At 34.6% G+C, this 72,089-nt stretch overlaps 1 protein-coding gene across 3 annotated transcripts; it reads right to left on the bottom strand.

The window, feature by feature from the left end:
- Positions 1-44,207: 44,207 nt before the first annotated feature.
- Positions 44,208-69,183, bottom strand: LOC145690897 (uncharacterized). Of its 3 annotated transcripts, none has more exons than XM_081766310.1 (2): positions 68,586-69,121; positions 44,208-46,473 (listed from the first exon to the last, which is right to left on the bottom strand). In XM_081766310.1, the coding sequence occupies exons 1-2, from the start codon at positions 68,945-68,947 to the stop codon at positions 45,036-45,038; spliced, it is 1,800 nt and encodes a 599-aa protein (XP_081622436.1). In that variant the 5' UTR covers positions 68,948-69,121; the 3' UTR covers positions 44,208-45,035. The 3 variants fall into 3 exon arrangements, with proteins under 3 accessions (XP_081622436.1, XP_081622438.1, XP_081622437.1); XM_081766312.1 differs by lacking the exon at positions 44,208-46,473 and adding an exon at positions 46,484-57,814 and having other exon boundaries at positions 68,586-69,181; XM_081766311.1 differs by lacking the exon at positions 44,208-46,473 and adding an exon at positions 62,611-66,327 and having other exon boundaries at positions 68,586-69,183.
- Positions 69,184-72,089: the final 2,906 nt, after the last annotated feature.

The following is a 72,089-nucleotide window of genomic DNA, read 5'->3' as shown; positions in this document are numbered from 1 at the left end:
TGTTGTTAAACTTCAAGAATTAGAGCATCTTCAAAATTGCTTCAGTGTGAAGTTGGCCCGCCATTTCTCGAAAAAATCCACCAGAATTTGACGAGCGTCAGTGCTACGTTAGTGCTGTTTTCTGCCGTAAAATGTTTCGTTAGTGCTGCTAAACTTCACGAATTAGAGCAGCTTCAAAATGTGCCCGGCCAACTTCACGCAGCCCGCCACTAGTCTCCAAACTTCACCAAATTTTCACCATCGTTAGTGCTACGTTAGTGCTGTTTTCTGCCATAAAAATTTTCGTTAGTGCTGTAAAATTTCAAGAATTAGAGCATCTTCAAAATTGCTTCAGCGTGAAGTTGGCCCGCTATTTCTCGAGAAAATTAACCAAAATTTGACGAGCGTTAGTGCTACGTTAGTGCTTTTTTCTGCCGTAAAATTTTCGTTAGTGCTGTTAAACTTCACGAATTAGAGCAACTTCAAAAAGGGCCCGGCCAACTTCACGCAGCCCGCCACTAGTCGCCAAACTTCACCAAATTTTCACAATCGTTAGTGCTACGTTGTTGCTATTTTCTGCCGTAAAAATTTTCGTTAGTGCTGCTAAACTTCACGATTTAGAATAACTTCGAAATGGGTTCATCCAGCTTCACGCAACCCACCACTTGTTACCAATTTTCAGCAAATTTCGTCCATCGTTAATGCTACATTAGTCCTTTTTTGTGCCATACAAATTTTGTTAGTGCTGTTAAACTTCAGGAATTAGAGCAATTTTAAAATGTGCCCGGAGAACTGCAAGCAGCCTGCCACTAGTCGCCAAACTTCAACAAATTTTTACCATCGTTAGTGCTGTTTTCTGCCATATAAATGCCATTAGTACTGCTAAACTTCAAGAATTAGAGCATCATGAAAATGGCTTCAACGTGAAGTTAATCCGCCATTTCTAAAAAAAATCACCAAATTTTGACGAGCGTTAGTGCCATGTTAGTGCTGTTTTCTGCCGTAAAACTTTCGTTAGTGCTGTTAAACTTCACGAATTAGAGCAAAATCAAAATGGGTCCAGCTATCTTTACACAGTCAGTCAGTCACTTGTTACCAAACTTCACAAAATTTCGTCCATTGTTAGTGCTACGTCAGTGGTGTTTTCTGCCGTATAAATTTTCGTTAATACTGCTAAACTTCACGAATTAGAACAACTTCGAAATGGGTTCAGCCAACTTCACGCAGCCCACCACTTGTTACCAATCTTCAGCAAATTTCGTCCATCGTTAGTGCCACGTTAATGCTGTTTTCTGCCATAAAAATTTTGTTAGTGCTGTTAAACTTCACGAATTAGAGCAATTTTTAAATATGCCCGGACAACTTCAAGCAGCCCGATAGTCGTCGCCAAACTTCAACAAACTTTGACCATCGTTAGTGCTGTTTTCTTCCTTATAAATGTCATTAGTGCTGCTAAATTTCAAGTATCAAATCAAAATGGCTTCAGCATGAAGTTGGCCCGCTACCTATTGAAAAATTCACCAAATTTTAACCAACGTTAGTGCTACGTTGTTGCTATTTTCTGCCGTAAAAATTTTCGTTAGTGTTGCTAAACTTCACGAATTAGAGCAAAATTACAATGGGTCCGATCAACTTCACTCAGTTAGCCACTTGTTACCAAACTTCACCAAATTTCGTCCATCGTTAATGCTACGTTAGTTCTGTTTTCTGGCATAAAAATTTTCGTTAGTGCTGTTAAACTTCACGAATTAAAGCAACTTCAAATTGGGTCCGGCCAACTTAAAATCTGGTTTAACGTCCCACGATTATGCACAAGGGCTAAGGGAGAACGGTAGTGCGGCTAAAGATTTGGGCCTATACAATTCGGGAAGAGCAAATTACTGTGTGAGTTCAAGTCTGTACTTCTGTCAACACTAATTGAATATGTATATTCTGCATTTATAAGTAGCAAGATCTAGAATGATGAAAAAAATAAAACTTTCTGTGCATGCCTTGAAACGGCAATCCTACCCTGTAGGCTTCCCTTCTGTCACAGTTGATAAAAGTGATTTATTTGACGATTTCAAATGAAAACAGGCATAGTATTACATCCAGAGGAAGAATCGAATCCTTCTTGAGAGAAATCAGATGAGATTGTAATAGCTTACCAGAACCAGAGTACTAGATCTGTTTTCATTATTAGATTACATGTGAGACAAACGAGTTCAGTTACAACCAAATTGTGGCTACATAAGGGGCGGATCCAGATGGGTGCGATCGGGGCGATCTCCCCCCATAATAGGAAGCTTTCTTATTTTATATATACTGTAATATCCTATGTGATGTTGTAGACAAACAATTCCACGCATCGGTGTTTACAGACACCACCACGTGGTTTGCAAGAGGATCTTCCACCAGATGGATCTACAGTCACATGCAGACGACGGATTCTGACCCCTCCCACGGAGCAGAAGACGACATCGGAGCAGAAGCGCCACCACCACCCTAAGGACCCTATAAATTGGATGGACAAAGGTAATTCAGTGAACTGGCCACCTGGAATCTCTAACCAGGTAAAAAAAATAGAGTATCCGTAGCTGGCGGAGAAAAATAAGCAAGTCATTTAGTGTGTCCATCCCCACTGATTAAATCGCGAACTTCATTAATACGGCTGGATTACTTACCTCTCTGAGGATTAAGGAAACTACCGTCGAATTGGTTTTAAGCCTCTACGGAGGCTAATACTCCTAATTGATTATTACTGTTGAGGAACTTGCTATTCTCTTGGTTAACGATTTGTTTTTGATATTCTCCTCTTCGGAGGCTGATAACACTAAAACTAGTTGACGACTTTGGCATATCTACCGGATAACGATTTATATTAGTGCTTCCTCTTCGGAGGAGTAGGCACCTTAAATAAATTCACCCTTAGAGCATTGCTCTAAGACACCACAGTATACAAGGGCGATCAGTACCCTCTTTTGTGGTAAGCTGGCGCCATCTCCCAGTTTAGTTAAGATGGCTTCTCAGAAGCCAGCAGCAAAGTCAGATAAAAAAGTACAATCACCCCGGATTCCAGGTCTCAGAGCAAAAAAGCAAAACCAACTTACAAACCAGAAGATTCTCTAGTGCCTTTAGGCAAAAAGAAGCAAGTAGCCGCCCCATCGAAATTGAAATCCACTACACTTAAGCAGTCCAGTGCTTCACAACCATCCACTTCGAGTAAGCCTGAAGACATGGACTTCACGGTAGTAGGAACGCTGAAGCGACGTAGGTCTTCTTTAGCAAACATCAAGACAGAACACCTCACTAATAGTGTCTCCGACTATCCACCTCTTCCACTCAGTAATAAGTTCGAGGTCTTGTCCCCAGCACAATCAGATAATGCTAGTACCAGCACTAAAGCTGCCACGACCAAACAGCCACCCAGTTTCAAGCCTCCTCCGATTTTCATTTAGGGAATTACTAACACCTATACATTTATTAAGACTTTGTCACGAGCATTGAAGGAGCCCCCTCTAACTCAGTCAACTAAGGAGCGCATTCGGATTCAAGCGGCAAACAAAGATGGCTACAATTCTATCAATGCTTACTGCGATCAAACGAAAACTGAGTATGCCACAGGGGTAGCAAAAAATGAAAGGCCTATTAAGGTGGTTGTCCAAAAACTGCTTATTGACACTGACTTAGACGATCTGAAGGATGAATTTATCCGACTGGGCTACAAACCAACAAGCGTTCATCAAATGTCTCGCAAAAGCAAGACAGATAACAAGAAAATTATGATGCCACTGCTTTAGATTGCTCTGGAACGAAGTGCAGCTATTAAAGAGATCTATGCTATCAACAACCTACTTCATTACAAGGTCCAAATCGAACCATATAAGCCTCCCTCGGTGCTACAGTATTACAGATGCCAACGCTTGGGGCATTCACAGGACACCTGCCAAACGCATCCGCGCTGTCTCAAATGTGGTCAATTTCATTTTATCCAGTCCTGCAGTAAATCCGACTCCTCCACACCCGCCAATTGCACAAATTGTCAGGGAGATCACCCGGCAAATTACCGTGGATGTCCAGTATTCAAATCCTATTCTGAGGCTCTTAAATTGCCGGCACAGCAGCCAAGAAAACTTCAAGATAAAGCGGAGAAAACTGTCAACAAACCAGCAGCAGAGACAATTCCCGATCCCACTATTATTAATGTCACACCTATGGCTACGGACAATGAAGACGCTGCAGCCCCTCCTGCTTTCCACATCCAATCAGCTTCTGCCGAAAAACAGGAGAGCCCCAAAGAAGACCTGGACCTAAAGTCTATTCTTTCATTCCTCAAGGGGTTACATTTCCACAAAGTCATAACGCATATTAAACGTGGTATTACCCGTTTTCGTCACGCAGCAGACTCAGCTTCCAAGGCTTTAGCAGTAATAGAAACAATAGCAGAAATGGTTGACGATGGTTTCTAACTTCAGCGTCCTACATCATATACTTATCCTTGCTACATGGAATGCAGATGTTCTCGAGGGGCAGAAACAAACGCTAATTAGATTTCTCACACACCATAGAGTTGATGTCATGTTTATGCAAGAAACACACTTTACTGCTCGGATCACTACTTGGCGACTACCCAATTACATTGTTTATCGGAAGGATAGAGTGGGCAGACAGAAAGGAGGATTACTACTTATAATCAAAAAGGCTTTCCCAGTCAGGTTGGTTACAAAACCACAGTAGTTCTTGGTGGAGAATGTAACCAAAACAAGGGGAGGTAAACACAATAGAAACCCTTTGTATTCGTATTAGTGAAACACCAGGGGTCGCCCTCCAGACAATGGGTAGAAAGTATAGTTGTATAGAAATACACTATTGTTTAAATGACATATGATGACAGGTATTGGGTAGTGTAGTATTGTATGTATAGTAGTGACACAAAAGAGAATAATAAAAGATGTCAAAGTTGTAAAGATAATTGATTTTAAAAAAACCTTGGAAACTTGTTGAACAATGGTAGCTTGTTATAAAGAAATAATAGAACTATACAAAACATTGTAGCTGTATGTAAAGAATAATAAAAGAGAAACCTTGGGAAAATCATTGAACAATGACAGTTTGTTATAAAGAAATAATAGAACTATAGAATACTTTGCAGGTGTATGTTTTAAAATAATAAAAGAGAAACCTTGGGAAAATCATTGAACAAGGGTAAATTGTTATAAAGAAATAATAGAACTATAGAATTCTTTGCAGGTGTATGCTTTAAAATAATAAAAGAGAAACCTTGGGAAAATCATTGAACAAGGATAAATTGTTATAAAGAAATAATAGAAGTATGCAATACATTGTAGCTGTATGAAAAGAATAATAAAAGAGAAACCGTGCAGCTGTATGCGTTAAATTATAATAATTTAGGTGATGAACAATATCTGATTGTTATAAAGAAAAATAAAAGACTTTTTTAACCCGGCGGCGGAAACGCGGCGCGGGGCGCGAACGGCCGGGCGCGAAGGGTAAAAGAAATGTGTACGCGGATGGTAATAAACTTGAAAATGAAGTAAAAGAGAGGATGATATAGAATTTTTAAAAGAAGACAATAGTATTTACCTTGAACGTATATATGAAAAGAATTTTGGGATTTTTTTTGTTAGTGTAAAGAAAAGTTTTTACGTTTTTGTATTGTGATAATGACATGTTTAAATATTGTTTGAAAAGGAATAGGTGACTTGTATGAACTTGATGGTATTGGAGGACGCCATTTTGCTTGTTTGAATTGCTTAAATACGGGAGTTTTGGAAAATGTTGTATGTATTTTAGCTATGGCTGCTATACAGAAAGAAGATTTTGTGTATGCGGATGAAGAGACGTTGTTTTGTCCGCCGTGTGTGGATTATAACCCGAAGACCGAGAATAGCGATTTATCGGTAAACGGTAGAGCAGACTCTCCAGACAGTGTAAAAACTATTTATTTATCATCTTCGGATGATGATGATGATATTGATATTGAAGAAGATGAAGAATTTGTGCCAGGATCACCATCATTATTATCACGAACAGTACGATTTTGTAGAACACAATGTACGTGTGGAAATTTTAAAGTGGATGTGAACTGCATTTTAAATGCTATAAAAACTGGGCAACAAATAAAATGTTAATTTGTAGCGGATGTTATGAAAGTGTTAACAATCAAATGGCCGATGAGTGTTTATTCATGACTGAAGAAGAATTGGTGGAACGTGCCATATTAACTTTAATAGATATAGAAGTTGAAGAATTGTTTCATACATATGCCAAATCGCATATAATAGGCATATGTACCCAGGAGATGTTTTATGAATTATATTACGATTTGGTTGAAGAAAGGGATAAGACATTTTTAACTGACGTAATTGAAATTTTTAGAATGAAAGACAAAACATGTGTGAACTGATGTACAGATGAAAAGTGAACTTTGGTGTTTGTGTTTGTGTAAATAGTGTAAAGACACAGAAAAAGTGAAAGAACGAATTATACTTTAAACTTTTAACTATGTATGTATACATATTACGTATTTCGAAAATAATTTTTATATATCATGTAGTGAAGAACATATTAGTGAAGTTTGTGTTTTAAAGGCTATAAGTGTATACTTACGTTTTAATAATAATATTTCTTGTGAACAATGTTTGCTGCATCTTGAACATCAATGTTTATTTCATCATGATATTGGAACTTTTGCTGTAGAATATTTATCCAACGACATAAGTGTTATTGATTTATTTGAAGTGTTTGAAGAACATCATAGTGAAATTTCAAGTATAAACTTTATACGCAAAACGCGTGAACACTGAATTTGCTGCTCCGCTTTTTTGTTAGAACGTAAATATAAAATTTCACCATGTGTTAATGAATACATAATTGACATACAAGGTTTTAAGATTTCAAATCATGAATTTATTATACGTGAATTTTGTTTAACGGCGTGTGATGATACAGTAAATTTGCATTGTTTAATAAAATCACCAGTAGAATATAATGTACTTCCATTAGGTTGTCAAAAACAAATTGAATGGTTAACATTAAACTTACATGGATTAACATGGAATGATAAATGCTGTTATACTGTTTTACACATACGTAACCATATATATATATATATATATATATATATATATATATATATATATATATGAACTTTGTAAACAAGATGCAACCTTTTATTGAAAAGGTATAGAAAAAACACTGGATTAAAAATATTTTTGTAATATTTAAAATTTTTTATAACATTAAATGTATTGTATGTAAACAAGAAATAAAAATAATTATTATTCTTTTGTGTAATGATTGAAAATAACATTAAGTTTTGTTGTTAATGTAATGTTATTGTATTTTGACGAAAATATAAAGAAATAAATTTTGCATTATAATAATTTTTGTTGTTTTTCTTTAAAAATGGTTAATGAAATAAATAATTAGAAAAAAAATGAAAATGATTGCAAGTAATATTTGTTTGATATTTATTTTCTTTTGCATATACTTATATCGTGATTAGTATTCTTTCACATGTTTGCATTTTTTAATTTTTCGTAATATTATTTTACATTTTAAGATAATATTTAAAGATAAATACAAATAATAATAAAATATATACGTATATAAAAGTTTAATGCTTAAATAATTTATGTTAAAAAGAAATGTTTTTGAAAATACTAAATTACTTGAACACTTTGTATTGGCGTGTTAAAAATTGCAAAGAAAACTTTACATTCGTATTCTATCGTTTGTTTTGGATAAACTTTTTTGTATTATTTGAAGTAACACATTATGTAGAAAATGTTTGGAGAATTTGTTTTATTAAGTTAACGGTTTATTTTTACTTACGTATTATTAACAGAATCGCTTTACGAAAGCTATTTATTTAAGTTCGCGCAATAAATTACACGAACACGTTGTGTGAACTAATAAAAATGATTTGAAAATAATAAAATGTGCAAAACATATATTAATATTTATTGTGTTTTGGATATAGAATACAATTTTACTTTGTTTCATGTTAGTATACTTTTAAAAATATATACATATACATACCTGCATAATGAAAAGCAAAACATATGCTGCAGTTGGAAGCTCTGCTAGTTAATGAAACCTATATTTACCAATGGAAAGTTAACTCCAACTTGTAACACGCATGCGATTTCATTAAAAGTTTATACGCATGCGCAAATTTATTTATGAAAAGCAAAACACATAATGCAGTTGAAAGCTGTGGTAACCAATGGAAAGTAAATACCAAGTTTGTAACACGCATGCGCATTTGTAAAAAGTTTATACGCATGCGCAAATTTATTTATGTATACAAAGAAACATTACTTAAATACTATAGTATTTGTGAAGATGTGTAGTAGACGGGTATCCCATTCCGAGTATATTTCACCACGAGAGAAAGAACTTAAACTTGTTAATAGGAAGAAAGTTATTTGTGAAGTGAAATTATTATATCCTAATGAAGAACATTGTAATTCGTTTAGAAGATTTTATCGAAATGACGATGAAATACGATTTGAAAAAGTGTATCCTAATACAGATATTGAAATTCGTGAATTAGATATGGTAAACTGTAAGTGCAATCGGTTTAAAGTAAGTAAGTTGTGCATAAAAGAACTTTTTGAAAATTATAAACTGAATGAACCACTACTTTGTTATGCTTGTTCATTAAGAATACCAGATGAGCGCCTTCATTTATGTTTATTAACATATAATAATCGATTGAAACGTGCTGTGTGGGAATTTGTAATTAAGAAAACTCGTGACAGTGTTTGAACTGTATTTCAAGAAACATTGTTTAGATGATAATTACAAACAAAACAAAACGCTTTTAAATAGATTTAATTTATCATATGAATCACTTACATTTTGTGATACTTATATTTCTCAGTTAGTGGAACTGTTTTTAAAAAAAGACAAAAATGCCTACAGGAAACACACCGTGTGCGTATAATTGTAGTTCTTTTTTGTGAATGAACAGTGCGTGTTGGATTGTATTTCAAGATGGAAACCAGAATATAAACTTGTATGTGAAGGGTGTTTCGAAAACTCTCGTATTATAGAACACCATGATTGTATTACCGGGGACTATGAAATGATGTGCTTTAATGCATGGTGTGTTGTGGTACAAGGGGATATTTTGATAAACTGTATGAAATCTTTTTATCATATCACAATATTGAAATAGATGATTGGACCTTTATTTATGTGTTATATAATATTTTATTAAACAAATTTTATGGTGATTTAATTACAGAGCTTTTCTTAGAAAAATATTTTGCTTATAATTTTTATAATTTTTAATTTGTTCTATGTGTTAGTGAAATAAGTAAACAAAGTAAAAGTTACACAACGTAAATACAATAAATTTGAAAACAATAATTATAATTTGAAACAGAAAATTTTAGTATGATGAAATTGTTTACATGTACATAAATTTAAAATTAAAATATAACATTACATATTTATTTATATTATATACCTTGCAACAAATTTTATTTATATGTAATCAGTTTTAAATTATGTGAAAAATAAGAATATTATTTCTATAAAATTATTTTTTGTTATTTTTGTTTTTTTTAATATATAGTTTGTAATTTTTGTACACACAAATAGTTTGTAATGTTATATGCATTTGTATTTACTTATAATTTTGCATGCATTGGAATTTATTTTACATATATGTTTTTATTTTATAATTGCGCATAAAATCGAATTACATAATTATTTTAATATTTTAATACATTAAATAAATTATAAAAAATGAAATAACATTTGTAAAGAAAAAATAGAATAAAATAATCATGTTTGAAATACATACATAGAAAAAAAACTTTTAAAAGGAAAGTAGAAACGAACTATTGTTTATATTAATACTTTAATATGATAAGAAGAAATTTTAACATCGAGTTTGTTTTTTAGTATACGCAAATATTGTTAAGACATGTTTTTTACAATGACTTTTTTAACGCAGGAGATTAATTATTAATGAAAAAATAAGAAAGAATGTTTACAAAAAGTTTATGGAAAACTATTATCAACTTTATTGGTTTATGCTATTAATATTTTCGTTAACAGTTCATTTTAATATTTCCTTAAAAGTATAACACTAGTGAAAACAAAAAAGATTTCTTAGTAAACATGTACTACAAATGCCATAAGTTATAAAGTTGAAATCGCATACTACATAGTAATAAAAATACTGAAGAAAGTATTGATCATTTGGTACCTAAAGATAGTTTTCATGGTGGACGTACAGAATGTTTTAATGCGTTGTACGAATGTACCAGCGAAGAGTTTGTAGCATATTATGATGTTACCAGTCTTTATTCCTGGGTAATGGCACGTAAGCCATTGCCTATAGGTAAACCTATAATATACAAGGGACCTGACTTTCCACAAGTGCAAAGTATTCATGAATTAGTTAAATGTAGTATCTTACCTCCTAAAGACTTATATTTTCCAATTTTACCATATACATGTAATGAACGCCTTTTGTTTGGGTAATGTCGTACGTGTATGGAACAAAGTGACAACAATTGCATGCATAATGATAGTGAGCGTGTCCCTACTGGTACATACTGTACTCCTGAATTTCATGGGGCTTTAGATCTCGGATACAAAATTCTACAAATTATCGAAATTTGCGAATTCAAATTATCCGGATCAGAAAATAATGTGTTTAAAGATTATGTCAATTCCTTCAGGATTTCCTAACTGGTGCAAAACTAAAGAAGATCAAGAGAAATATATTGCAGACTATTATGTTCATGAATGCATTCAGTTAACAGAAAATAACATTGAATCAAATCCTGGTCTAAGATATATTTCCAAAGTATTCCTCAATTCCTTATATGGCAAATGGGGACAAAGAACAGATTTATCTCAATCTGTAATTGTAGATACTCCAGAAAAATTTTTAAGTTATCTATGGGCACCATAATATGAGGTACAAACTGTATTGCCTATTGGAGAGCAACATATTATTGTATTATATAAAAACATTGAAAACAAAAACAAACCATGGAAATTTTCCACTGTTGTCCTTGCAGCCTTTATCACCTCGTGGGCGCGTCTAAAACTTTACGAGTTAGTAACAGCTATAGATCCTGATTATGTATTGTACTGCGACACTGATAGTATGATGTTTGTACAACCACGTAATGAAAAGCCTCCACTTTCTTTGTGTTCCTATTTGCGTCAGTTAACTAATGAAGTTCCTGATGGCTGGGAAATTGATGCATTTATAGGCTTAGGACCAAAAAATTATGCCTATAGAATGAAAAGTTCAAACAGGGAAAGTAGATTATGTATTTAAAATTAGAGGAATAACTTTAAATCATCGTACACGACAAGAAATTAACTTTGATCATTTTTATCAACTAGTTCGGGATAAAGCTGAGAAAAAACAGTTACACAATCCAGGAAGAATTGTTTGTAAGCCAGGGTTAGTCATCGTATCCAAGTCTGAAACTAAAACACATCAAAAAGTTCAAAATAAAAGTCGACGATTAAATCATAACAGTATTAACGACTATAGAACATAGCCATATGGTTATCAAAGTATTAAGTGTGTTAAATGATTGGTATTCTGTGTATATGTAAATAGTAGACTGTCTAAAGGTATCATGATGTCATAACATAATCATAATATCATCAAATATGTCCATAAGTTTTTTCACAAGACCTATCTGTTGGTACCTCTACGTTTATATAATGTAAATATGTCAATAAGTTATTAAGAATATTCTAAGTATAGTAAATATCTTATCTATATATGTATATCAATATGCCAATATTGGAAATAGAATATTGTAGACTATATAAATACAATAAAGCCTTACAATTTATAATAATATGTTTTATTCCTCCAAACAAATATTGATATAAAACGAAGTATCTGTATTCTATATAAGATAAAGGAAGAATACGTATGCTTTATATAAGGTTATTTATACGTATTTATCATATTTATGTTCTTACAATAAATCATCCCATGTTGGAAACCATGTTGCCGCCATAATGGCTTCTACAAGGTGAACAAGCATCTTAGAAGTAAGTAAAAGTACGAATATATGACATTAGAATACTGTAGTGAAAAGATACCTATATGTAAATGGCTTATACCATAGTAATATCCAATGTACTTAAAATATCAGTACAACATGTTTAACATCAAACTAATAAAAAAATAATACGACATTTACAAATTACATCACATTATGTAATATTACTGTTGCTAAATTTAAAATATGTTAAAGCACCTGCGTACGAGACTACAAACTAATTGCTTTTGGGTACGAGATTACAAAAACTAAATGTCTTTGGGTTCGAGATTACAAACTAACTGCGTTTGGGTACGAGATTACAAAACTAAATGCGTTTGGATACGAGATTAAATTTTAGGCAACAAACTGTATTACATCGTATACAGGTATTAGTGTTATACTCTGTGTTAATATTATAATTATTTTCGTTATAAAATTATATTTACTATTGTTTAAAGTATACATGTACCAACATGTACAGAAATTGTAAATAAACTCTTATGTTTATGTTCGGCAATGTTCGTAAAACTTCGGGAAACTTTGGCAATTTTCGGAACCATTCGTGTGGTACATGTACCAACATGTACAGAAATTGTAAATAAACTCTTATGTTTATGTTCGGCAATGTTCGTAAAACTTCGGGAAACTTCGGCAATTTTCGGAAATCTTCGGGAAAGTTCGTGTTGTTCAAATTTTTAATTATTGGTGTTTTATAATAAGATAATACAATATTTTAAAAATAACGTATACTAGATTAATTGTAAATATTTCAAAGTTATACAAATATTTTAAATCTTATTACATATACTACATATCATTAATGCAAAGAAAACACATTAAAATCCAACCGCCATGTTAATTTCTTCAAACAACGTCATTTGTACACATAACATTCATATTAGTGTGTATAAGACCGTGTGTGTACCTATACCATAGCAAGTTACCGAGTGTTGTTTGTTTTTATAACCGGCAATACCCCGCGCAGTTTCCAGGAGGCAATATTTTACGCGTCCCGCGTCGCGAAAACCCTTTTTCCGGGCGCAAATACCACGCGGCGCGCACCGGTCGCGGTAAAAACGCGCAAAAATGGTATTTATTTTAGTAATATCATTTATTTTACCTATTCATATAAAAATATATCTTTAATAATGATATTTCCAAAGTTTGAAAAAAATCGACGCCATATTCTTTATGCAAATTCATTAAATTTTTATTTTCAATTTACAATGTTCTAACTGATATCGAAGTGTTCCCTGGGTACTAAGGTTTAGGAAAATACCTTTCTTTACTTTCTACGACCAATAGTTGACCGTAAAAAGCGAAAAATAAAAAATGTACTTTTTGAACAGCCCTCGTATCAATTCGAAAAAAATAAAAATTGTTCAAGTTTATCATGTAGGGTGTCTTTCTATATAGATTTTGACCTGGCAAATCGATTTCTGTTATCCATTTCATCCTACGACCAATCGTTTACGATTTATGACCATTTAAAATTATTTTAAAGTTACAATGTTCTAACTTGTATCGTAGTGTTCCTTATGCCCTAAGGTTTAAGAAAATATCTTTCTTTACTTTTTACGACCAATAGTTGGCTGTAGAAAGCGAAAAAATGTATTTTCAAAAAAAATAGTTTTTGAACAGCCCTTGTATAAATTCGAAAAAATAAAAATTGTTCAAGTTTATCATGTAGGGTGTCTTTCTATATAGATTTTGACCTGACAAATCGATTTCTGAGATCCATTTTGTCCTACAATCAATCGTTTACGAAATATAATCATTTAAAGTTATTATACGAAAAAATCTTAGTCTTTTTACATCAGCGCCACCTATATACCAACACATGTCAGTAGTAAACAGGCTTTTGTGCCAATAACACCAAAACTTATCGGGTTAGTCTTATTTGTACAAACGGCAATGCCTCATACGTTTACCGACAAAAATATTTTGTCGCTTCCCGTCTTTTTTTCCCCGCCATATTTTAGTGGTTCCTATACAGTTCCCGTATGTGCTTCAAACATCAAAGAAAACATTTTGTCTTAGGTAAGTATCAACATTTTAACATTTCTATAATATGCATGTGCTTTCCAGTACCCATCATAACAGTATAATGTAGCTTTACATAGGTATATCTGATAAATCCATTTGTAATGTTTCAAATCTTTAAAGTAACGCTAAATAGCTAAAGAAAAAATAGTCACTCAAAAGCATTTACATATTCACTTACAATCTCAATTTATTATCAATAAGCCGCGCGCATATTCATATTCGGCATACGCCACTGTTTTCAACAGATAAATTATTCGTGTTCGTTAATTTAATTCAATCATTTGCTATTCGTTTTCTCATGGATTACACGAACTTGCACATTTCGTGTTCAAAAAACAAGCTTTCTCCCTTTCTTTAAAATGTTGTAAATACCTTCCCATACAGCTAGCAATAAAAATCGCCTAAAGCGTGTGTAGTAACCGGAGCTATTCACGTTAACCTTGTAAACCCTCGCCCCCCCCCTCACGCACACCAACGCATTTATGCGTGCTTCCAGCATTCTATCTCTCTCTCTCTCTGTCTCACACACACCAACGCGTTAATGCATCCTTGCAGACATTCTCTCTCTCTTACACACACACACACAAACACACACACCAACACAAAAATACATTCTTTTTCCCCGCCTCTCGCTCGTGCTCTTTCTGTCAAACTACAAACACAAACTCCCCTCGCGTCTCTATCGCTCCTTCCTTGAAACTACAAACACAAACTCCCCCCGCCACACCTCCGCCCCAGTCCTAGTGTAATCGTCACGCAAACTTTTTCTTCTTTTTCCTCCCTCTCTGTCTCGCTCTTTCGCTGTCTCTCACCTTTCATAGTTGCGTCCAATGTTACATAACCTGTCTGTCCCCTACGCGCTTCTTGCCGCTTCAAATTGTTGCTAAAAATTTTTTTTTCACCCTCATGAAACTATCCACGAAATACACAGCATTTCCGGTTTGCGTATTTTAATCTTAAAATCTTCACAAACAAATCTCAATGTCTTTTTCATTCATAATAATGCTTACAAAAGCTTTTAATTCAGCTTTATTCTTAACCAACTGGATTCAGGTTTTACTTTGTGCAACATCATTTTAATATTCCCCGTTTATATTGGTTTATGTGATGAGTTTCAATTATGAAAAATGTACATAGGGTTTCCTTTTTTAACTATCATACATATTCAGTGCAGTCTTCTATAGTTAATGATTTTTGGTTTAAATATCTATGTTTATTTAATAATAGAGTACTCTTAGATAATATATTTGGTAATGTCCATTGAATTAAAATTTGTATACAAAACAAAAAGTAAAAAATATCATTTCAGTTACTTTTTATGAGAAATTTTTAAATTATTCCATTAAAATACAACATTCAAGGGAATATGGAAATAATCGCTAAACTGTAGGACATAAAAATCCCATGGAAATCATGAGTTATCTAACAAAATTTTAAAGCCTAACAGCCTTACATTTTTTACTTTTACCCCCCAAAATTTTTTATAATATAAAAATGAAATAAACCCTATAGCCAAACAAATAATCATTTTAAGTAAATATTGCACTTATAAAGAAGTTGGTCTCGATCTTCAGTGTTCCTTCAATCAAAATCAAAATACTTTAGCAATACGCATGTTATAAAACTTCAAGAGTGTTTTTAAGGGGGACAAATAATCTGTATATAATGACAAACAAAATTATTTTAAAAAACGGGTAGCAGAAAAGAGGTGAATTTTATTTATCTTTCTTGTTCTTAATAATATTATTTTCATTGCATATAAAACTAACTAACTAACTAACTAACCAAGTCTATGACCTATGGAACCTGGAGTTTCACTGTTGCGTTCACACAAGCTCTTCAGTGATTTCTATCCGTAGCCAATTGCATACAGTTTCTACTTTGCCTATCCTATTTCTACAAAATTTATCTTAATATTTTCCTCCCATTTGTGCGTAGGTCTTCCTAATGGTCGTTTTCCTATAAGTCTACCAGTCAAGACTTTGAAAGCGTTTCTACTTTCTTCCATTTTAGCTACATGACCTGTCCACCTAAGCCTCCTAGACTTGACAACCCTAACAATGTTGGGTAAACCGAATAAACTATGTAGTTCCTCGATATCAAGCTTCCGCCATTCCGCATTCTTGTTCCTCTTAGGTTGGAATATTCTTCTCAGGATCCTCTTGTCAAATATTTTCAGTGTATGTTCTTCCCTCAGAGTAAGAAATCATGTTTGACAATTTGATTGCATATAGTTTACGAAAAATTGTATTTTTTCTTCATATGAGTATAAAAGGAAAAAGTAGAAGGAAAGCAAGGGATAGGAAGAATAAGATAAGCATAATTTTAAAAAAACAGATGAGTCAAAATCATAAAGCGTAAAAATTATTTTCCAGGTCTGTCAAATGTATAATAATAATAATAATAATAATAATAATAATAATAATAATAAATATTTAGATAGCTGAATGCTTAGTTGGATTCCAGCTCGCACTACCTAAAATTTGTCTTTTATTTGTACATTTTTTAATTTAATCAAGTTCAGAAAGCATCTTTAACCAACAATTGGTAATTATATTTTCAGCAGTTTTCTTCATATAAGGTTTCTATAGACTTTTTTCCCCTGTAATTTTAACACCAAAACATTCTTAAATCCCTGTGAAACTAATATCCTTCGTTGGGTCTTTCATTAAAAATATACAATACCTTACTCCACTGCATTTGTTAGTTCCAGTCTTTCTACAGTCCACCGGAAAACTGAAAGAGAAAACCATAAAAAATGTGGTCGCTATAAAGCCTTCCAACCAACCAAGTAACCTTAAAACTTCATTTTTCAAAGTTCAAATTACCTAAAGTAAACACATTGGGATTAATAAAACACACAAATTATATTAACTAATCTAATTTTCTTTTTTTCTTTTTATTTAATATATTTACATTTTTTTCTTTTTACATTTTTCGTTTTTTTAATTTTAGCTTTTCCACTGCCTCCACTCTTTTCACAACCACTGTTAAGAGTTTTGCTGTTTCCTCATCTAAGGGAAACAATTCCGACAGATCATCATCTTCTTTCTTCATTTTTTTCTTCTTGTTCTTCTGCTCCCTTTCTTTTTTCGGAATTGGTCTCTTCATTTTCAACTGTGAACATCATCATCTCATCTAATTCTTCAAATGTACAAAAAACATCAAATGAAGTCGACGGTCGTGATCCCTACATCCTGCAAGAAAGAAAAATAAACACTTATAAATATCAAATAATAATATAAAATTTCACAGATTATATTTAAGCACGCGTGCTGTTAAAAATATATCAAAATAAGTATCATCTTATTTTTTATGTCTCTCAACAATTTATCCAATCAATTATATAACTATCAGTAACAATTGACGCTTCTATTCTCAAAATAAATAGGTAATGTACATTCAATACTTAGTTATCAGTCTTATAGTTATTTGCTTAGCGCCTATAATTTGATCTGTGAAAGTTATTTCATTATTTAAATATTAGTTCTTAAAACTTGGATCTTCAATACAAATAATGACTCTAATTATTTTTTATTTGTTCTCTTCTAAACAAACTGCTATTATTTATTTATTTATTTACCATCAGTAAAAACTCTGGGGAGCTAAGCCCCCTAAATCATGTTTATAACGCAATTTACCTATATTTTCAACAAAAGTAATATTTCATTCCTTCAATCATAAACAAACTAATTTTTTACCTTAATTTTAAAAGTAACCTACATATAACTGTCAACAAGACCTTAAAAATCACCAGTTTCAATCATATTCTAACAAAATTACTTTGTAACCCTCCCAACAAAAAATTTCAATGTGACTCCCTAGATATTCAAAATATCAAATAACATACGTCCTTATTACGATTGTATGAACATATTCGTATCATTTATATAAAATTCCACAAAAATTAAGCAACAGTTTTTCCTAGGAAACATTCCTATTTACAATACTAACAAGACAATATTCAGTTATCATTACGTTTTTATTTTACTTTTGCTACACAAATCCTAAAGTAATTTCCTCTAGTACATTTGCTCCATAATTCTATTTTTTTGCTTAAGTTATCATCATAGGTATTCTGCCTTTATTAGCAAGTCCCTTGCCGCAGCTAACAAGCTTTCATGCTCCACGGTCCTCTGCTAACCTTTTTGTCTTCGCGTATAATCTTTCTGTTTTAATATCATTCATTAATTGTAGTCTTCTTCGCCCCCTCCCTTTCTTTCCCAACACCATACCCTCTAGGACATTCCCTAACAAGAGATTTGCTTAACTAATCTTATAATAAACAATATTATATTCGTAAATGTTTCGAAATTCTTCCGTTTCCTTCCACATCCTTAATTATGATCTCCTTTTACCCTGACTCGCATTACCGTCTAATATAAAGTGCTAAGTGTCATAAAAACAATTTAATATTTTCAATAAATGAATATAAGGAAACAAAATTCAGTTTTCCTAAAAACAAATCTTTTTCATCAGCTTCTTCCTGGTTAAGCGGTTAGCGTACGCGCATTTGGCGTGGGTAACCAGCGTTCGGTTCCCGGCGGGAGCTCATGTGGTTCCCATTGCACGTTAATCAGTAAATCTACGTCTCATATTGCCTCGCTGCTCAAGGGTACCTTAACTCATAATCAACTTAACTCGACTAAAATCTTCTTTATAGCCACATTTTAAATACGGTCATGCAATATTTCTCATTTGATTTTTTCTATAGTTACATTTCTATAATATAAAACATGAATTTACTTTCAGTCTGACTAAATATTTTATCTTCTATTCTACATTGAAATCATTATTTTAATAATTATTAAGCAAGTAATTATACTTTATCCCCCAATGCTTTCATGTTTCCAGCATTTTTATTTTTTATTGTTTCTGCCATAAGGTCAGTTACATAAAGCTGTACAAAACGTATAACGCATTATATATTCCAAAAATAATAATAATAATAATATTTAAGTCGCGAGCTCACTCCCTCAAATAGTGATATTCCCAATAAAAGTCCTTATAGGTATCAATTTAAATTAATTTTAGGCATTAAAACATTTCTCTGAACGTTATTAGTTGAATCCATACTAATATCACAAGTCGGGTTTTGCCCAATTCTTTAGCTAACAAATATAATTGGTTTTAGGACACAATGATTTACTATTAATTCGATTATCTTTGCTGCAAAGATAATTATGGTACAGTTGTACCTATGGCAATTTACATGTCATAAATGTTGATAAGTGTTTCCAATATTAAAAAACTGTCATCGCGAAACTGCTACATAATAACAGTGTGTTTAAAGCCATGGCACTATTACGTAACCTTCTACCTACGCGCAAAAAATATATAGCAAACTACACTTTTCCAATTAAGCTAGCGGTGCCTTAAACGTAAAACAATTTACTTCAATTCATCACATTAACTCAACTAATTCCAATTCCACGTTATCTTACATAGCCTCGCTTTTAAATTTAAAATACAACTAAGCATCGCTTCTGTTTTTCCAATTCATTAATTAACTAAAAGTTTATATCTCATATCCTCTTTCTAATAATAAATTCAAATATATATTAAGGGCAAGTTACGCTACTTCAATACTATAACGCTTACCTCCAATGCTTGGGGTACCTCATTTATTCTCAGTTTGCGCTATATAAACAAACACCATACTTTTAAATTTTTCCACGTTTTCCATTTAGTCCCACTTTCTCATTTCACCATTTTACTTATCTCGCATCATTATCCTTTAGCCTAACCCGCATAAGCGTAAAACGTCAAAATTAAAAATTTCATTTGTGTGGCATTCATAAACTTTTATATTTGCATTGTTTTCTGCTATTCTCTCCATATTTTCCAACGGTACCTCAGTGCTATAACGCTCACCTCTGGTGCGTGCAATCCCTCCTTCAATTCCCAGCAAATTAACTTTGTGTTAAACAACATTCTATTAGTGGGTTTTCACGGGGTTCTCCCGTTTCCTCCCACTATCTCATTTCACCAATTGTTCAATCATCATACACTTGCCTTAATCACACGTCTTCATTAATTAGCATAAAGGGGATAATCGTGGGACATTAAACTCAAAGATTTCATTTTCTTTGGCAATCATAAACTTTTATCTTTTCATCGTTTCCTCCTTTCCTCTCCATATGTTTCAACGGTACCTCAATGGTACACAGCTTACCTTTGGTGCATAAGGTCTCTGGTTTACTCCCTACACATGTAACTTTCTGGTGAACAACATAAGGTCCATGGGTTGTTTCGTGTATTTCTATTTCCTCCCACACTCTCATTCCACCGATTCTTCCATAATCATTCATTTGCCTTAATCGTGCGTCACTCTTAACCTAAAGGGCATAATCGTGAGACGTTAAACTGAAATATTTCATTTTGTATGGCATTCATAAGCTTTTATCCATAATCGTTTCCTGCTTTTCTCTCGATAAACTAGGCTAGACATACTATACTCAATATGTTCCCAACTAATAGTGATCTTTTCCAACAAGTCAATTAAACATAATAAGTTCCACAGTTTTCCTCTCTTAAGTTTAAAAATAAATAAAATAATTTATTTCTTACCTCAAATCTAGAAATTCCTTCCAAAGATGTCGTCAAAATCAATCCAGGAAAAATCTAAAACAAAAATAAGAAAAATAATGTTAATATAAATTCAACACCTCCTGCGCAAACACACAATATCATTCTCTATATAGCATATATATTAAAAATTTAATAAAAATTACTTGGGTGGTTTACAATTAAGTTCTATGATATTATATAATTTTAAAAATTAATTCCACCCTCAGCTTTTCAATATTTATCCTTTATTTTTCTTAAAAGTCAACAAATAAAAATAACTTCATATTACAATTTACATTAAAAATGATATTATATTCCCACTTCAATCATCTATAAAAGTTAAGTTCTTTCATTATTTCTTTATAGAATAAATATAAGAAAAACAAAATTCATCTTACCTTCCAAATATAGGTATTTTCTAACAACTAATCGTTCGTTTCCTCAAGTTATCCACAAAGACACTATCGCCAACTAAACTCTAAATGAAAATAAGCGTGTTCTCCAAAACAACATATTTATATTTTTCACAAATAAAGAGGTAAAACTAACGCCAAACATTTTACGCTTTCTTTTTTATTTCTTCAAACAATCTCTTTTTTTCAAATCTTAGCGTCCCCTGCAAACACTTACGTCCAATTACTGTATGTCTTAAAGCATTTTTTCTCTGTAAAAGGCAAAATTCTTTTAAAAGGCTGCCCCCTACAACTTTCCTACAATACAACAGAAAATTTACGCAACTATCTCTCTACAAACAATAAATTCTCACATAAAAGAAACTCTACCCCCTTAAATACTGCTTGTAGGGTCTAGATATTTCACAATAGCCGAAAAAAATACAATACACTTTTTCTAGGTTCTGCAAGACGAAAACGAAACCACAGGTTTCCCCTTTTCAGTTTATTATCTTATTCACCACTGCAAGAGCTATTTTCCGTGTCTCTGTAAGTATGGCACCATACGTTAACATTTTTTCAACTAAAAATCTAACTTACATTCCATTACAACATGCTCCTTCAATACTAAGGCGTTCAGCTCTCGTGCTTCAAGTCTCACCTTCAATCACAGCTTACATCATATACATATCTTAATATACACCCATTATAATCATATTCTTTCACTAATACATTACATAACTATAATTCATACTATACAATATTTTATCTAATATGGCAGGGGTTCAATCACTGCCACCAACAAGTAAACTTTATGATAAACAAACACCGTGTGCGTGGGTTTTCTCGGGGTTCTCCCGTTTTCATCATTTCACTCATCTCTCATTATCATCGTCTCCTTTAGCCTAACCCGCACACGCATCAAAGGTGTGCGCCCTAGCTACTAGGTCCGTGTAAAAAAGCATCTAACTACTCTCATCTTGCATTTTCTCGCAATTCTCCCGTTTCCTCCCACTTTCTCATTTCACCATTTTACTCATTACTCATCATCAGCATCTTCCTTAGCCTAACCGCAATAACCATGGAACGTAAACTCAAAAATTTCATTTTCAATATTCCAACTACAAAAATATAAGTTTGTAATTATCGGTAATATACCCTTATTATCCACTAAGTCCATGTCTCATATAGCTTTGCTGTTCAAAGCAACGCAAAACTAACATCAAGTCAACTCAAAATCCATTCAATTCATATTGTGTTCCTTCCAATTCTCAAAATACTCATGTATCTTCCTAACAATATTAATCCAATTATCACATCACTAATAAAATATTTATCTTTAATGTTTCACACATCCATCATTCAATCCTCAGCTCACACCATATATATTTTCCCATATTTTAATCTATTTTTTCTCAACTATAATATAATATCAAATCAATCTTATCTCTTCTCATCTGCATCTTTTTAACTATATGGCATAAAAATTCAACTAAATTAAAACTCCAAACAAATCCATAACCCCCATATCTAAATTTTTACTACAAATATTATCTTATTTTCCACGTAAGTTTCTCACACTCCTTTTCAAAACTACAAAACTCCATTCATGATAGTATCCCTAACATCAACAATACTTTTTTTCTTTTTTTTCATTCTTTTCTCCCTCTGTTAAACCATTGGCATAATAGCATTCTTACTCACAACCTGTCTTTTTTTTAAAGCAGTAGATTCACTATTCTTTAAAGTTAACAAGAATCTTTTCCAGAAAAAGGACTTTTTCTTGTTCATTCTATCAGGGTAGAAAACATGCTAAATGGAACATTTTTCTGTCTAACAAGTCAAAAAATCTTTTTTTTTTTCTAAAAAGAGTTACATTCAACTCAAAATTACAGGCTGTTTCCACCGTCAACAATAAATGTCACATACATTTTCTCAAATAACTTTCACAAGGGACATCTACATGCTAACAACTCAAAAGATCTTTTTTCCCCAGCTATTTCAATTCTTTCTTTCTTTTCTAAAAAGAGTTACACTTACAAGTGGGTCGCAAGCAACATGACGTTTTCTCATCAACACAAAAATGTTTCGCTTTCTATTGCAATAATTTTCTACATGTCCATTTACATACCAAGGTCCTTAACTATTGCCTAACAAGTCCCACGCCAATTTAAAGTGGTCCTTTGCTCAAAATAAAAACACACTTCCCTCCAATCTTATGTGCGGTCTCTCAGTATGTGGGCAATACATTAACTTTTAAAAAGTAACATGTAACTATCTCATTCTTAAAATCTCTGTCCTCAGAATAATGATTGCTATTTCTCCGTAGGGTGCAAGTCACAGTCCCAATTAAACAAGGTCTTTTACTCCATGAACAGCACAGTTCGCCCCCTCCAGCATCCTGGAACACACACATACAAACAGGTGTCTATGTTCCTTTCTTTACTCCCCCATCAAAGGGTTCTCTCCCTCGCACCATTCTTAGCTTACATTTTGAAACTAAATTATTTGACATGTCTGTCTCACTTCCTGCTGTTAAAGTATTATCTGACATCTATATCTCACTTTTAAGTGACAATATATTCTTTCTTTTATTCACAAAATAGTGAAATTACGTGAGACTTACAAAAAAGCTTGTCAATTTCAAATTCTAACCTTTTCTATTATGTTTCCCATGTTTCTAAAAGTTATTTCACATGTCTCTCTGGCTTCCAACAGTTAAAGTATTATCCGACATCCATATGTCACTTTTAAGTGACACTTTCTTCTTTCTTTAAATGACAAAATGATTAAATTACGTGACAGCTCCATAAGAGCTTCTCAATTACGTATACAATAGTATTTGTCTCCAATTCTTTGTTTCTAGGGCACACACGATGGTTACATTCTCCACCAAGAACTACTTACCACCCCTACTTACTTCGGAGGCACTTGCTGTTGAGCTAATAACTCCAGGCGTTCCATTAATATTGGTTACCGGGTACAGGTCCCCGGCCACACAACTACAGCCCACAGACTTCGATGTCATCGCAAACTTAGGGCCAAAGGTCATTTTAGCTGGAGATCTTAATGCTAAACATGGAGAATGGAACTCTATTACTTCAAACAGTGCTGGAGACGACTTACACCAATACCTCCTCACGTCCAGCTTTAACATCAGTGCTCCGCCAGACCCAACTCATCATCCAAAGTTCGGCGGACAACCCGATCTGCTTGATGTCGCTCTTTGTAAAGACGTATCCTTTACTGTCCATCCTTATGTCATCTCAGACTTAGACTCTGACCATGATCCAGTCATTTTTCACGTCTCACACCGCAGCATTGCCCATTGTGCCCCTATTTTTAAGCAAATAGAAACCGATTGGGATATCTTTAAACAAAAACTAAACACTATGATCGATCTCCGAGATCGGCCAGCTACTATTGAGGACATCGACCAAGCGGTTTCTCACATCACATTAGCACTTCAAACAGCAGAGGCAGCGAGCTACACTACCAAAATCTCTCCAACGCACACAGGAAAATGTGACAGTCTACATCTGCAGATCTATCTCCATTTAAAACGTTGGGCTAGACGCCGATGGCAGCACACACTACATCCAGCATACAAAACATTATGGAATAAACTGCGTGCGAAGCGCAAGATGCTCACACAGCGACAAAATCAACAGTTCTGGGAAGATACTTTTCGAAATATCACAGCAAATGATCGAAAAATTTGGACATTCTCTAAATCCTTTCAGCGTGCTACAAATGCTTCCAGAGCTAGAGTCCTTCAAGGCCCACAAGAACTGACTCAAGACTTACAGTCGCAAGCGGACATTTTCGCTGACTCCCTGGAAGAACAGTTCCAGCCTAACAGATCACGTCTTGATCCCTATCTCAAACAGCACATCCAGACCACACTACATAGCCTAACTACACAAAACCCTATACATGACATCATCTTAGTTACACCTCGAGAAATAGAAAGACACATCAAATGTCTGCCGGCGAAGACAGCATCCGGGCCCGACAGGATTCGATCTGATATCCTAAAACATCCAACCAGAAAACTACTGGTCTTCCTAACCTATTTATTCAATGCCATCTGTCACTTATGCTATTTCCCGAAGACCTGGAAGGAAGCTCGTATTATCACCATCCCCAAGCCCGGGAAGAATCCACTTCTCCCGGAAAACTATAGGCCAATAAGTCTTCTGTTACACCTAAGTAAACTCTTTGAACGTGTGTTTCTTTGGAGGCTGAAACAGCATGTAGCTACTAGGGACCTTTTACCATTTCATCAGTTCGGGTTTCGTGCACAACATAGCACTACTACACAACTCGTACGAGTAGTGGATCATTTAACAGTGGCTTTCAACAGAAAACAACACACCCTTGGAGTCTACCTGGATGTCTCAAAAGCCTTTGATAAAGTATGGTTAGCTGGACTTTTATATAAACTATAAACGCAAGGTTTTTCAGATCGTCTTCTGCATTTACTGCGTTCCTACCTCATTGGCAGAAAATTCCATGTGTCTGTTGACGGTGTTAATTCCACGTCTAGACCTATTAAAGCAGGTGTTCCACAAGGCGCTGTTTTTTCACCGCTTTTATATAATCTGTACACACCAGATATCCCGACCTTACCCCATTGCTTTATTGCAACATAAGCCGACGATACTGCCTTCTTCACGACCAGTAGCTCACTTGCACAGTGTTACATATACATGCAACGCCAACTCATAGCTTTTCAAGAATGGGCAAGACGTTGGAGAATCAAAATTATTGCAGACAAAAGCTGTGCTGTCATCCACAGTCGGAGACGCATCCGGGTCAATCGAAATCTAAACTATGAGAACACACGCATTCCTCATGCTACGCACGCCAAATATTTGGGTGTAACTTTAGATCGTGGTCTAACGTTCGCCGCACACATTAGAGACATAAAACAGAGAGCATTACGAAAAATCACAGCGTTGTACCCCATCTTGCGCTGTAGCTCCCTTTCTCATGAGGTCCGAGTTCACATCTTCAAAATGATAATCCTGTCTACCATCTCTTATGCATGCCCTGCCTGGCAACATGCTTCCCATAGTCACGTACTAACTCTCGAAAGTGTGCAAACCTTAGCTGGTCGTATAATCACTGGTCACGACAGATATACACGAAACAGCCAGATCCTGGAAGACTTAGAGCTACCCACTGTCAGAGACGTTCTACGGCATCTCCACAATAAGTTCTGGCGTACTTTACCGAGACATATAAATTCAGCTATAGCTAATATCGGCACCGAATGCGCACTGCGGAACGTCCATCGAACACCACGCATTTAAAATCTTTCCAGAACTGGTAAAGAAGTCATAATCAGCTACCCTGCGACAGTTGCAGATGTAGTCTCCCATACATACCAAAACAATAGTAACATCCAACAAACCACCAGCACATCTTGATATATTCTTTATAACATATTACTCATGGAGTCAGGGGCTTACTGGGAATCCTAACATCAGCCACCTAGCCTGCTTCGGAGCTCTGTTGGCCATCTAACCTACCCACTGCTTGCTTCGGAGCTTTAGGCACCTAATTCCACTCCTCTTAGCCTGCTTCGGGGCTCTCTTGGAGATCCTGTCTGCGACCTTACGGTCAGACCGCCTATAACTAACCTTTGATATTACAGAGATTAATTTGTACAGTATGTTGTAGAAATACTTTTATAGTGGAAGCTTTTATAATAAAATTGGTACTGGGAGATCGATTCCGGACACTCTTTTTATTAAATGCTCTACCTACAAAACCTATATGAGACAAAGTTTTACAATATAAATAAAATTCATCCCAAAGTTTGGAGCTCTTAAAAGTAGCAGTATGAAAACCTACCGCTCCCGCCCGGTGGTCGGTCCTGGATCCGCCCCTGGGCTACATTGAGTTCTTGGAAGACACACGCGCTTAAATTAGATACAGCTTGAATTAGAGGTCTGCACGGGACTGAATTTTTAGCCCGGGTCCGGCCCAGCCGGTGAATTTATAATGTGATTCCCGACCCGAGTCCGAAATATGTTTTAGCATTTCGGTCCAAGTTCGTGTGATAACCAAATGAGCCTGAAATAAGCCCGAATTACAGAAACAAAAATTAACGTAAAATTGTATTTTTATTCACAGCAATTAGAGGCTTTATTTTGCAGGTGTGCTTTAAAAGTTCTTCAGAAAGAACGGTGCAATATATATCGTTGTACAGTATATTTACAAAGTTAGGCGCGAGAAATATGGTTATATATTTAAAAATTTATTGTCCGAGCCCGGCCCGAAGTGATATATGCTTTATAGGCCCGAATCTTTTCCGCAGACCGGGTCAGGCTTAGGAACGCGGGCTCGGCTTGAGCCCGTGCTGACCTCTAGCTTGAATACAGTGCTGAAAATTGTAAAGTAATATGTAAAGTAACTCTTTCAATAGCAATATGTTTGTTGTGTATTGATTCTTAAGATTATAATAAAGCACTTTGATTTCCTTTGAGGCAAAAAGTACCTTCATCTCAGATATTGTTCAAACTTTGTTTATGAAAACTACAGTCATAGACGAATGTGGATTTAGTGGACACGTACTCTGTATTTTCTAAGCAAGTGTTATTTTTATTTTGTAAAAAAAGTTCTTGCGAAATAATTGGACACCAAAGATAACAAGTAAAAATTATGAAGCCGCCGCCCCTCATCACGCCGATTCGATTTTTTTTTAAATAATCATTTGATCAAGGTTGCTCAACATTTCGTCTACTTTTCACTAACATCATCTAAATTTCATCTACATTTCTAACATTTCACTAACAGAGCAATAAAGGTTTCAAACGGGGGGCTAGCCCGCTACACCACCAATTCGACTCTATTATGTCAATCGTTTCATTAGGTACTATCAACAATTTTTAACGCTTGATCAGCTTTACTAAGACAAATATAAGCTATATTTAGTAGGGTTGGCTAACTACTCAAAATCAAGCCAAAATCAAAATCTTTCGATGTTAATCGTTTGATTTTCGTTTGATCAGGTTTGGTTAACAATTTCTAACATTTGATCAACTTTACTAACAGAGGTATACGGGATATAAAAAAGAAGAGAAAATGAAACAATGCTACATTGCTACTTACTAAGAGAAACATTCTTTTTGCACACACACACACACGCACACACACACACACACACACACACACACACACACATATATATATATATATATATATATATATATATATATATATATATATATATATATATATATATAAATTAAAATAAATCGGAATTCAGTATGCTACGAGGATTGACAATAATGTCTTCCCTGAAGGAAAAATGGGTGCAGAAAGTGAGTATATTTGTTTATTTTTTTTTTACTTTCAATAACAAATTTTTAATATACATAGATATTTTTGGGAATTACATTACAAATGCATCCACACGGTCAGAAATGCGTTCACATCACCATTTAGAGTGTGTGCCTTATGTCTAAAGTAATCTGTGATGTAGTTTTTATGTTGATTAAACAATTTTGCTGGTAAGGGGAACATAATGATATGTCACATTGTCTAACCGAGTACACTGCAAAATAAGATTCAACATTCCCATGCAAAACAACGCAATGACACATACCAAACAAGCTTCCCCTGTTATATGCAGTTAGATTACCAAAACTAAACTACCTACATTTTGTTCGGGGTTTAATTCCGAACGATTTCACTTAATAATTCAACTTCATGGAAGAAGGGCCTTACAATTACGTTCGGCCGAACCGCTTAGTCAAGCAGCAAATCTATGTAATTAGGACACAGATACGCAGCATCAATGCAATATCTAAAAAGATACAACTTCTCAGTTCCTCGATTCTGAAATAAAAAAATCTACTCTCTAAAAAACCTCATACAAAGGAGTAAATGTCATTCAACTTGCTAAGAAATATAATCATGTAATTTATCACTACTTAATTTTACTATACTTATCTAACGTTAGTTTAAATATTCATATTTACTTTAAGTATCTTAATGTCACTACCTACAGTTACAACATAAAGGAAACACTTGACTTTCAAGATTTAAATCATCATTAACGGTGGGCAAATTTGCTGAAGTTTGGCAACATGTAGCAGGCATGCGTAAAGTTCATCGGACCTATTTTCTGGTTCCTCTAACTCAAGAATTAAGTAGCACTAACTAAAGATTTAGGGCCTTATGTAGACTCATACTGATTCGTGATTAGTGTCAGTTTCCCTAACATATGTTTCCTGTAGTAGTCAGGCCTTTAGTATGACGCTAATAATACGTTAAAAAGACTCTGCATAAGGCCCTTAAGGTACAAAATAACAATAGCATAGAATAGAACTAGTGATGAAGGAAATATCGGTTAAGTTTTCATACAAGTCACGGGCTAACTTCACGTTGGTGCCATTTTTAACCTGCTCTAATTTATGAAGTTAGCCGAACAAATGAACATTTTTTGGCAATAAACAGCATTAATATAGCAATAAAGATGGAGGATATCTACTGACGTTTCTTGAGTTTCTTGTGTTTCTCAAGAAGCTTGCATAAAGTTACGCGGAACCGTTTTGAAGTTGTTCTAATACATTCAGCTTAGCAGCATTATCAAAAATTGAAAACAGCACTAACGTAGTACTAACGATGGACAGATTCTGGTGAAGTTTGGCGACAGGTGGTGTGCTGTGTTAAGTTGGCCGGTCATATTTTGAAGTTGCTCTAATTCTTGAAGTTTAACAGCACTAACGAAACCTTTACGGCAGAAAATAGCACTAACGAAAGGTTTACGGCAGAAAATAGCACTAACGTAGCACTATAAATGATAAAATTTAGTGAATTTTGCCGACAAGTGGAGGGCAAACTTCACACTGACGCCATTTGAAGAGGCTCTATTTCTTGAAGTTTAGCAGCACTAACGAAAATGTTTATGGCAAAAAACAGCACTAACTATAGTGAAAATTTGGTGACGTTTGGCGACAAGTGGCGAGCACACTTCACGCTGACGCCGTTTTGAAGATACACTAATTCTTGAAGTTCAGCAGCACTAACAAAATATTTTACGGCAGAAAGCAGTACTAACTTAACACTAACGATGGTGAACATTTGGTGAAGTTTAGCGACAAGTGGCGGGCTGCGTGAAGTTGGCCGTACCCGTTTTGATTTTGCTCTAATTTCGTGAAGTTTAACAGCACTAACGAAACATTTTATGGCAGAAAAGAGCTCTAACGTAGCAATAACGATGGTCAAAACTTACTTAAGTTTGGTAACAAGTGGCGGGCTGCGTAAAGTTGGCTGGACGCATCTTGAAGTTGCTTTAATTCTGGAAGTTTAGCACTACTAACGAAAATTTATACGACAGAAAACAGCACTAACGTAGCACTAACGCTCCTAACATTTGGTGAGTTTTTCAAGTGGCGGGCCAATTTCACGCTGAAGCCATTTTTAAGATGCCCTCGTTCTTGAAGTTTAAAAGCACTAACGAAATATTTTATGGCAGAAAACAGCACTAACTTAGCACTAACGATGGTGAAGTTTGGCGACAAGTGTCGGCTGTGAGAGTTGGCCGGACCCATTTTGAAGTTGCTCTAATTCGTGAACTTCAATAGCACTAAAAAGGCATTTTAGGGCAGAAAACAGCATTAACATAGCGCTAACGATGGACGAAATTTAGTAAAGTTTGGTAACAAGTGGCAGGCTAAGAGAAGTTCGCCGAACCCATTTGGTTGCACTAATTCGTGTAGTTTAGCAGCACAAACGGAAATCTTTACGGCAGAAAACAACACTAATGTAGCACTAACGCTAATCAAAATTTGGTGAGTTTTTTCCACAAGTGTCGGGCAATTTCACGCTGAAGCGATTTTAAAGATGCTCTCATTCTTGAAGTTTAGCAGCACTAACGAACATTTTCCTGTAAGAAAACAGCACCAACGTTCCACTAACAATAGACGGAATTTGGTGAGTTTTTTCGATAAGTAGCGGACCAACTGCACGCTGAAGCCATTTTGATGATGCTCTAATTCTTGAAGTTTGAAAGCATTAACAATTTTTTTGTCAGAAAATAGCATTAATATAGCACTAATGATGATAAAAATTTGATGAAGTTTGATTATGATTCTTGATTTCTTGAGTTTTTGATTATGGTTCTTGAAGTTTAGCAGCACTAATGATATTTATATGGCAGAAAACAGCACTAACGTAGCACTAACGATGGACGAAATTTGCTGAAGATTGGTAACAAGTGGTGGGCTGCGTGAAGTTGGCTGAACCCATTTCGAAGTTGTTCTAATTCGTGAAGTTTAGCAGCACTAACAAAAATTTTTACGGCTGAAATCACCACTGACGTAGCACTAACAATGGACAAAATTTTGTGAAGTTTGGTAACAGGTGACTGACTGACTGTGTTAAGATAGCTGGACCCATTTTGATTTTGCTCTAATTCGTGAAGTTTAACAGTACTAACGAAACATTTTACGGCAGAAAACAGCACTAACATGGCACTAACGCTCGTCAAAATTTGGTGATTTTTTTTTAGAAATGGCGGACCAACTTCACGCAGAAGCCATTTTAATGATGCTCTAATTCTTGAAGTTTAGCAGCACTAATGAAATTTTTATGGCAGAAAACAGCACTAACATTGGTCAAATTTTGTTGAAGTTTGGCGACACCTGGCGGGCTACGTGAAGTTGTCGAGGCCCATTTTAAAGTTACTCTAATTCGTGAAGTTTAACAGCACTAACGAGAATTCTTACGGCAGAAAACCACACTAACGTAGCAATAACGCTGGTCAAAATATGGTGAATTTCTCCGACAAGCGCCAGGCCAACTTCACGCTGACGACATTTTGAGGATCCTGTTATTCTTGAAGTTTATCAGCACTAACGCAAGTTTTTATGGCAGAAAACGACACTAACATATCACCAACCTTGGTCTATATGTGGGGAAGTTTGGCGACAAGTAGTGGGCTGCGTGAAGTTGAGTGGACCCCTTTTGAAGTTGTTTTAATTCGTGAATTTTAACAGCACCAGCGAAATATTTCTTGCAGAAAACAGTACTAACGTAGAACTAACAATGGATGAAATTTACTGAAGATTGTAACAAGGGGTTGTCTGCGTGGAGTTGGCTGGACTCATTTTGAAGTTGTTCTAATTCGTAAAGCTTACAGTACGAACGAAATTTTTATGGCAGAAACAGCAGTAACGTAGCACTAACTATGGTCAAAATTTGGTGAAGTTTGGCGACTAGTGGCGGGCTGTGTGAAGATGGCCTGGCAAATTTTGAAGTTGCTCTAATTAGTGAAGTTTAACAGCACTAACCAATTTTTTACGGCAGGAAACAGCACTAACGTAGCACTAATGCTCGTCAAAATTTGGTGATTTTTTCGAGAAATGGGGGCGAACTTCACGCTGAAGCCGTTTTGAAGATGCTCTAATTCCTGAAGTTTAGCAGCACTAACGAAAATTTTTATTGCAGAAAACAGCACTAACGTAGCACTAACGATGGTGAAAATTTGGTGAAGTTTGGCGACTAGTGGCGGGCTGCGTGAAGTTGGTCGGGCCCATTTTGAAGTTGCTTTAATCCGTGAAGTTTAAGAGCACTAACGAAAGTTTCTACGACAGAAAACAGCACTAACGTAGCACTAACGCTCGTCAAATTTTGGTGAATTTTTTCGAGAAATGGCGGGCCAATTTCACGCTGAAGCAATTTTGAAGATGCTCTAATTCTTGAAGTTTAACAGCACTAACGAATATTTTTATGGCAGAAAACAGCACTAACGTAGCACTAACTCTGGTCAAAATTTGGTGAAGTTTGGCGATTAGTGGCGGGCTGCATGAAGTTGGCCGGGCCCATTTTGAAGTTGCTCTAATTCGTGAAGTTTTACAGCACTAACGAAACTTTTTAATGCAGAAAACAGCAGTAACGCTCGTCAAATATTTCGTGAATTTTTTCGAGAAATGGAGGGCCAACTTCACGCTGAAGCAATTTTGAAGATGCTCTAATTCTTGAAGTTTAACAGCACTAACGAAAATTTTTATGGCAAAAAACAGCACTAACGTAGCACTAACGATGGTGAAAATTCTGTGACGTTTGGCGACTAGTGGGGGGCTGCGTGAAGTTGGCCGGGCCCATTTTGAAGTTGCTCTAATTCGTGAAGTTTAACAGCACTAACGAAACTTTTTAATGCAGAAAACAGCACTAACGTAGCACTAACTCTGGTCAAAATTTGGTGAATTTTGGCGACAAGTGGCGGGCCAACTTCACACTGAAGCAATTTTGAAGATGCTCTAATTCTTGAAATTTAACATCACTAACGAAAATTTTTATGGCAGAAAACAGCACTAACGTAGGACTAAAGATAGTGAAAATTTGGTGAAGTTTGGCGACTAGTGGCGGGCTGCGTGAAGTTGGCCGGGCCCATTTTGAAGTTGCTCTAATTCGTGAAGTTTAACAGCACTAACAAAACTTTTAACGGCAGAAAACAGCACTAACGTAGCACAAACGATGGTGAAAATTTGGTGAAGTTTGGCGACTAGTGGCGGGCTGCGTGAAGTTGGCCGGGCTCATTTTGAAGTTGCTCTAATTTGTGAAGTTTAACAGCACTAAAGAAACTTTTTGTGGCAGAAAAGAGCACAAACAAAAATAAGACCTATACACAAAAAAGGATCAACTACTGACCCAGGAAATTATCGTCCTATCTCTATTCTATGTTTTCTCCAAAATTTTAGAAAAAGTTATGTATAACAGATTGGTGCCCTTTTTAGAAAAGAATAATATCTTCACGAAGACCCAATTCGGGTTTAGGAAGAACAAATCAATTAGCAATGCTGTAGTTGCTTTTCTAAAAGATATATATATAAAGCGCGAGAGAGAAGAAATAAAATATATGGAATTTTTCTGGATCTCACAAAAGCCTTTGACCTTGTTAATCACAAAATTTTATTGAATAAATTGCGTAGTTATGGTATTAGAGGTCATGCTAATTTATGGTTCCAATCCTATTTGACTAACTGCATGCAATATGTAGAAATAGGTCCAATCAAGTTAGAGGTAAGACTCATTAGGCACGGAGTTCCACAAGGATCAATATTAGGTCCTATACTTTTCCTTATATATATTAACGATTTTCCCGATTATATAGTTCCAAACAAAAGCGTACTTTTTGCGGATGATACAAACATTTTAGTTGAAATTCCAAATAACATTTGCTCCGAGGAATTCATATTTAAGAACACGACAGATAAAATTGCAGAATGGATAAAAGCAAACCAACTTAACTTAAATACAGCGAAAACAACTATAATGAGTTTCAGTGAAGGAAAACTGAACTCTCTAAATATACATCAAATACGTATAGACGGGGAACTCATGCAGATATCTGACACTTGTAAATTTTTAAGGTTAAAATTAGACTCTAAGTTAACATGGTATGATCACGTGAATGATTTGTTGAGAAAACTAAGCGCGAAAATATATCTTATACGTAAAGTTAGTATGATTCTAACTACAAAAACATTGAAAACAATTTATTTCAGATTGATCCAGTCAATTCTATCGTATGGAATCATTTTCTGGGGTAATACTTGTTATGCGAAGGAAATATTTACAATGCAGAAGAAAATGTTACGAGTAATGTTATCAGTTCCGTTTCATACACCAAGTTGACCACTGTTTTAGAAACTGAAAATATTACCATTGCCGTGTATATACAATCTCGAAACAACATCATTCATACATATGAATAAAAGAAACTTTCAACTCAATTCGGACTTACACCAACGCAACACAAGAACAACGAATCATATTCATAAACAAAATTTCCGTCTAACAAGAACTTAAAATTCGTTACACCACATAGGAATAAAACTTTATAATAAATTACCAGATCGTGTCAAACGAATGCCAGGCTTGCAGTTAAAAATACACCTCAAGTTACTGTTACTTAAACATCTTTTCTATGGTTTAGATGAATACCTTCAGTGTGATATTTCTTTGTAATGTAATTAAATATTACGATTTATTTGAATTTTGAAATATATAAAATATGGTACAATTTATATTTTCTCTAAAAATACACTTTTAGTTTTATTGTTGCGTATATCTATTTTGTATTATTATATTTATATTGCATTATTATATATAACTTTTTATTAATTGTATTATTACTTATAGCGTTTCTCTTGTAATTATTATTATTATTAATTTTAATACTAACTGTATTTCTTGACGAAGCCATGAACGCTAAGTTCTTACGGCGGAAAATTAAATAATGAATAAATTTATTATTTCTCGACATTTAAATCGGCGTTCGCTGTCTCATCATCATAGAATGTTCGAGGAGAATTACTGAACATATTTAGAACTACTGTAGAGTATAGTTTCATCATATCACTTTCACTGAAATGCATATCCTAAGGGGAGGGGTCTAGGTCTAAAATATTTGCTAAAAATACAGTATCTTACAAATCTCTTATGTATGAAGATGAAATTTAATATTAAAACCAAGTAGACACGCAACCCAGCGCTCTAGGAAATTCCACTTCCGTCTCATCTCATGAAAAATGATTGAGAATTTTAGAACATAGTTAGCACTTGGCTCAAGCCATTTCTTAACCATGTCAGTTTCATTAAAATTCGGATCCTAAGAGGGTGGAGGAGTTAATATATACGGCGAAAATTAAATATCTTCCAAGCCAAGGAGATGAAACTAGGTATATAACTTTTTACTTAACGAGGTCATCATGTGGACATGCCACAGCGTTTTGGAAAATTCTGCTTCGAAAAGAGGTTACAGTGTGGCAAAGTGATTGAATCATCTGAAATGAATTTTTAAACATATTTAGCATGTGGGACATTTCTATTTTATCAACTCACTTCGAAATAAAGGAATCGTAAAAGCAGAAGAGAATTTAGATTTCTTGCAAAGAATAAATGCTGCATCGTATGAAACACATTTTTGAACATGGTCAAGCTAGGGGTTTTATTTCACTTTTGTTCAAATAAGTTACGTAATGGGGAAAGAGTGATCAAGTATAACTTTCAAATATTTCCCATAAACCTATTCTACCCGTACGAAAAACGGACTTGCAAATAATAATAGCCATATTCTCACAAATTTATATTTATTTCCAGCAAGATTTCTGCATAGCATTGTAGTGCAGTGGGATATTATATTTTACCAGTTTTGTCAATGAAACCACAGTTCTTACAGAATAGTTATTTCGTGTTTAAATATTTAATTTAATGTTTGTTACAACATTCATAATATTTGTAATTTTAAATGTAGTTCTGTCAGAGACTCGCACCCCTAGATTAGGAGCCACTGCTCTAGGGACTACCTAAGAACTTGGAATTTACACCTACATAGGATTTGTGACGTGGGGTACCACTAAGAAAAATTTTTGAAAATTCACGAAAAGAGGAGGAATTGGGGTGAGAGTTATTTTAATAAGATTCCCTTATCTCCGAAACGTATAGGACTGGGAACTTAAAATTTGGTATTTGGATTTCCAATTTAAAATAATTTAAAACATGTTTCACTTCTTAGTAAAAAAGGAGAAGGAAAAGGTGAGAATAGGAATTATTACTCATATAATAGCATATCGGTATCTCAGAATCTCTGATAGTTACAAACATGAAATTTGGCTTTAGGACTTCTCATTTAAAACAAAATCACTTAAAGACAGCAAAGAAGACCATCCAATATTTTTCAATTAAAATTGAAACCAGAAGTTGTAGTAGATATCTACCACTTAGTGTTATTTACTAGTGATTAGAGTAGAGATGGAATATATTCTACGGACGCTTAATCGAATACAAAAACCGTGCCTATCTATTGCCGTTTGTCATATGCAGTCTTGTTCAAGAAAACTTCGCCACTCACATCTCTTTAAAAAGGCCTGTGGTCTTACCTATAGTTAGAATTAAATCAAATAAATGTGAATTTTGTTTGGTCGATTAAGAAGTTTATTTAAAGCCACAGCATTATAATTTCCTTTTGCGGTTGCAAGAATATCATCTTTCATATGAAGGTGAGTGGTCAAGATTTCTTGAACAAGACTGTACAACGATGAACGTTAAAACCGGAAGTGGTTGATTTCTAATAATTACGTTTGATTACATGGTAAAAGAAGAGATGGTATCTATTTTAAGAACGCTAACTCATTTAAAAAAAAAAAGCTCTTCTCGCTGTCTCTTATAGGTCATGATCTATGTATATTATATTGAACCTGGAAGTCATACTGGATTACCAGGGTGTCTATCGGTCACGAATAGGATTAAAGAAAGTCACGAAATCAGAAAATGGTCATGAAAGTCAGGAAATTTTGCTTTTGGGTCACGATTCATTTTATCTGTACAAATATAAGTACTTACTTGTAAATGTTGTTCTATAAAATGTCAAAATTCACCACCAAAAACGTATATGGTTTTAGTCGCTACCAAATCGCAAGTAAAGCACGCTTCTATCACGCAAAGAATAATTGTAATCTTTAGGCAAATCTAATCTGATGGCCCCCTTTAATTTTATATATGCCAAGTGAAATATTTATATGTCACCTGCCACAAACCATTTAAGAAACAATAAGAATATTAGCGAAAGAACTATAATTTTTCAACAATTATTTCGGGCGGCACGCCAATAGTAAACCTGCACGCAAAATTAGGCAATACTCGAGCAGACTGTTTTACCAAATTTTGACGCATTTCTTGCATCTCCGGGTTCCTTTTTGCAGAACATGCACTAAACGAAAAGAAATCCTTAAGTTTAACGTCCCACGATTATGCCGGTTAGGATAAAGGAGACAGTGATAATGAGAAATGAGTGAAATAATTGCATGAAGAAAGTGGGAGAAAACGGGAGAACCCCGAGAAAACCCACGAGAAAGTCCACACGGCGCGAGCTGGGATCGAACCAGGGACTCCAAGCACAGGAGGTGAACGCTCTACCACTGAGCACCCGCGCCCCCTATGCACTAAATGAGGAGCTCTAAAAAAGAAAGGGAAACAAAATTTATACGTCGCTTGGCGAAAATCATTAAATAGACAAGAAGGAAAGTAACGAATTATATTTCACTAAGTATTTCGAGCAGTGCTTCTTCCAGACCTGTTTTTGGGAGGGCAGTGGCTCCCCGGAGCAGACCAAAATAATACGTTTACAATAATAACTAGAACAGCATGAGCAATGCACCCGGAACATTACTTCTGAAACACTGCTTTCGAGTGGCACACCAGAAGTAAAAGTGCAGGCAAAATTATTATAACCTGTCATAAAAATTGTAATGTACGCATCTTTTGTAACTCTTTACTTTTTGCATTGTAGTGATTGTATGTCAGTATATAGTATTGCCGAGCGAGCGTTAGCGAGTGAAGGAGGGTTAGAGCTCCGCAGGGCACGTTGTTTTCTCTCTTTCCTTCTTGGGAATTGTTACTTCAGGGACCGGTTCAGATCAATTGGTTACAGTCACTGCCTTGCCTAAAGTAAATACTTGCCCGCATCTTTTCCCTTTGGAAGCATCCCCTCGCTCCTGATGTCCTCCACCTTCGGAATGCTCTGACTCAGATAGTATTGGTGCTGGAAGGTTCTAGAACAGGTCCCCCATATAGGTTAATAGATGTTTTTTTCTGTACCGAAGTAAAATATTTAATTCACATAGTATTGCCGAGTGAGCGGTAGCAAGTGAAGGCGGGATAAGACTTTGATTTCTGTCTTTATTACATATAAATGGAAAGGGGAACCTATGTTCTAGAATCCTGCCCATTGGTGCTTTTTAGTGGCCACGTAGTACAGGCTGATTTATATTTTTTCACTGTAGTTTTTACGTCATAATCCGGCAGCGTATATATATACGCAAATCATAAAAGAATAACTATACTTTTTCGACAATTCTTTAAGACCCTCCTTTTGGGTTTCATCTATGCCATGTGACATATTTCAAATCACCTAGCGCAAATCATTTAGGAAACAATCTAGCATCCCGCAGGCCTTTATTAATTTGTAAACTCATTTAAGTTATTATACAGACAATGAAACTAAATTATTTTATATAATCGTTATACTTACCGACTTTTCTTTTATGTTGTTTTAATTCAATATAGCGCGCAAGGAATGCTGGTACTTCTGATAAACAAATGACAGTTGATGTAGCGATGCTAATTTGCAATCTCACATAAATACCTATGCGATATCACACAGGATATCATAAATTTGAATTTTTTAACAAATATATTTCTTTGATTCTGCTATAATTAATATAATGATTGGTAATAATGCTACTACGATACTCTCGTGAGAGAATTTATTCAACATTCGATAAAATATTCTGGAAATAATTCTAAAATATTGTATGAAAAGAGGAAAGAATATAGTAGTGTTTTTGGTTTTCATTACAACTGCACCATTGTTTCCTACGCTCCTAAGAAAAATCGGTTTGTAGTGCTGATCTTAAGTATGAATAATCACAACAAATTAGATGAGAGTACCGGAGATAACAGAAAGCCAGAGATCGTCACACTTTACAATGAAACTAAAGGTGGGATGGACACAGTACATCAGATACATACTAAATATGACGAAGACAGAAACACTAGACGATGCCCAATATCGTTATTTTATCACTTCTTAAATGTAGAAGCGATCAATTGTAATGTTATACATTCAGCGAAAAGAGTGAATAAATTCTAAAGGCGAAAATATCTAAAGGAACTGGGAAAATTATGATTGAAAGAGAGAACACTGAGTAAACGAAATCCCACAGAGCTTCGAAAATCCGAGGCAAGGTTGTCTGGATTGATTCTAAGATGCTCCTGTTTCTCCTCAACTAGGAAAACGAGGACGATGTTACATGTGTGAAGACAGTAAGAGCAGACACATTTGCTGAAAGTGCTGTAAGTACAATCCCAAAGTTGGTATTGGACGGTGGACTGCTTATCTGCTGTCACAGGGAGCCAAAACGTAACTTTTTTTGTTCGTATTTACATTAAATGTAAGTAAAACTTTCATTATTTTTCGGTCGCTGTTTCATTTTTAACAGCCCTAACATCAAAAATAATACAAGAAGACCATATCTATATGAGTTAGCATTAGAAATAATAAATGAAAAACAGAAAGCTCGTTCTTAAATCGCGACTATGCAAAAAAAAAAAAAAATGCTGCTGTTTTTGGCACAATACAGAAAGCAAACTACCGATGACGAACCAGTCTAACCAATCCGAATAGATATTTGCTACAACTCCGGGACAAGAGAAAACAGAACTCACCTTGAATGTAATGATTGTTGAAAAAACGTGTTCAGAAGGCAGTCAGCAATTACTACTACTTGAAATACAAGCCAGCAATCTCAGAAAGAGGGCAGAGACGTGGGCTTTAGTTTTAATAATATGTTTTCTCCTGTGTGTTTTAAATTATGCATTGCAAAATGTGAGCTCCATATAAATCTTCTTTTCAACTGTGTATTGTCGTGTGTGAGATTTTCATCTGTGTATTAAAATGTCCTGCCAAAGTTGAACATACACCAAATGGGAAGTTTTCCACTTTTTTATATTGTAATTTGTCTTGCCAAGCTTGAACGAGAATGAAATGACGCACTGGAATCAGAAATTGCTAGCTCGTTATTGCTAGATTTTAAGGGTCTCGCTGTAAACCTTATAGAAATGTGTTGAAATACAGATATATTAATACAATGACTAAAATTTTGTATGCTGTTTCGTTTCGAGAGGTGAGACGTTTTCTTAAAATACCAGACACGTACAAGGTAAGCAGAACGTTTTTGAATAAAATTTAAAACCAGATTTAACAACTTTCTTATAAAACGAGTGAAAAGTTGATAAGTCAGTATAATCAACAACTTCTAAGAAGACAATAACGAATAGGTAAGGAATACGAAACATAGCTAGGAACTTTATCTTTAACAACCCAGATGCACGTTCATTTTACATCATCAACCCGCGCTTCAGAAACGACAGTGAGAGAAAAAGAGTAGAAGATACCTTTTACCGAACTATTGATACACAAACTCTTCCCGAACATACACCACGAATGCCGTTAAAGACACTAAACTTTAGATGAGAATGCCATTAAAGTCGCTTTTAAATCAGACGCTAACAACTGGAGTGAAATCATGTTCGCTATTGTTAGTGAGTCTTCCTTAATACGATTTTTGCGTTAAGTTCGTCTGATCAGTTTAACCAATGTGGGAATGAGGAGGACTTGATTTTTTGATCGCTTGTTTTCTTCAATTTGCCCAAAGTTTCCGTCAATGAGCATGAAAAAATGTCTTGGGAAATATAAATATATACGGTGAAAACGGACCTGCACAGCCACGTATCGGCCAGCAAGATGCAGCCAAGTCGCAGATGGTCCAGAAGTCCGTAGTGTTGGAATAGACATGTAACATGTTTGTTTTGCTGGATCTACACTTGTAGCTGATGAGGAAGGTGCACCCTCATTATCGATTACACTTAAACTTGTTACCTTTACTCCATTACATATATGAAGACTCAAGAAGGGGTATATTTGGAGTCATTATTTTCACAAAAACATCCACTTGTGTAATCGTCACTCGAATCTTCCTTGCCGTCAGCCACTTTTTCACAATGCTGCAATCCCTGTGACGGCAAGGGAGAAGCGCAGCTCGTAGAGTAGATGCGGAACTACTTTGCCGTAATATCTTCCCGCAAATCACGAACTTAAAATTTGTCTTCCCAAACACATTCCGTTACAAAAAGGAAGTATGTCATTTGAAGGAATTAATGTGGTCTGTTTTTTTAATATTTCATATTATTGTAGACCATTTTAGCAGGATACTTATCGTGAATTTAACATTTTGTTTTCCAAAACTTGGCTTAACATCTTGTGAATGTCTCAAACCCCTTTTTATATACTATGTTTAGTTACATGTCTTGCCAAAGCTGATTCCAAACTAAATCCTATTCAACACCATTTGCATGTGTTTGGTGATTGAAATATGTTTTAATATTGCCATTTGCCAAATGTATACTGGCAGTAAATGTTTTTCTACTCTCTCCGCGCGTGTGATTATTTTTCTGTGTGGATTAACATGTGATTTGCTATGTGGGAACCATGAGTAAATGTGATTTAAGCTTTTCGCATCTGTGGATTTTTACTTCTATATTGACACATCTTCTAAGGTTTGAGCGAATACTTTATCTTTTTCATATTTTTTCTTGTGTGACGTTTTCCTCCTGTGTGGGTCACCACGTATGAACATTGAACAAATTCCATTCTAGTGTCTTGGAAAGTGTGGAATTTCTCCTGCATGGATTAACATGTGTGTAGCCAAACTTGAACGTTGATTTAATGGCTTTCCACACTCTTAGCATGTGTAATATTTTTCACCTGTGTGGATTAACATTTGTGTAGCCAAATCTCACCGTCGACTAAACGCCTTATCACACTCTTGGCATGTGTAATATTTTTCTCCTGTGGGGATTAGCATGTGTGTTGTAAGGTGGAGTGAAAAGAGGCCAAAAATTTTTTTTTTCGAAATTCAGTTTTGGTTAGGGGGCAAAAGTTGCATCATATTATAGTACTTTACCATAGAAAATTTCAATTCTCTAAAATAATTTTTAGCCGGGGGGCGCAATGGGTCTTAAATTTGGTAGATTATGTAAAGAAAATAAAAAAAGCCCATTTTTAAAAATCTAAATTCGAATTTAGATATGGGGCAAAAGTTGCATCATACCCATGGAAAATACCCCATGGGAAATTAAAATTTTCTAAAATATTTTTAGCCGGGGCTCAATAGGCTTTAAAGTTCCATAGATTTTGTAAACAAATACAAGTTTGTTGTGCAGGTGTGTAATTATTAGACAAATTTTCGCTTGAAGTAGACTGTAATTTGAGGGTGTTAAAATTCGTTGTCGCGACGAGATGCATTTCTAAAGCTAACGAAGTTGATGTTCTATGTTACAGGCTACATCAACCAAGAATTCACCACTAAGAGGTGACTGCCGTCGAATTCAATTCCACCCGCTCGCAAACATTAGATTGAATGTTTCCTAAGTTTTGTTCACGTCTTCCTGCAAAATACATCGACTTTGTCTCAAAAGTAGGCATGTCTTTTTTCGAATCAATTTTGGAACGAATAAAGAAATCGCTCTCTCGTGCACGGCATACTGAAAGAAGTTTCATTATTTTCACTTATGACATTTGAACTCAGGGATATCGACACCTGTATTTTCTGAAGAAAGAAACTCTTGCAACGTTTCATCTGTCACATGAGTCAGTATTGGCGGTTCTGTTGTTACATTCATTCCAATTTATCATTTCTGTGTAATTACTAGCCTCGAAGATTAATACTGGCACTTCAAAGGAACGAATTTCAGTTTTACACTGCTTTCTGGATTGGAATATTTTATCAGCAGCAAGGATTCGTATAGCTGATCTGTCGTCACCAATCATGGCAAAGAGAATGTTTTAAGGATTCGCATAGAATGTATTTCTGGAAATTACTTTATTGACTGGAGTCTTGTATGGTTCTTGCAAACATCGCGAAAGTTTTATGGTCAAGAACAAATGTTTTTCTCCGTATTTGACAAGAGGTTCGAGTTGAGTTGATTTCGAGGCTAGTGTCCCTTTCAACAGCGAAGCTATATGAGGCGGGACCTACTGATTAACGTGGAATCCGAACCATATGAGCTCCCGCCGGAAATCGAATCTGAGCCTCTCACGCCAAAGACGCGTAGGATCTCATCTCGCTTCAGGGTATTCTTTATTGCCTCCCTATCTTGTTTCCGAAGATAACGAGTAGTGTGAAGATTCGATAATGTAACTAGTAAAGTATAATACACTGGTTGAAAACTTTAACGTAAGATCGCTCTTTGGCTTTCCTTCTTTCTTTTTTTATGAATTTCTTTGTCCAAGTAATATCAATAATACCAAATATCATTTTTTACTCACCAGCCAGCGACACAACTAGGCTAGTTGTCGCCCAGTGCAACAACTCGCTTAAGCGCCCCCTTCCCCGACCAACCAAAACACTCTCCAACTATTGGTATCAGACAGTAATTCTGCTATTAGATTCATTCTTCAAGTGGTAAGGCTTGATTTCAAAATTGTAGTACATACTTCAATTTTTAGTACAAGACAAAACACTAAACTAGTTTGTTACTGATTGACAAATAATCTGAGAGTAGCATGCTTGAAACATTCTTACAGTCTTAACGAAATAACTACAAATCGAAATGTGTTTCAAATTATATCGGAATGTGCATGTGTGTAGAATGAAACATCAGTCTTTTGCTTTTGAGTATAATATTTAATTATGACAAACAATCAATCTGTTGTCTCGAGTATACTCGGATATTTTAGAAATCTCCTAAATCAATGTATGTTAAATGAGAACACAAAAAGATGGAACTAAAATTTAAACTAGATGCTCTTTTGGATGCAAAGATTTTTACAATGTCCTCAAAGATAGCTTGGAAGCTAACTTATGCTCTGTGGATATAATCCTACGGTTGGTGAGACGTTATTGTTCTCTTAAGTTTGAGGTATTCCTGCTTTCCTCCTGTGTGGATTGACATGTATCTAACCAAAATTGAACATTGATTAAATGCCTTACCACTCTCTTGGCATGTGTGATGCTAATCTCCTGTGTAGATTAACATGTGTCTAGCCAAAGTGGATCGCTTGATAAATGCCTTACCACATTGTTGGCACAAGTTAGCTTTTTTGTCCTGTGTGGTTTAACATGTGTGTAGCCAAATCTGAACGGCGACTAAAACCCTTTTTACACTGTTGGCATGTGTGATGCTTTTCTCCTGTGTGTATTACCATGTGTCTAACCCAAATTGAACGTTGATTAAATGCCTTACCACTCTCTTGGCATATGTGATGCTTTTCTCCTGTGTGGATTAATATATTTCTAGCCAAACTTGAACGCCGAGTAAAACCCCAACCACACTGTTGGCACGTGCGATGCTTTTCTCCTTTGTGGATTAACATGTGTCTAGCCAAAGTGGATCGCTTATTTAATGCCTTGCCACATTGTTAGCTCAAGTGAGCTTTTCCCCCTCTGTGGTTTAACATGTGTGTAGCCAAATCTGAACGGCGACTAAAACCCTTATTACACTTTTGGCATGTGTGATGCTTTTCTCCTATGTGTATTACCATGTGTCTAACCAAACTTGAACGTTGATTAAATGCCTTACCACACTGTTGGCATGTGTGACGCTTTTCTCCTGTGTGAATTAACATGTGTCTAGCTAAATTTGATCGATGATTAAATGCCTTACCACACTGTCGGCATGTGTGATGTTTTTCTCCTGAGTGGATTAATATGTGTGAGGCCAAACTTGAATGTTGTTTAAATGCTTTACCACACTGTTGGCACAAGTGAGCTTTTTCTCCTGTGTGGATTAACATGTGTGCAGCCAAATTTGAACGTCGAGTAAATCCCTTACCACACTCATGGCATGTGTAATTCTTTTCTCCTCTGTGGATTAGCATGTGTGTAGCCAAACTTGAACGTTGTCTAAATGCCTTACCACACTGTTGACATGTGTGTTGCTTTTCTCCTGTGTGGATTGACATGTGTCTTGCCAAACTTGAACGTCCACTAAAATCCTTACCACATTGTTGGCACGTGTGATACTTTTCTCCTGTGTGGATTAACATGTGTAGAGACAAATTTGACGGGCGATTAAAACCCTTACCACACTGTAGGCATGTGTAATGCTTTTCTCCTGTGTGGATTAACATGTGTCTAACCAAACTTGAACGTTGTTTAAATGCTTTACCACACTGTTGGCACAAGTGAGCTTTCTCTCCTGTGTGGATTAACATGTGTGTAGACAAACTTGAACGTTGTTTAAATGCTTTACCACACTGTTGGCACAAGTGAGCTTTCTCTCCTGTGTGGATTAACATGTGTGTAGCCAAAGTTGAACGTTGATTAAATGCCTTACCACACTGTTGGCATGTGTGACGCTTTTCTCCTGTGTGTATTAACATGTGTCTAGCCAAAGTTGATCGTTTATTAAATGCCTTCCCACACTGTTGGCACAAGTGAGTTTTTGCACCTGTGTGGATTAACATGTGTGTAGCCAAATTTGAACGTCGACTAAACCCCTTACCACACTGTTGGCATGTGTGATCCTTTTCTCCTGCGTGGACTAACATGTGTGTAGCGAAACTTGAATGTACAGGAAATTTTTTTCCACATACTCCGTGGATGTTGGATATTTTACCTGTATGCAGTAACTTACCGCTTGACAAAGTTGAACATTCACTAAAGCGCTTATAACTGTCTTGGTAGGTATGACGCTTTTTACTTTCCTGTGACAGCGCATGTCTTGAGAAACGTGATCGATGAAATCCTTTGCCAAACTGCATCGAAGTATGAGATTCCACATCAGAATGTGAAATGGCTTCCTCTAATATAATAAACGTATTCTCTTCTCCGTGCGAAACAAATAAGTTATCGGGCCTGTAACATATTTAACAAACAACGAAATGGCATTGGATATAATGATTAAGTAGCAACAAAGAAAATGTAACCATTCGCTATACTTCATGATTAAATTACGCTTAATTTGTTTTATTTCATGAAATATTGTAGAAATATAAAATGTAGTACCAATTTGAAGTCTCCACATCTCTCTACTTTCAAAATATGAGGCTGTAATTTTTTTCACTATATCAAATTGAACAATCATTTATATGGTGGCGGTCATAAGTCTTTGACCAGGTAATGGCTACTTCTTTGAAACAAATGGAGAGTATGAGAATTAAATCTGTCATAACTGTATTTTCGTGTGGAGAAAAAACAAACTTGTGAACCAAAATTTTAAGAACAACTCGTTAATAAAACTCTACTGAAGATTATTCACTTATATCATCATAAGTGGAAAACGAAAGACGTTTTGAAACAAAGAAAAAAGAGACATACAACTTTCGAAGCTGAGGCAGAGAAATTTAACGTAACCAGACTAAAGACGAATCGTTTAAAGCATAGTGATCGTATTGAGTGGTCTAGGCGTTTGACCAGTATTCTGGAGGTTCTTCCACCGAATACACGTAGAGCAACTTTTTTTTTTTTTGTACTACAAGAATTTTGATTGCGATTGATCGGCAATGATAGACAATTTATCACATTCAAATATTTGTATACTCGTTTGTTTCAATACTTGAACGGTCAAATTTTCAGGAATAATACTAGTAATAATAATAATTATCTCGTGAAATATTTAAACAATAAAAACTTACTATCGCACAAGTCATACCATTACAAGCAGAAACGTGATATTAGGCAAAAAATATTTTATTTTTGTGTAATGTTGCCCATTAAAAGGGGAATTTCGCATCTGGATTCTAAAACAAACCGAAAAAAATCGGGATGAAGCTTAACAATTTAATTCGAGAAGGGCAAGGCTAACTCACAATATCGTCATGCCTTAGAGATGAGAATCGAGACGAGACGAAAAGTATCGTAAACTTTGCTCGTCTCATCTCGATTCTCGAAAGAGTATATGACACTTTTTAGGTAACAATTGGTCTGTAGACTGAATCTTATAAATTATTTTGTCACCTTGTATTTCAGAGCTCACTAAATTATGGTATGTGTATATATTTTTGTAGGAAAACTTATATAATTACATCTGCAAACTCCATATGTTACTTTATTATAACCCTTAGTGTTCAATGATATTCAGTTTTCATTAGAGTTCTTTTCCTCAAAACGTACAATAGAATATTTTCTACAGGAAACTTTAGCGGAAAGCTTTCGATTACATTTGAGTAGGTGCAGAAATGCCTCGGGAAGGTACGGAAGCCCTTCCCCGAAACCCCTACGTTTAAGTAAGTTTTGCCAAATTTTACGGCAAGTTTAAAACTTTTAATACCATTATTATTATTATTATTATTATTATTATTATTATTACTGAAGTGTTGTAAATTTAATGGTTCAACCTGTTTTACCCAACTCCCGCCTATTGAGTATTGTGCTAAACGAAAACCGTGTGTATAGGTTTTTTATCCGTGTTCCACTCCCTCCCACTTTCTTTATTCGAATATTTTTTACCTTCTTATCATCGATGTCGTCTGTAGCTTAGCCAGCATTACCATTACTTAAAAACAAATTTTCTTACGGCCTTTGTAAATTCAGAATCCCTACTTTCTACACGAAATTCGTCTTGAAACTTCCCGTTATAGTATTTAGCTAGTTGTATGTACGTATGGAGAGGGTATGTCCTGATGGTCCTGACAGTTCTTTCCAATCCCGACTATTTTGTAACTTCTGTCTAACGCTACGTGTAATTTTACAGGCTTTAATACACTGTGTCCTCGTACGAAATTTCTTATCTATATTATTATTATTATTATTAGTGAATATTTGATACCTCAATATTACGTCCTACTGCAATGCAAATAAGCATACTCAAATTACGAAAATGAAAATAAATTCTTTGGACACTCTATAAGGGGAATTGAGTTATAAGAGATACTTTGCGAAGAGAGGAAAAAGGTATCAGCTACTGGACAATATGAATTTCGAAACTTCGGATGTCTTAACAGAAGCTAAGTATGATTTGTCTTCATCACGATACCCTTTCTAAGTAACATCCTTTATTTGGGTAAAAGACGTTGCATTATGGATGCGTTATATTGAAATATCACCAAAATATACAAATGAAATAGTTACTATTTATCAATTTTTCTTGAACGAATATATGGAACGAGTCGAAAATGGAGAAGGAAAACATTATTAATGTTCCTAGTAAGAGTAGAAGAACAGTTAGTAACAATTCAAACAATTTTATGACTCATACGCATGAAGGATGTCCTAGTTGTATTCATGAATTTGAAACAAGCGAAGATTTCAGACAGTAGGAATCGAGACTGTGACGTCATGTAATTAGTTTTCCCTGCGAAAGAAGTCGTTTCAACCCTAACTTTTAAGAACAAGAGAAATTGACAATACTACATTTTATTATACATTTTAATAACATTCTAAATTATAATTTTTTCTGAATATCCTCGGAGAGAATCGAACCGCGGACCCCAAATACACAAAGCGAATGCTCAAGCCACTAACCTAAGACAGCTTTTTTAAGTAAGAGTTGCGAATTGCTCTTTTATGTAAGAGTTGCTATGTAGCGAATTTCAAACGTTTACGATTCCAATATTTTATTATCCATGAAGCACTGATTTTGGTCAAGATAACATAGTGTAGTCCAGAAAATTCAAGATTAAATTTAAAAAAGACCCAAAGTATCTCCGTAACTTATCTCTATTGTATTGGATTATTCTTGTTTTACAGGTGTTTCTAATAACCTTGAAGGACAGGGACACGAACGCAGATACATCGAAAACATTTAATACTTAAAAGCCTTTTCTATCGGGAATCGAAAGTGAGACCCCGCCTAATAAACAATCTGATATGTGGGGTGCCTGGTTCGTTCCCAAGGCAAGTAAGGTTCCCAAGGTGGACATCATGCTCGTGGGTTTTCTCGGGATACTTCCACTTTCTCATACCACCAACTCGTCCACCATAATTCACTTGCTTTCATCATAGTCTTCCTTAATCTAACAGGCATAATCGTTGGACATTAAAAGGATTTCATTTTAAAGCTGTTAACACAAACCAATCCGAATCGAAAAAGTTGTATTTTCTATTGGTCATTAACGTTCTATCACGAAAAAATATGTACAAGGAGTCACGGCGAATCGTAATTCCATTCAAAACTGAAACTGCAGACTAGTAATAACTTAAACTAAAATGATACCTTTACATATCCTTTGGAACTTTTCCAAAATCTGTACGGATAATCCGGAAAGTGCCACAGTTGGAGTTGTTCATTGAATCGGTGGGTCAGTCGGTCGTGGGTGGACAGCATATGACCCACTACGACCCACCACCACCATGACACACTACTACCCACCACTCACTATGAACCACTGCGATCATGCTCCAGAAGTATGTTTCTTCTACACACGAAACTACAGATATAAAAGATTTAATTGTCATAAGCTGCAATTGTTTTAAAGCAGTCGCCATTACCTGGTCAAAGACTTAAGTCCGTCACGATATATGCGATATCAGAGTTAACCTAGTACATATCAAAATACTTATTTTGTGCTGTGTGAAATAAACATTTATTATTATAAGTGAAAATAGAGACCCATTGTCACTATCATTAATTATATATCATTACTTTATGTCAGAAAATTTAAAAATCGGAAGAACTTGTTACAATTGCAGCTACAAAAACCCGTCACTACGATTACAAAGAAACAAAGGAAAGATATAACAACTTTTAAAATTTTGCACAAGATACGTGATATCCATAAATATACTAATTTCTAGTTGCGATTTTATATAGTCTGATACCTTTAGATAGTAAAATTTTGCGTATATTGATATGTAGTCACGTGGTTACATATGATGCATTCTTATTAATTAAATACTTTTGAGAAGGATAGAGTTTCCAATTTCTTGTAATTTTTATCCACTTATTTGAAATATATGATGTAACGATTCCAGAATTCCACGTTAAGGTAATGTGGACAACCATAAAAACCTTCGTTACTCTTAGATTATTCCTAGTCCTTTTATGTTTGTGCTCTAAACATAGAATTAAAATTTATTATAAACTGGTGTAATGTCATTCGCAGAAATCGAAATATATACTGGGTTTGGAATCCTACTATTACAGGGCTTTTGCAAACAATGCCCATCGTGTGTTATGAGCATCGTGAAACACTCTAGTCATTATTGTTTTTCACGTTAAAAGCAAATAGGGCGTGCGAAGATAAATGCTGCACTATGAATACCGAGAGATCTAAGAGATATGTTATGTATCACATTATAAAATACAAGGAGCTGAACTATTTAAAATAAATAATTGAATATGTTGAGCGTCTACATTTAAGTGGCATTTTATTACGTTACGTTCACTCAAATGGGGATTAAATTCGTACGTCAATTCTTATAATCTAAGTGGTCTCTCCTGTTAGAGAAAGGACAGTTGGCACAATAGTTTTTTCACTTTTAAAAACGTGGCGCGTGCAGCAGTGCTTTCGGATTTACAACATTCAAGAGTGAGAAGACAAACAATCTGCATATTACACCTCAGTACAAAAAATTTGTCATCAACCTAATCTGGTATTAGCTAGAGAAATGGCTGAATCGATTGAAATTAAATTTTACATGTCTGCAACTAGCCAGACATGTATGATGTATCTCATTTAGAAAACTTTTTATCTTTTTTTACGTTACTGTCTCTAGAATGAACATCCTATGAGTAAGAGAAAAGCTATAAATCTTACGGTAAAAGAAGAGAACCTGATGATTGGATTATAATTGGGAGGTGAAATTTGTCATGAAACATCTTTACTCTATACCAGTGAGCAAGTTATCTACGACTTACGAGAAAAAAACGGGCAATTTTGCGCAATTTCATAATACATAAATTTACCATATGGTATAAAATGAACATGCAATGTACAAAACTTCATTACGCATTGCCTGATGCACTCAAGTGATCACAATGTTGGTAGCATAAAAAATGTAGAAAAACTACATTTTCAAGGGGATGTTGTGGCATTAAGCTGTAAACTTCAAATCAACCTATAGACTTCTTTAGATGTTTTAACAAGAGCAACGTCAAATACAGCAAAAAGGCTTGTAGTATACGACTTAAAAAAATTTACTGCGAAACAAAATATTTTCATCATTTCTCATTCAAACAACGCCTTTATCATTTCCGAACGTTCTTCTTTACTTATATGGAGCAATTTACTTATATGGAGAAGAATATCTACGTACTTCTTCGGAAAAAGTATCGAAGAATCACTATTTCTTCCTCGATGATTCGCATTAATATTTCTTTTATCATTCCCGCGTTACTACAATACAATACTCAGGGAAGAACACTTACGGACACTCTTCTCTAAGTATATCTACGAACCTTTAACGGCATCATACATAATATGCCTTCTTTAAACACACACTTGGAGGAATAGAATTACGTAATACTATATAACAAATGTTGTAACGAACACTGGACCTTTATAAACACTTACAACGAAAAACTACAAAATAATAATAATAACATTTGAAATAAATTTTCAAGAAAATCTTTACCCGACCTTACCATCGCATTTCGAAGAAACTATATATTTTATTTATACTCTTTTAGTCAAAATATGTTGATTTTTTTTCGTATAAATGCGTCTTGAAACAAGTCCACATCTCATTAAAGTACGAGTTAAGATCAAGTTCCTGTACAAATCCTGAACCAGGGACAATAAGCATAAGCTTGGTCCCGGTTGTATTTACTGTACTATCTGTGAAATTTCAAATTTCAAGTTAAGCTTTGGTTTTCTGCACACTTTGTTGGAGAGGTAGCACCCTTGTGATTAGGTGTTTGTTTCGCTGGTTACAAGAAAGTACAACATACTGAACATACGTACGCGAAATTGTGAATGAAGGCCGAAAGAGTAACTTAATTGCAAGAAACGTGACCTTCATTTGAAATTTTCATAGTAACTTTCATTGTGTAATTTTAGCAGTAATAGCTTAAAAAGTAAAATATATATTTCACTTTAAATTTTGGTATACATTTAAGTATATACGAATCTCATTCACCCAGTGATTAACCAAACCTGAAGTCCAACACCTCATAAATTTAACTTCTCGACTGGGTATCAACCTACACTAAACCATGCCAACTTGGATCATTATAGCCCATTCTTAGAGTATCGTATCCTATAGTATTATCATTTCGTTTTTTACACACCAAAATTTCACAAAAGTTTTACAGTTCACAAGCATAGTGACCCGCCTACCGTAGACATATCGATTTCATTATTCGTGTAAAACTGTGATGTCTTCTTACTGTAAATGTTAACTAAATATATAGCACGTAAAATTTCTTTTCGTTTATCTCACGCTTAGTAAGTTATTCAAAATTTAACGTCATTTTCCTGATTGTTAATAACCACCTTTAACCCTTTCAGCCTTGACTTACACAATTGTGCAGGTAGGTAGAATCACCAACATATACAATTCCGGCTGAACATTATGTTTACACTAAGGTAACTATAATGAACAAGTTCAAAAAGTTACAAAATTCATAAGATATCTGCGTTTGTGAACAACTGATACAGTGTTAGAGGAATCTGTGAAATAATCAACGTAAAAGTCGGAACGGTAAAATCTTGTAGTGGTTAAAACATACATCATAGGCTCGAAAACGAACAAATAACAGCATTGCCTAGTAGTAAAATAATAACTCAAATCTGGATAAAGCTTAAAATTCGTGCCAGTTAAAATGGAAGTGTGAAGGCGACACATTTTTTATTAATTATTCACGTAACTTCTGTCAAATATCTGTTACGTAGCTACAACTTTTTTATGCATGGCAAAATATCAACCTGGTGGTGTTTATTAAACATTTTATACAATACCTAAATTAAACAAATGAGTATCGTTTCACAGTCGACTTCCAAAATATACGAATTCAATATTCAAACATAAGGTAGTACATCTGTAACAATATGTTACCATATATTAACAAGATCGAAGAAGGAATCTGTTCCTTGGACGCTGGATCTATCTCAAATATCTGTTACTAGTTATCCGTTACTCCTTCACTTCTATAAAGATAAATGTTGAAAAAACTTGGTAATTCGAAGCACTTCTAATTTGAATAGAAAGTTAAGGAAGAAGGCAGATTGTATCGTTGGGACGCTGACCCGATCGCAGAAGAGCTGCTCGACAGCTTATACAGTTTTTCTCTATGAAAATCAGATAACAGAATTACTAATCACCTACAAAACAACAAGAGCTGCTTCATACCTGTTACCATATTCGTATTAGAGCGTTAAATGTTGAAACCGGAGACGGATAAATTTAACCACGTCCAGTTTGAATTGAATTTCAACGGAAAAAATGAACATACTATTTGAATGCAGAATCGATTACAAGAAACTGCAACGTGATAGATTTTTAGCACTCTTCTTCTAAGAAAATAAGTAATGAAATTGGATATAATAGTGAATTTGAACTACTTCTGTATCTGACATGTATACAGTTAAAAAAAATTAGTCGTGATATTACGCCAGATTCGACACCAGTTTTGGAATGCCTATTCTAAAATAGTGTTAAAATGTGTTCGTGTCTAAATAAAACTATTACAATTTTAACACTGATACTTTCTATATTTTATCAGAATAATAATCCATAGGTCATTTTTGAAGAGAGACACTGATTTGACAATGCGTGTACGTCCAGAAAACTGATGGCACGGGCACTAACAGTGAGTGGAATGTTTGGCTGCATAGCACACACTCGCAGTAACTTACGGAATAAAGAAAAAATAATGCATTGCTGTGTCTAAAAAATGTGCTTGGGCATCGTTCCATATTTTCTGCAAATATATCCTTACTTGTTCAATAATTATTAACTTGTTAACTTACTAAATAAATATTAACAAATATGAACATATAGAAATCCATTTTGAAGAAGAGATAGGAAACTGTAAGCATATACAACGAAACCTGGTTTAAACTACCCTAATCCATGAACACATAGTCTAAGATAACATATGTGAAATGCAAGAAAAAAATATTAATAATATATGTGAACATAAAGACAAATACTTAGAATGAAAATGTTTCAACTTCTGTGACTTGAACCCGCGACCATTTATTCAAGACAGCAACGCGTTAACCATCTGACCACCGAATCAACCTTGGAAGATTTAGTTTGTCCGTTTTATTTACTGTGCAAAGAGGCGAAATTAAATCAAAATGTAAATTATTTCGTATAAAAATTGCAAAAATTGTGTACTTTACATAGCATAACACCATAAAGACAACGTTTCGGCTATCACGACTTGAGGCTCATTTTTTGGAATTTAAAAGAAATACGACAATGTTAAGTTTGAACTTTATTAACCAAACCTCGTATTTGAAGGAGCAATCTTGAACCATTTTTCACCAGTTTGGTATTTTGTACATTTGTGTTAGTAAGCCTAGCTCGGGTCTTACGGCCATATATGCTCAAGAAACAGGAACACTAATCACGTGAGTACTGCATTTCTGGTGACTGTTTCCTTATATCTGAATTTCGGGACAATCACGGTCCACCTACGCTCTGTTATAACTAAAAGCTAATAGGACGATAATTCCGGTCCCGATGCTAAGAGTGAAAATCGCGATTTTCCCGGCTGACCATATAAAAGCTTTGGTTTGCTAAAAGAACGTTCAGTGCTTTGCACGAACGCCTGGTCGTCGCTCGAAAGGGTGGGGTGCATTGTTCTAAGGTAAACACACGTTATAGTCTTATGAGTGCTCCCCTTGTACGGATTGAGCTTCGCAAGTGAAATCGCCGCTTGCATATGTGGGAGCCAATTTTTTTAGTTTATCATCAGTTATTGTACAATATTTGCATACGCCTTCGTGTAAATTTTTTTTTCTAATATTGTGCAGAAATCAGCAATGAAGTGACTAGTACAAATGTGTTAGCACCTTAAAATTCGTTTGTAATTTCAGTTTTTGTGACAAACTCTGGCTCCAAGTCATTGAAAGGGAAGGAATAATTGTGCCGCCTTGGACGATCGCTTATTACTATAAGCAGAGGACTTTAGAGGATCCTTGGGATTATCCGACGAGGAACGTCTGAGATCGTTATAACTGCAACGCCCCTGAAGGAGTTTACCGGTCGAAGATTATTGTGAGTAAATGAATTCATAACTTATCAATTTTCTGCGGCACAGCCACCTGTATTAAAAGAAAATAAAATAAGATAAAGAGGGAAATAAAAAGTTAAAACGGTCGTAAACATATACAGTAAATGCTACTTGTTCATTTGTAACCTTTTGTTGTTCTTTTAACTTGTATGTATTACATTCAGTATTATTAGATTTTCTATACAATTTAACCAGGTTTTGTGATTTGCACCGCAAGAAATTTTTAGGTTTTTAATATCTGAGCTTAATTAGATCATTTGCTCACTTCTCCACTTTTACGATATCTACGCTTGATCTACCGTTCTCCCCAGCTTCGGTTTATGAGAAACCGTAGGTACGGAAGAAATCTTGATTTGCCGTAGCAAATTTGGTATAAACGGCATAAACAAGTGACAGAGAGAGAGGGGGATTTGTAAACTTTTGGTAAAAAGGTGAAAATCAATATGAACGTTACGATTATATTTACAAGATTCTAACAACGACAAAAAACAGGATTTCATGGCCACAGGAATAACCCACGCAGTCAAAAGAAAGAAATAGAAGTGTAAAGATATTTGACCAAAACTAGCCTCCACTAACCACTGGTCAATAAAATTTAAGACATCTACAAGATATGCAGTTAACAAATTATTAATAACAAAACAATATGTATTGATAGTAAAATATAGCTTGTATCAGGCGATATTTGAACGCGGGGTATTCCAAAAAATAACACGACATAATTCCGATCTATTCCTGCGAGAGCTTGCATATATGATTTTCGAAGTTTTATTAACACTGCACGAACATTACCTAACAAAGCTACGAAATGTCATTCCCGCATGGATTATAGGTGAGGACACCTCCTTCAAGAGATAGAACTGGCTACGTAGATTTATGAAATCAACTTTCTAATCATTCTTAAGGAAGTAGTGTGAATATCGTAAATTTGGGAGATCACTCTTTAAATCATCGGTTCATTCCTGTTACCCCCAACCATAGGTAGAAGGGCAACATGGAAAGAAATGAAATTTTTCTGTACCATGGAAGATGAGTTTTAAAACTTGATAATGTCTCTTCTTCGTAACTGTCTACATACTATATCCTTGGTCTTGTTTTCCTGGTATTCCTTTTGCATTTCCTGCTATTAACATGGTGATACAATCGGAGTGCGGAATAAGATGGCCAAGCATGCTTTTTGTTTTTTTTCTAGTATTTTCATGATCTGTTGTCCTTTACTAGCGTCCCTTATTCCTTATTCATTCTTTTTTTTTCGGTCCATGTTATACGCAACATTGTGAAAAAATATCAAATTTGAAGTGCTTCTATCTTGGACAATTTAGCTTTTCTCAATGCAAATCCTCGATTAATCCGCCATATATGTAGACGCAGCAGTAAGTTCTGAAGATTGTGTATTAACTTTTGCCTGATCTTGATTTACAGATCCAAGGTTTTTTTTTTTTTTTTTTTTTTTTTTTGAAGCCACATGTTTAGACATAGACATCTTAAAACCGTAAATAATAATAAAAAATTGAAATGGAACCGGGGGCAACTATATGGCAGTGTGCAGTTATATGGCTGTTTTGAACACACGCCTTAGATTGTGCTCCTATTTGGATAGCGTGTGAGACTCATTCTAAATATTCTCCGTTCGATTCGCCTACAGTTTGTTTTTCAATGAATTAAGCATCATAGATTATGTTCGCTATTGATACTAAAAGCGATTTATTCCATAAGGGAAGAGAAAAACCCAAACAGAAAGATGAGGCAGGAGGGAAATCCAGACTGTCCATGCTTAAGGGTTAAAATTTCGTTGTTCAGTCCATCTTTCTGTTTCAGCATGATGCACATTATTATATAGATTTTGTTTGCATTAATTTTCATCTCTTAGAGCTCAACGTGAATTTAATTTATCCTATCTATATAGTGCTTCTCTAAGTGATGCCGAAATATTAATTCTTTCTTGCTCCAATTGGAGAAATATCCTGGTGTGTCATGTTCGGTGTCCAGCTATAAAACATACTGAAACAATTCATCTGGATGAAGGAGCTGCTGTTTCTTAGAACGCCAGCCTCCTTAGATGTTAGTGGTTACCTGAAGGACAAGTAATAATAAACAAGATTAAACGAAATTAGTGATCATTTAAGAAATCATTGTAAAAATTCAGATTAGTAATGTAGCCAAATGCAATCATCAAAAGGAAATGCATAAGATGTTGGAAATTAACCATAAAAGGAAAAATTGAAATAATACATTCCGATTATTAAAATTAGGAAATGGGAAAAAGACGATGGAAATTGTTACAGGTCATGGTTCCTGTAATTTTTATACTAGAAGATAAAACATCAAATATGACTAAACATGTTACTGCATGGTGACCAAACGTCAGACTAACCTATCAGTCATGGGTTTACGCTCCCTACAAGCAACGGTTTTTGGGTTAAATAAAGTGAAATGCCACATGATCGTTTTTCTGAAGCTTTTATGAACTTCAGATATAAAAAAAAAAAATCTATGCGACTACTCTATCTTTGAATTATACTATATTTAACTTTTCAATTGGGAATTCATGCTAAAATTTGCACATGTTTAAATATTTGATTCTGTAGCTATATTTTGCACATTTCAAGTTGGTAGCATTGTTATCCTGGATGTGTAGGCCTGAATCAGAAACATTCGATTAACATTTTCTATGCAAACGTAAAAGTTACAAAATTGCCTTCTGCCAATTTTGATCACTCACTACGGTACGTGTGATTCGAGCAGGTGTGTTTCCAAACCTAGTAACTTCTTGTGAAATAGCTATCATTTTGTTGGTTTTTTTAATCTTTTTATTTTATTTTATTATATTTCATTTCTTTTGGGGGGGGAAGAAGAAGATAAGATGAATATTGTGTACAAGCTGTACCCCATACTGTATGAATAGTGTATAGAAGCTGTACCGTATAAAAGATGTAAAGAGTAGTTACCAACCTTATCTCTCAAGACTTTAAGATTTCTGAAGGCAATAGTTTCATGGTAAATTCAAGGTCCAAACATAGTAGCGTTGGAGGAAGGTAAGATCATTATGTCGTTTCATTAAGTTTCTGGTTGCAAGTTTGTTAAAGTTGAGTTCTGCGCAAAATACAATTACTATTGTTTCGAATACAGTTACTATTCCTCTGGACATTCCTGACTGGGTATATACTATTCATTTCACTCAGTTTGCTTGTTTAGAAATAGTTCCGCAGGTGTGCTAATAATGACACTATGAAAGTAGTACCCAAATCATGTGCTGTCATATCATGATATTATTGCCACCTTGCATACAGTTTTGATATTTTGTGACTTTTCACGTCACACTCAATTAAAATATAAATTCGTTGTTTAACAAATTGTTCATTACCATAATCAAGTAATAAAAATATCATTTAAATTACCTTGACGATTCTCATACTACTTGGATACAAACTACAAAATATCTATGTTGCAAGTGCTATGTTGCTACTTGCTAGTATCCTATGAGCTTTTTTTAGCTCTCTGCAAGTCCTAATCGAACAAATGTCAAGCATGGAATATTTTGCTGGTAAATAATCAGTATTTTGAGAACCTGTAATTTCAAAACTGACTTCGAAAAAATCTCAGCCTTCCAGTTTTATTCGCCAACTGGGAATACTAGTTGAAATGTAAAATTTAACTGTAATTTTTAAGGCTTCACTCGTGAACTTCCTGATTTTATATGAAATAGCTCAGCGTTTACATCTTCAAGTGCAAAAATATAGAACAGTCCAAAAAGGCAGTATGAAGTATTATAAATGCTATCAATACAAACAAGTACTGACAAAATGATAGAAAACTCATATTTTGGTGGAATTCAATCGAAAATAGTCTGAACAAACTTTAAAAAATTGAGAAAAAGTGCAAATTAAATAAACGGAAATATACGTGGAAACACAAAGTATATATAAAAAAAACTGATACAAAAGTAAACTATAAACGACTAGCTCCATAACTTTCTCGTCAGTCTTGGTTCCTTGAACTCTCATGTTCCTCCACTTTAGATTGGATCATGGAATATATTCCCCCGTGTAAGAAATATAATAAAAGTGGACAATAGTTTTTCTTAAACCAGTTTATATCTTTCTCTCATAAAACCTTGGATTCAAAGCCATCATCGTGCTTTCCTAATGTAAACCTGCAATCTAGAATGAAATTCAGCTTAACCACTGTAGTTTTCTATGCTACTAAAAAATTTTGTTCGAAAAGCATTATGTACTTAATAATTTCGTATTTCCGATTATATTCCTAATCTGGACTGTACGGGGCTAATTTTTAAATAAATAATTAACGCTTCGCTGGCATTTTATGAGTACATCTCATTAATCCACAATGAAATTTGACTGAAATGAATTTAAATAATAACGATGATGTCAGGCTACCGGAGTTCTATATAGAGGAACAAAAAGTCGAATATAAAATATCCTTTTTAAATGTACTACGAGAACATTATCCGATAAAATGCTGCTGCCCCTTAACAAAAATTGAAACTAACGTTACTTAGAAATCGATTAGTAGTCATGATGACCACCTCCCTTTAAAAGAAACCTAAAATAAAAAGGCCGACGTTGGGCACATTTTTAAAGGTACTAATATTCTATTTTGTCAAAAAACATACTTTGCATAGTTATTTTGTATTGATAAATCTATTATTCATCATCTATTCCACAGTTTTTATTTTAAAAAAATAAAAAATCTTGCGGGACTTGTATCTAGGGCCACTCTCGCTTTGTCAAAATCTAAAAGCACAGTACCAAAATTTATTTCACTCACCTAATAAGAAATCTCTTGATCTTAAATTACATTCTCTGCAACTAGAAGCCAAATAACTGGCAATAGCTGTTAAATTTCGCAAGGTGTTTCAAATAGAACGGTTAGGAAATTTTTCAAAGTTTGTACCTGGGATATTTTTACATTTGTCTATATTCTCAAATAAGACCCCAATTAATTTAACTCGCCTAAAAGAAATGAAATGATCTCAAATTATACCATCCGAAGAGTAGGAGCCGTTCTGATCGACAAGTTTGAAACAAGTTTAATGCTACGATCAAAATTTCTTTCATTGCTTATCACGACAGACATTAATACTTCCTTCTTCATTACAAAAAAATACTCACGAGTTACTTGCCTCTTATACTAGGAATACCAGTATGTCAAATATATACCTCTACGAAAGGCTCAGAGCACCGAAAAAAAAATAGAATTAGAAACCGCTTGAAAAGGAACGAATTGAAACTTTCTTTGCAGTTTTTTCCTAAAGATATTCTTACAAATTTCTAAATTGTAGAAAGCACAAACTCCTAATTTTTTACACTTAACACTAAAAATGAAAATAAATAAATTATTTATTCCGTAAAGTTGGCTGTAGAATAGCTGCAAGTAAAAGGTACAAAAACGAAACAAGGAAATCCAAGGTCAGTAAAATATTCCCAATACTTGTTCTTGAAATATTATCAAACTTGTGGTTGGTAATAATAGTTTTTCCGCATCTCAACACAAAGGATATAATTTGAAATTGTCTTATCCGTAATAACTGAAGGAAACATTTTTGTTACTATATTACAATATAAAACATACAATTATGTCAGTAGATAACAGAAACTAAAATTATCCATTTCTTCTATTTTTTTACCTACACTAAATTTTTTACCTCTCATTTACGCGCTCTGAGACCCTAAGGTGGAGGTGTTTCACTTTAAATCACGTTATCGCTGCCGGATGAGTGAAATAATTATCATTTTCTACAATCTAGGAAGGGATAATAATATCCTTGGTAAGACCTACACAATTATACCCAATCGTTTTATTTGTAACATGTTTAGAATTTGAATCTATTTGTGGCTTGCGTTCTGCTTTTCACCATAGGGGTTTATAATAAGAAATCACACCAGTTAAAAGACAAGTGAAATTGCTAAAATTTACGAGGGTCTTACATAAAGAATATGCCTAGATATGAATCACAAACCATTTCATACTTTTTTTTATTTATTTCACACCCGGAATATTCCCGGGTTTTGTCCCTGGCCTATAAAATCCCGGGAAGGAATTTATTTCCATTTCTTTACTTTATCTTCCAAGTTATAAGATCAATATGACTAATTATTTTATTTTAATATATTATGACTTACATCTAGGTTAAAAAGAATATGGAAGTTAAAAAATTTAAAATTATTTGACTGTATTTTATATAACTAATATAATATGATTTTCTTAAGTTCCATTTCCAATTGAACTAAAAGTAGGATAATTGTTTAGTATAGGGGCCAAAAAATAAGAAAACGTAGGACAATTTACGGAATAAATGAGTTGATAGTGGTGTTCAAGTACTCAAGAATATATCGGACACAATTTTTTAGGGAAGTAAAGGATTTGCACAAACCGCAAACGGAAGTGGAAGTGACTTATGTGAGAAGAAAAAGTGAACTGCTGATAACGAAGACAGAAAACAACGTGCCCTGCGGGGTACTATCCCGCCTTTACTCGCAAACGCTCGCTCGGCAATGCTGTCTGAATTTAATATTGGTAATGTAATTTAACATATAAAACCATAAAACCGCATCATAATAGAATATCGCAAAAAATAGGCTCATATGCTGGTCCACAAAACATAAACAAGAGCCAAAATAGCAAAGTACTAATTTACAAATGATGGAAAGAAACCATTTTTAAAGTAATTTAGAATTACGTAGAAATAGAGGTGTAGCACTATTGATAAACCCTAAAAGACGGTTAGTAATAGACATCGGTCTGTCTCCTGCCTCTGGCTAGAAGTTTTGAAGAGGTACTCTGGCTTCACATGTCAATTAAAGGATGACATTTCGAGAAATGGGCAGGAAGAAAGGTCGCGTAGCAATATTAGATGCAAAATTGTAAAGATAAAAATTTATCTTGCAAATATTGTGTACATACATATTTATTTCCAAATGTTGACAAAATGGTGAGACATGTGTCTTCTGGCAGTTACCCAACCTAATTTGTTTATAACATGTAAAAATTTAATATGTTTATATCAGTAGTAGAGTCAAGTTTAGAAAATCCACCTACATGTAAATTTAAACTTTTTAGCGGTCTAAAAATATGTGGATTTACTATACCATTTTTGATACTTATTTTCTTTCGTAAAACATTGTAAATAAATATCCATTTATGCGTACTCTCTAAAAATAATAAAATATTAATAAAATAACATAACGTCGTTCAGAATATAGATTTCTCTGGGGACAACTGTAATAATATACTGTGGTATAAAAACGAATTTAACTTTGAAATGATAATATAGTAATAGAATGCATTTTTGAGTTGAGTTGATTTGGAGTTTAACGTCCCGTTCAGCAGCGAGGCTATATGAGACGTGGACCTACTGATTAACGTGGACTTTGAACCACTTCAGCTCCCGCCGGGAATCGAACCCGGGTCTTTCGCGCCAAAGGCGCGTATGCTAACCGCTTAGCCACGAAGGAGCTCAGAATGCATTTTTGTTTCTGATTGTTCATAAATTACCAGAAAATTCCCATTTTTTCGGAATCTTCCCGGTAATTTACCCATCACTAGTCTTGTCATCTTCTCGCCATAGTTTGTGCATGTGGATATATCCTAAACCGTTGTTCAAATTTCTAGCGCGTGCCATTGGTGCACGTGGTCCCGAGTTCCATTCCCGACGTAAAAGTGCTAAAAACTAAGTTTACAATCAGTTACTTTAATTAATTATCCGTCATCAGCGCAGAAGTTAGAGGGAAAAAAGACAAAATCTATTATGCCTTGTTCTTAATTATATCATATTGTAGTTAAATTCTGAATAACTAAATAATTTAATATCAGTATAGCATATGTATTGTAGGAGAGATGTAAAGTGGTACTATTTTTTTTTTTTTATTGGAGACACGGTGGCTGAGTGGTAAAGCTCTGCAAGTTCGTTTAGCTTCCGTCAAGCGGGTTTTGTAGTTGAAGAATAAAAGCATGTACTTGGGTTTTCGAGGTTTTCTTCAGTTTCCTCCCACTTTTTTCACTGTACCGCTCATTCATTGCTGTCATCACCGTTTGCCTTGGTGCATAATTAAGTTACATTAAAGTAAAAGTAATAATATCTAGAACCCCTTCTTCTTAAGATATAAAATCAAAGACCAAGTATATGGCTGCACGAGCTCAGACTAAACCCGCGGGCCGGATTCGGGCTTACAAAGCATAAATGACATCGGGCCTGAGTAGTAATTTTTTAAATACACAACCATATTTATTGGGCCGAACTTTGTAAACATGCTCTACAACGATATTTATTGGACAGTTCTTTCTGGAGAACTTTCAAAGCACAGTGCATATTTAAACCTCCAATAGCTGTAAATAAAAATAAAAAAAGAAAATACAACAATACAATACAAAAAATACAACTTTCTTTGTAGTTTCCAGCTAAAGATATTCTTACAAGTTTTTAAACTGTAAAAAGCACAAACTCCTAATTTGTTACACTCAACTACTAAAAATGAAAACAAATGAATTATTTATTCCGTAAAGTTGGTTATAGAACAGCTGCAACTAAAAGGTACAAATCCGAAACAAGTCAGGAAAATATTTCCAATCCGTATTCTTGAAATTTTATCAAACTTGTGGTTGGTAAAAAATAGTTTTTCCTCTTCTCAACAAAAAGGATATAATTTGAAATTGTCTTATCCGTAATAACTGAGGGAAACACAATTGTTGCTATATGATACAATATAAAACATACAATTATGTCCGTACATAACAAAAACTAAAATTATCCATTTCTTCTATTTTTTTACCTACTCTAAATTTTGACTTCTCATTTACGCTCTCTGAGGAACTAAGGTGGAGGTGTTTCATTTCAAACCATGTTATCGTTACCCGATGAGTGAAATAATTAGTTATCATTTTCTACAATCTAGGAAGGGATAATAATATCCTAGGTAAGAGCTATACATATATACCTAATCGTTTTATTTGTAACATGTTTAGAATTTGGATGTATTAGTGGCTTGCGTTCTGCTTTTCACCATAGGCGTTAGAATTTGAAATCACACCATTTAAAAAACAAGTGAAATGACGAAAATATTTGAGGGTCTTACAGATAAAAATGGCCTAAATATGAATCACAAACAATTCCTTACTTTTTTATTTATTTGAGACATGTTTCTAAACTGTAATGATTATTGATGCCAGTTTCGAATTCGAGTGTTGAATGTTTTAAAGATTATTATAAATATTGTTATACATAACTGGAATTATTATGTATTGTCCACGATTACTCGATATGTTACGATTATTAATATATATTTTTTGCTATATCTTTTTTTATGTTATGTTAAACAAATGATATACATAAGGAAGTTTTTCCGCAGTATTAGGTAAAAATTCGTATTATAGTACTGTACAAACGCCAGGCGAAATAGCACTAGCTTAAGGAAAAGAATGTGTATACAAACAATTTTGAAATAAGAAACTGATAAGAGTAAATAAGAGGAGCAACAGTCTTGCGATTTTAATGTATTTTCTGGTACATTTGCAATTCCTTATCATAATTATAATAATAACTATTATTATAAAAATTAAACAAAATAAATACCAATGAGCAACACCCACTGCGCCAGAAGACTATGGATCCGATAGTGATAGCGGCCCTATTTGATCATATTCCCATCTCTATTCTTGCTAATATTTTGGGGTCTGTCCACATCTATAATAGCCTACTCTATAATGTTAGATATAAGTGTATATTAACTAGCTGTTATAAATTAGTACACTAATCAAGCTTCTTCCTCCTAACGTGATGACAGAGAAAGAGTAAGTTAATAACATCTTCCTTGCAACGTTCTTTATCTGATCCGGTGCCGGGAGCAGTTTAGGAATTATTCCTTAACTGCTCCGGTTTGCTCCCGTAACCGGATCAGTTCAATCGGTTATAATTACTGTCCGAGTCAAAGTAATGTACAATGTTAAGAATTATACTATAAAGGCAAGGGCCAAGATGTTACTAAATACCATTCTTAGTCAATCCGAGTGAAGTGGTGACTTTCAATACCGATATCTAAATGGGGACTATCACCTCACCCACACATACATAAGTGCCATAAAAACATCCAAAAGAAATAATATTTAGTCAAACCACTACTATAAAGCTAACGTAAGAAGGAAAAATTAAAAAAAAACACTCATCAATAATTATAAATCAGTGCAGCATAACGAGGAAAAATAAATTACATTTTACAAAGATAATGGAACAACCAGCAGCAAAACAAATACTTTGCCAAATACTCAAATGCAAAGCTAATCAAGAATAAAAATATCAATTAAAAAACGAAAGCACTTGCCGTGTCACCATACCAGAACACTCATGAATAATGAACTCATAATTGCTGATTCCCAAAAAAGTAAGATAGCAGGAACACATGCGCAATACTCAACTACACATTACTGAAAAATGTTCCTTTCTGCACAAACGTTGATTTATTAAAGCGAGCAAACTTGTTATTATTACAAACTTTTACCACACGTCGGGAATATCTTCAGCTTTCGACCACAACCATCAGAAATTTTCTCTAACTCAATTAAACCACACAGAGCTGCAAAGCGATAAAAGTTAATATCAGAATCTAATACAAACTTATTTAAAAACGACAAGTTCAAATTCTTTGTATTAAATTCATGTTATGGTTTCTCAATCGCACTTGCTAACTCGATCGTCGCCATGAAACGAAAATTCAACTACACGCTAACCGCATTCCACCAGCAACAGCACACACATACAAACAGACAGAACATTTGTCGAGACAGTAACAAACTACCATATGACTGTACAGAGACACTTAGTGGGAAAAATATGAACTGCCACCAATCTCTGAACTAAGACGTAACACCAAAGGCATTAACAGTTCAAACAAGTGACTCACGCAGAAACAGTTCCAGGAAGTGAAGAAACCTGTAAGAACCGATTAAAGTCACTGTTTAAGTCAAATTACAGACTTGCCGTTAAAAAAAAAAATCATGCAATTTTGGGTAGGTTTCAGCGTGAAAGTTACAAATCCCGTAAATCTTGAACTGATTAGTGTTCCGATCATAATCTTGGACAAGGGGAATACCGAAATCAAATCAATTTACGAAAATGATTTTTTCTCTTCGTCTGTTGACACTTTTGTGGGACATATGTTAAACTATTAGAATGTGGTTCCAGAGTCGGTACCAGAAAATACATAATTTCCTTTACAAATATTGATAATTCAAACTAAGTACTGACACCGGCACCATCATTATAATACCAATGTTAACAAAATGCATGCAATTTTGTGTAGAGTACAAAATGTTTAAATACTGAATGAAAACATCGCACAGAAATGTATGTTCAACAAACTTTTTGGTAGTTGTGGTAAGTAACCCCACCTACGAAACCTTTCACATTTCAATTTTAACAATTGCATCGAAGTCCAATTATACACACTAGTATTCTACGATACTGACGTAACTTTGACGGAAATTCTTTTAAATTTAGGCTGTTTTTACATTAACTCCTTTCCATACCACTACAACAAACCCTCCCGGTAATTAGAACTGATACTAACCCCCAACATTTCAGCCAAAATACAGTTAAATGTTCTATCTTACAGCTTAGTTGAAACTTCCTGTTTACAGCTCATGGTTGTACCGACAGAGGACAATGAATCTTTTCAATTTTGGTGCAAAGTAACGACCGATCTTCAAAGTGACCTCGTGTTACGGTATCTAGTAACCACTGTAAAGGAAATGCAGTATCAAAATTCAATGTGTCAAATTATGACACGGAACTAGAAAAATATTTCTGAATGAAGGTATCCATATAATTAAGAAATTACGTCCCTAATGTATTGTGGTACTTCGGAACACAAATATGCAAGCAAAGAAAGCATTTCAGAATGTTACCTATAAAATATTAAGGAACGTTCAAGTATACATTAAACACGCAAGACATGGAAGTTTATCCTAAATGAAGTATTTTGCGCTATCCTCGTTTACCAACATTCTGCGTAATGCCCTAATCTGCATAGCAATCTTTTTACTGGCCATCTAGCGCATGCTCGTTAGAATTGTTTGAACAATAATTCATATATCATGTACGTTTATTAAGTCCTTAAAGTGATCCTATATTGAGAAATGGAGGTCCATACCCTAGAAATGATTGCTGGGAATATTAAAGGTCGACTTCCTTGAAAGAAATGAGTGCAGCTATGAACTGGATTGATGTATAGACTTCTGCTATTAACGAGACATCCATTGTTGGTAAAAATATTCTTTATTTTGTATTTTGCTAAAGTCTTTCTAAGCCCTCCGGAGAAATGAGGCTAGACCCATTTAAGCTAAATCCTGAGTAAAATTACAAAAGTGCATAGTTTTTTTTTTCCTTTTTTTAAATAATACATTCCACATTTAATTTGGAAAATTTTAGGATGAATATAATTTTAGCGATTTGTTATTTTACAAAAGTATCTATATAAATCGTCACTTGTATTTTAAATGTGTGCAACAGTTAGTGAGTAACGTGTAATCAATAATAAAAGAATCAATTTTTTATCAAGATATAAACTACATAAGATTTGTATGAGTAGTAGTTTATATCTTAAATAAATGGTTCCTTTATATCTTGACAAAAAAAAATCCTTGTTATTATTTGGTATACAGCTAGTGAATGTGTCCCTAGCCATTTCCAAAGTGTGGATTGCTAACTTACATTCGAGATATCTCCCATATCTAAATACTTCTTGTGAAGCATTTCTTTTAATCAACAATTTTCCGAACCGATGTAACCGTATTATCAATCTCTGCCAATTAGTACATCAAAATTGAACATTACCTTTCTGGAAGAACTGAATTTAAATTTTTTGTGGTTAATTGTTGGGAGTCATTAGAGTACGACGCACAAGTCTCCTGAACCACTGTTTTTCTTAGCGTTTCTATATTACTTTCTAATACAGGATCTGATTCTGCAAATTCTGATTTCATCATATCAACGGCGAATTTCGCGTCCAAAGGATACATAGCTGTATCCTTGTCTATTGTTTGCTCTCCTTCCGTTGTAGATAATATTAACTCTTTGTTGTCAGTCATCAGTTCGTATGTCCACCCTTTCCCTTCGAGTGGATCTTCCTGAGGTAAGTCAAACATAATTTCTTCTTTGGACATCAATTCCAACTTCACAGACGCCTCACCAGCCATTGTGAATTCAAATATTAATCGGGCTGACTTAGCAACAAGCCGCTTGGGAGAGGTTCTCCTAGACGCAGAGTGCCAGTACCATCTAAATTATTTGAATGTGCAATGAAGTGGTCACTTTCAGAAATGGTATGCGTCAAGACAACGCTAATCCTAACAATAATCTGCTACGCCGTTGGATGTCGCTACCATCCACATATAACGCGACTCAGCTAGACTTACACAGTCCCAGTTCTAGTTTACCTACTTCTCTTGAGATGTAGCCATGGTATCTATTCCATAATTTTTGCCTTCAGTGTTGCTACTTCAGTGTTTGAAACACGTTCAGTTATTTAGTTCATCAGCATACGCGTATGTGCAATTGAACTAGATAGATATGTGAGGTGACTTTTTTCAAAAGGTCAACCGGAACTCCTACACGAATATATAATTGTTTAATTATTAGTAAACTATAATAACAAGTCAAGTAAATGCTTATGCGAAATTCTTATTTGTACACAAATAGTTTCGATGCCAGTGCCAACAGAAAATTGCTTTCTTCTAAATCGTAGCAACCACCATCATATTCGATTAAACCATAAATTGCCCCATCGTTTGTTTAATTTATTCTGTATATAAATAATAATTTCATTTGTAATTTGGAAATGTTTCAATGGTTTGCACAGACTTCGATTAAAAAATGAATAAATAAATAAAAAGTTAGTTGTAAACTATGCTAGATTGTTTTCCTTTTTCCCTCTACTTATATAAAGCTTAATAATTTATAGTATTGACACGGAATAGATAGTCATAATGTTCATTTTAGAAAAGCGTCTGATTTCAAATAATCAGCAAACTTATTTTAATATATTAATAATTCTGTAAATGAAAATGAAATGAAATCTTTAAGTTTTACTATTACTATATTATGGTTTCAAAGTTAAGTTCGTTTTTTTTAAATCACAGTAGCTATATTATTACAGTTGTCTCCAGGCGCGTACTCAGGGGGGTCTAGCCCCCTAAATTCTGGCTGCCTAAATTTTGCTCCTAGTTTTTTGCGATATTCTATTCCGATGTTGTTGTTTTATGGTTTCATACGTTAAATTACGTTACCAACATTAAATTTAGAGAGCATTGCCGAGCAAGCGTTAGCGAGTGAAGGCGGATTATAGCCCCACAGGGCACGTTGTTTTCTATCTTCGTTACCAACAATTCACCTTCTTTTCTTACATAAATCACTTCGACTTACCTTTACGGTTTGTACAAATCCCCTACTGCCCTTAAAAAAAATGTGTTCGATACTTTCTTGACTACTTGAACACTACTTTCAATTCATTTCTTCAGTAAATCATCCTACTTTCGGCTATTTTTGGCCCCCCAATACTAAAGAATTACTTTACTTTTTAGTGCAAATGGAAATTGAACTTAAAAAATCATTTTATTACTTATATAAAGTACTGTCAAAGAATTTTAAATTTTTTAACCTTCAAATTCTTTAAAACCTAGAAGTAAATCATAAAATATTAAAATAATGTAATTAGTCATACGGTTCTTATAATTTGGAAGATGAAGTAAAGAAATGGTAATATATTCCTTCCCGGGAATTTATGGGCCAGGGAAAAACCCGGGAATATTCCCATTTTTTAAATTCCTTCCCACCGGGAATATTCCCATTGCTCATCACTAAATAAGCTCACATGGCGCAATCTGTGATCGAACCATTTACTCCTTGCACCAGAGATAAGCGCTCTATCACTGACCTTGTTTTTAAAGCAGGCTGTTAAAATATGGAGTAGGTTCATTAAAATGAGGGATGAAAATGTACACATAGGGTGAATTTTGTTATTCCATACTGCAAAATATCTCAAAAAAAAAAGCATCAGACGAAAAATGTGCGAAATAAAATTTATATTTTGCAGGCAGAAATTTCTATATGCTGAAATTCCCTTCCCCTTAGAGGTGTACGGTGAAACTGAAAAACTGTTTACAAACCCCGTCATTTTAATTGATGATTCGATACGTAAATTTTATTGGAAACATTTTTCGAATGCTGATAGGCTGGTGTAATCGGTTAAATCTAAGTTCACTAAGGTATCTTCAAGTAGGTAGGCCTTTCTCATCACCGAAGCTATATAAAATACAGAGAGACAATTTAACTTGGAATTCGAACCACTGTAGTGGGTTCAAAGGTCAATATTTTCCACCGTGAATCGACTATTTCGTATGTAGACGTTACTTTATTTGTTAGTTACAAATTTTACTTTAAATAAGTTATATAAGGCCTATATATGGGGTCCACTCAAATTGGAAATCCCATAAGGTACTTCGAATGGCATTGTCGCTGTGCCGCCCAGGGTCGCTCTTCATGGGGGCTCAGGGCCCAACTTCAAAAATTTAAATGTAAATATATATCCAGTAATATCTCGTTCGTTAGTTTTTTTAAAAACTAAAGAGCACTGTTGCAAAAGATTTTTCATATCAGTCACCGTTTTCAAAATGGCCGCCAAGACATGGTGCCTCTATCAGATAAAACGTCAAGTACCACTAATATGAAAACTAGGGACGGGCACGAGTCGAGCTAAAGTCGACTCTACTCGAAACTCGACTCGAATAAATATATAATTACTGTAGTTCTTACCATCTAGGCTGAGACTTGCACGGTCGAATTTTTGAATTGAGTTGATTTTTATTTTAACGTCCCTTTCAGCAGCGAGGCTATATGAGACGGAACCTACTGATTAACTTGGAGTCCTAACCACAAGAGGTACCGTCGAGAATCGAACCCGCTTAGCCACGAAGGAGCTCTGGTTGAATTTTTTATCCCAATTAGAAGAAGAACCCGGATAGTGATGTCAACCGGCTCGGCTCGGTGCAAGTGAGTGAACAGCTTGAGCCGGCTTGGTTAGGATGAGCACTGGCTCGGTAGAAGCGAGTCAATCGGCTGTGTTCGACCCGGCTTAACTCAGCAGCTAATGGCTCGAGCCGGCTCTGTTGGGATGAGTCATTAGCTCGGTTCGGTTCTGCTCAAGTGAGCCATCGGCTCGATCCGGCCAACTCGGTAGACGTGACATGTGAGCGGTCCTTCTGAGCTTGGCTCTGTGGTGAACAAGCCGTGAGTCGACCCATTTAAACCAATTGCACCATTAGATTAGGTAAAGTAGGCTCA

This window comes from Thermobia domestica, chromosome 7 (assembly GCF_964235325.1).
Source record: "Thermobia domestica chromosome 7, izTheDome1.hap1.1, whole genome shotgun sequence".
In the NCBI taxonomy this organism is placed as follows: Eukaryota; Metazoa; Arthropoda; class Insecta; order Zygentoma; family Lepismatidae; genus Thermobia; species Thermobia domestica.
The sequence above is the reverse complement of the archived record's forward strand: the minus strand, read 5'-3'. Positions and strand labels throughout refer to the sequence as shown.

Coding starts and splice junctions, on each gene's coding strand:
- LOC145690897 (XM_081766310.1), bottom strand. CDS start 68,947: ATGGCTGGTGAGGCGTCTGTGAAGTTGGAATTGATGTCCAAAGAAGAA. Junction 46,474..68,585: donor AATTCAGTTCTTCCAGAAAG/GTAATGTTCAAT, acceptor AATATGTTACAG/GCCCGATAACTTATTTGTTT.